Here is a 64,853-nt window from a genome sequence, read left to right as displayed (position 1 = left end):
TTAGGGCAAAAGTTGCAAACATAGGTCTGCAGGCTTGGCTCTCCAGTGTTTGAGACATCTAGAATTATTTTTAATTTACATTTAAAACGGGAAATTGCACTTACCGTTTTAGAGTTGGAGTTTCTTTCAAAAACTCACCTGAGTCTGTTCTGCCCCCTGGTGAAACAGCATAGAGGTTGCTTCTCTCTGCTTTGCCACACTCCCTACCACTCCCTTGGAACTCTCCCTTGCCTGCTGAGTTGGCTAAAAAGATTACGATTCCATTTCAGGGCAGCCTTCATGCAGTTTGGTTTCTGCTCCTCTGAAAAAGCCAAAGCCTTTCACCCCAGAGTCACCTGTTCCTACTTCATAGCCTCCCTTCTAAGACAACTTTCCCTCTTGTCTCCCGTCTAAATATGGATCTTCAAATTCAAGCGCAAACATGCATTTTGATTAACCTGAGAAGCCCCAGTTGAAATCCTTTGCCATCCTCTCTGCTGACCAAATTTATCACTGTGCATAATGCTTTGTACTTGTTCCCTGCTGGGCTGTCCAGCCTCTCTTAATTTTAAAATTAAATTCGAGATTTAATTAAAAAAAATCAAAAATCACAGAACGAGTTACATAAAAACACACATCTTCCATTTGCATTATATGGGGGGGAAGGGGAACACAACAAAACAAAATAGCTGACATCAGAATGATGGACAATACCAGGTGCTGATAAGTATGAGGAGCAAATGCAACTCTCCTATGTTGAAGATGGCAGTGTAAAATGGTCATTCCCTTTGGAAAAAAAACTCCTGCCTAACATACCCACACCCCCATCTCAGCATCCTCCAAGGGCTCCCTGCTCTCATTCCCTGGGGCGGCCAAAACAAAGCACCCACATATCCACTTCCAATCTGTATGTCTTTCCTTCTCTTGCCATATTAACACTTGTTAGGACTTGCAGTTCAAGGTGAAATGCGAGTGGTGAGAGTGAACATCCTTGCCTTATATTCAATCTCAGAAACATTTCTTCTGAAATAACCAGGACATATCAGCAATGAGGAATAAACCAGAGAACAAGTCTTTACAGAAAGAAATTTGAAGGGGGAAAAACTCATCCCAGAACATTGGATTGGCTACATCTTTCCTGCCCAGGATTGTGATAGTGAAGTGAAGGATATCCAGAGAGGAGGTAACCAATGGAGTATGGCTTTTCCCTCTTGATTCTGGGGAAGTTGATCCAGCAATTGCATTTATGGGTATTAATCCAAGATAAAGGAAAATGTATTTTCACAAATACTTATACACAAATATTTACAACTCCTCTATTTATAATAGAACAAATTTGGAGATAGCCACAGACTATCAACAGATGAATGAATAAAAAAAAAATTGGTATATTCACAGAATGGAAAACTAGCCAACAATCAAAAGAATCAATCTACTGAAACATGCAACAACATGGATAAATCTCAAAACATTATATTGTGCAAAAGAACCTGGGGACAAAATATAATACTGTAAGATTCCATTTATATTAAATTGAAGAACAGGCCAAACTGGTGTAACGTGATTGCCTTAGATGGAGTTGGAATCGAGTATAGACAGGCAGGAGGGAATTTCTAGGATAGATGGATTCTATGTCTGGATTGCAATAATGGTTACCCAGGTGAATACATTTGTCAAAATTCAAACTGTAGACTTAAAATGGGTGCATTTTATCACATGTAACTTATACCTCAATACTGACTAACAACAATTCATTTTCCAATTGAAACAGTGTGAAAATAAGAGACCTATGTGGTGAAGATTTAGTCCCAACCTTTTATTTATTTATTTATTTATGTATTTATTTATTTATTTACTTACTTACTAGAGGCCGAATGCACAAAATTCATGTAAGGTGCTCGGTTCTCCCCCCCCCCCCCCCCCCCCGCCCCCTTCCACGGCTTCATCTGGAAAGTTATCTAGAAGGATGTCCAGACTAATTAGCATATTATACTTTTATTATTATAGATTTTAATTCTCACCTGAGGACATGTTTTTCTGTGGAAAGATGAGAGAAAGAGAGAGAGAGAGAGAGAGAGAGAGAGAGAGAGAGAGAGAGAGAGAGAGAGAGAGAGAGAGAGAGAAACTGATCAAGGGTCAAACCCACAATCTGGGCATGTGCCCTGAAGGAATTGAAACCCTGACCCTTTGTTGCATGGGGGCGATGCTCCACCCAACTAAACCACACTGGCCAGGGCAGGCCTGACCTTTTAAAAGAGTTACTTTTTAAACCTTTACCTTGAAGCTCATCTCTTCCTTGGCCCCTTTTCAAGGAAGTTAAGTAAAGAAAGAGTTTTCCATTTTTCCTCCCCTATGCCTTTCTCGTCAGAAAAACTGTAAGTATTTATTCTTCATCAAGGAAGTGAAGAGTGAACTTACATTAGAATTTTTATATTGAGTTGATTTAGTATGAATTATAAATTTTGGAATAAGATGGCACTAATCCTAACACTTTATGTATTAAACACAGTCAGCTTCCAATGTGCATAATTCACAATCATGAGGGTGCTTTTTCTTAGCTTCCTCACACTTTTGAACTCAGTGGCATGTATTTACAGCCTTGTTTTTTTGTTATCTCTCCATTTTTGAGAAGTAAATGTAGAGAGTCTTCAGGTATTTTTTTGTTTTGTTCTTCTCTCCCAGGTATACTAGTAAACATTGGAAACACCCAATTCCTGATTTGAAAATTGCTAACTGCCAATCCATGGGAGCTGGAGGGAGTTTTGAAACCCTCTCATCATCCAGCTGTCTCTGCCTCAACATGAGCAGTTTCAGCTTCACTTTCTTTAAACCAGCGAGACTTCTACCCAGTGGTTTCCTGCTCAATTCCTGCTGAATTGAGCTTCACCACTTTTGCTTCAGATGGTAGAAGCAACCCCAGAATTGTACATTTGGCTATTTAGATTGTAATTTTTAAAAATCCAGATGCTAATGTTCCTGAAATCAAGGGGATAGAGGCCATAATCTGTTGAATATGTCTCTGAATGGGGTATTAATAATGTAACTCATTACTATTTCTGTGTAATGATGGGCTAACCACCAAACCAGCATTCTGGGATTATTTTCTACCCTGGAAATTTCTCTCCAGTAATATCTGCATTGTAGTTTATCTCATATAGCTGATTCCTCAGAAAAACCTTTTACCCCATCTAAACTGTGTCATCAAAAAGAGCTTCTCAAACTCACTATTAGCAAGAAAAATACAAATGGAGATGTCACAATTTTACATGGAATACCACAATTTTACACATAGAATCAACAAATGTTTCAAGTTGATGTTTCATTTATATTTTGTTGCATAATACACATCCCCAAATTCAATGACAGTGCCCTTAAGATTCTTGGACTTTTATATTACAAAGAGGGTATAGAGAATTTCTTATAACAAAGATGTTTTTCTGACATCTAAAAATGGGAAAAATGATTTTAAAGCTGCATCCTGTCTTGGAGGATTTACCTCGAAATATACTCTGAGACCAAATTTTATTGGTAACTTTTCAGACTTGATCTTTGTTTTTTTTTTTTGTTTTTTTTTACTTTGAGATCCCTTTGTTTGCCATAAAGACCACTCTGGGCCCTCACATTTTCTCTAAATTCTGCTACAAATCAAAATTGTTCTTTCAGTAGTATGTCTTTATATCTGGTTTTTATTTTACCACAGGCAGCCAGAATAAGTCATTTGTCACTTTTAATGTTCTGCCTGGATAGTTTCCAACTTGTTTTTATCAGATGCAGCAGGTCCTGAGGCAATTTCCTGGAAAAACTAGCCTTAAATGCTTTGCATCTTCCACTTGACAAAGGAGAGCAGAATTGGGTGCCTGGATTAAGTCAGAAGGAAGAAGTACAACTCAGACTAAGAATTTCATAATTCTGATTTCTGGAGAAAATACTAATACTGTACCCCTTACTTTTGATCTTTGAACAACTGAAGATTTTGAGTTTGTGAATATATGCTCACAGGAAGAAGTATCTTGGGAAATAGTGAAGTATGCAAACTCTTTAAGGAGTCCAATATTTATTAAACAAATTCACAGAAGAGAGTCACAAAAAACATAGTGAAGTAGGCAAACTCTTTAAGAAGTCAAATATTTATTAAACAAATTCACAGAAGAAAGTCACAAAAAACACAGTGAAGTATTCAAACTCTTTAAGGAGTCCAATATTTATTAAACAAATTCACAGAAGAGAGTCACAAAAAACACAGTGAAGTAAGCAAACTCTTTAAGAAGTCAAATATTTATTAAACAAATTCACAGAAGTCACAAAAAACATAGTGAAGCATGCAAACTCTTTAAGGAGTCCAAAATATATTAAACAAATTCACAGAAAAGAGTCACAAAAATCATTTATGTGAGGCTGGGTTAATAGGAAAATAATTTTCATTCTATTCATTATTATATTTTAAACATCTTTTTACAGTGCTCTAAACGAGAAATTTTAAGGCATAATCCTTGCTTTAATATTGAGTATTTTATAAAATATGACCTAAATGAATTTGTGATGAGTGAGCACTCATCAAATAATTGTTTTCCCAATGTTTTTTTTTGTTACCATAGATTATTTTATAAAATATGACCTAAATGAATTTGTGATGAGTGAGCACTCATCAAATAATTGCTTTCCCAATGTTGTTTTGTTACCATAGATTCGAGTGTATAATCTTTCTTAATATGGAATCATTAATATTGAGAATATCTTATTTAGAATGTTAACCATTTGTCAAAAAGTGATTGCTAATGTGAATTTAATTCATTTCATCTGTAAGAAGTCAACCTATAAAAAGGCATATTAAAAAATGTCAGGCAATACAATATGATTTTGAAAGATTCTATTTGGAAAATATTAGGATTTTATGGACCTAGGATATTTTATTCATGTTTCCCAGTTCTATTCTTTTGCTTCTCCCTATAGTGTGATATAAGAGAAAGGGCATGTGACTTGAGGTCAGTGAATCTGGGTTCAGATCCTGGCTCCATCACTTAACAGCTGTGTGACATTAGGCAAGTTACTGAATGACTCTCTGACTTGTTTCTTTTTCAAATATATGTTATTGATTTTTTACAGAAAGGGAGAGGGTTAGAGAGTTATAAACATCAATGAGAGAGAAACATTGATCAGCTCTCTCCTGCATACCTCCTACTGGGAATATGCCCACAACCAAGGTACATGCCCTTGACCGGAATTGAACCTGGGGCCCTTCAGTCCGTAGGCTGATGCTCTATCCACCGAGCCAAACCAGCTAGGTTTGCTTTTTTCGTGCCTCGTTTCTTCGTGAATAGAATATTTTACACCTCCAACCCATAATTCAGTGCCTGGCCGAGTCAAATGAATAATGTCAGCAATCTTCCTAGTATATGGCTGATATTTTTAATGACAGATCTCCTTGGCTGTGGCCAGGTAGCTCAGGTGGTTAGAGCATCCTCCCAATATGCCAAGATTGTCAGTTCGATTCCCCATCAGGGTCCATACAAAAATCAACCAATGAACACATAAATAAGTGAAACAACAAATCAGTGTTTCTCTCTCAGGTGTCCTTCACACATCACAGTAGTTACTCTGGTTTTTATTTTATATCTGGTTTTGGGGAATTATCTAGCAGAGCAGCTGCTTCCTCCTTGCCTTATTTTCCTCCAGCTAACAGTTTAGTCCCATCTTTATCAGCTCCCTTCTTGAGTAAATACCTGACTCCTGACCGAGGTTTTCTGTTACTGTTGACTCCAGAATCTGGTCTATGATTTGAACTGCAAACTTGATCCTATGTTACCGACTGTGACAACCCCTTGAGATCAAATGAGAATCCAAGATGGGAACAGAGAAGTGTCAGGGTCAAGGATGGAATCCATTTGACATGGGTGTTGTATGAGGGAGGAGATTGTGGGACAATGATCAGGGCAGAGATCAAAGAAAGGGATGTGGGTGTGAGAGCCTGCTGTGCGTGGGAGAGAAGTCACTGGAAATCATGGTCTGCCACTATTTGTCAGATCTTCATTATCTGAATTGTCTTATTTAGTCCTGTTGCAATTTTGCAATAACAAAGGATTGTCCCTGCTAATCATGGATTTTCTCACGCCCAATGCTGATGGAAGAGATTTTAGCAAATGAAACCATCCGGAATAAATATACCGTACGGAGAACAGTGTGACAGTACAAACAAGTCTAGGGCTCCTGCTTTAAAATGAATATCTGAAACCCAGGGCATATTTTTTTCCTTGGGACAAGTGGAAATACAGCTTCAGACAGAAAACAAGCAAAGTACAATAAGTTGAGGAAACTCGATATAAAATTGAGGTGTTGGTTTGGAAAGTGGTATCCTTTCTGTACAAATGATTTCTTTGTCCAAATAGAGCTAAACAGGGTACATTTATGGATTAATGATTTCATGATGATTAAAATGAGAACTTACTGTGTAATGAGATGCTTATAGTTTACTAGAACTTATAGAATCATCAAATACTTTATTAATAAACTACTCATGTAAGGATATTCCTACAGGAAGAAGGCATGTAAGGCCACAGGCTTTCTTTTAGAAGCTCCAACATATATTGGACTGAAACAACATGGCATCTGTGTGTTCTCTGAGGCTGAGATTGGGGAAATGTCTTTCATTTGGCAACTCATTTCATTAGGCAACTGTGTTTCAGGAGAAACGGTTATCTTCATAAAATACATATACAAAGTGCAAGTTCTCTAGGGATTTTCTTGAGACTACTATGATAGCTACATCTTCTCTTTGATAAAGTTAATCAACCAATATGAATTCCAGCGAATCGATGGTTTTAAAAAATATATATATTTTATTGATTTTTTACAGAGAAGAAGGGAGAGGGATAGAGAGTTAGAAACATCGATGAGAGAAACATTTATCAGCTGCCTCCTGCACACTCCCTACTGGGATGTGCCCACAACCAAGGTATATGCCCTTGACTTGAATTGAACCCGGGACCCTTCAGTCCGCAAGCTGATGCTCTATTCACTGAGCCAAACCGGTTAGAGCTAAACAGTTGCATTTTATATTATGATTAGAAATAAACTTTAAGCACTGAGACTGAATATACAAATGGACAATGGTTAGGCTATCTATACAAATAGAACTTTTGACCTATAATCTGCAGGAACCTGCCCAAGAAAACAACCCCTTATCTTTACTAAACTCCAGCCTTGCAGGAAGCCAGATGGTATATCTCGTGACAATCTACGAAGCTAAACAATAACTTCTATAACATTCAGCTTCAAAAGGTAAAGACTTATTAATAACTGATAGCTTCCCTGATTTTTGTCCCCATTTCTAACTTAGGTCAAGTATGAATATCTAACCAATCACATAGCATACCCTGCTTCTATTAGCCACCTACAGCACCAAAAGCTGATAGAAGGGTGAGTTTGAGTCTGAAAAACAAATTAATATCTATTACAGTTGTCTCCTTGTGCTATTCTACATCCACATGCATTCACTTCTAAATATGATTAAACTTCCTGCAAGAAAAACAACTTTATTAGCAACATCAACCCTCTAAATCCCATATACAGTAAGAAAAATGAGAAATTAGTGCACTCTCAGCAAAGAAGAAAATATGCATAACTGCTTGGTAACTTATAATTCATCACAAGCCTGTAGTTAATAAGCTCATTCTTTTTCTTCTCTCAGCCAGGATCTCTTGGGTTTATATCTCATAAGGTAACCTAAGACTTCATTGCCTACACTGTCTACATCATTTCTGCCTCTGAGGTGATTGTTTTCCATTCAAGTTTGTCAATGGACATTGAAGTGCTACAAGATGTCTTGGGTTCCAAGACATTCTCCATCACCCACCATGTAGAAATAGCACAAGTGCCCTTGTTCTCCTGTACCAGCCAGGGGAGTACTCTTCTTTGCCTACTGGTTTAGTGGCTAAATGACCAGATTGTTTCAATTTCTGTCTGAATAATCTTGTGTCCCTGGTGGGAACACTCCTCCTTTGCAAACTCAGACCTCCAGAGTTCAACACTGAGGAGATAGGAAGCAAAACATTTGTGAATGTGTTACTGAGAGTAACTGTGAGAGGTGCCACTTTTCTCTACCTCTGCTTAATTCCAGATCATTTATTCTATGATGAGATCAACAGTCCCATTAAGTGGTCACTGATTCAAAGCATGGAGTTTGTAAGATGGAGTTTTGTATCCCACTTTGGGCCATTCTACCATTCTATTATATTATACCTGCTCTGCTCCTCTATGTGGGGTATGAGCAAAGACTAGTGAATTCCAAAGGCACAAACTCATTGTCCCACTTATTTTTTATGAAATGGGTTTGGTTATCAAAAGTAATACTGTGCAAACAAGAGTGAATAAGACAGTCCATAAATTAATGGTTTGTGATGCTGGCAAAGCACCAAGAACTTCTGGCTTCTGCTCCAGGATGTAGAGAGCTAGAAGGGTATTGCTAGGAAGTCCTAGGTATAATACATATCTCCAGGCAGACACAGGCACACATATACACTAAATTCCATGGGCTTCTCTACTTACTACTGAGAATAAGGTTCAGACTAGGAGATAATCTGGGGGGTGGCAAATTCTACTGAACTTCACTATAAAAAATTGATGGTTTCCACTCATAAAACTAAAGTTTATGGTTCAATCTAATATGCCACCATCTTCTAAATTAGTGGCTGTATTTTTTTTTTTAAGTTCCAATACTGAATTTAATTAAAATTATTATTTGAAAGTGTAAGACAATAGAAAAATACATGAAAACAGATGTTTATTACAGAACATTTTTTTCTTATTAATTAAAAGCTTTAAACAAAACCACTTAATTCCACAAACTGAATGACGTGGCCGCATGCAAATACTTTAGGCCAGAGAGGCATGTTTGTTCTTGATGAATTTATATAGAATAAATTCTCATAACATTTGATTCCAAAATGTATGAAAGGACTTAAACATTATTAATAATTTAAAGTAAAATGTAAATATAAGGACAATTTAAACACTATTATTACATTATGTGTAAATTTAAGGCCAGCGACTGAAAAAACATATTTTAAAAAAATCTGTTTTTTAAAGACATTTTTTAGGAAGCAAACATTGCCTTTGTACATTTGAAGATCAAGGGCTAAAAATCCACTCTTGATGAATACCATATTAAGCAAAGGATGTATAACATCCATCATACATCTGTTTCAAAAACAGCATGTTTCCAAAATTATACATTTCTTTACAAATAAACATTACAATATTAATAACTATAGAAAAACCACTGGAATGAGTTCCAAAATATGTTAACTCTCACGAGGCATCTCTGAGCCATATCTTAAGGCATACATTTTAATCTTGGGGCTTTAAGAACATCTTCTTTGCTTTAATTGGTTTTATGTCTCCATTTTCATCTTCTTCATAATTGGCACGGTCTCTTTTCTTGGCAAACTTTTTCCCAATTGTCCCCACCAAGGTCTCATATCTGTTAAGATGATAAATAGCACAAATTCAATTCCAAATAAAAAAGGCAGGAATCACGTCTTGTCAAGAATGCAACAAAGGCTGGCAGGTGTGGCTCACAGTGGTTGAGTGTCAACCCTTGAACCAAGAGGCCATCAGATTGATTCCTGGTCGGTCAGGGTACATGCATGGGTTGTAGGCTCTATCCCTAGCAGGGGTATTAGGATGTAGGAGGCAGTTTTTCTGTCATTATTGATGTTTCTATTTCTCTCTTTCTAAAAACCAATAATGCAACAACAACAACAAAAAAAAATAAGAAAAATCAAAACTATGATTAAAATAAGCCATCTGATTTAAAAATGTATAAACTTCTCTAAGAATGATTAAATTCTCCCCTATTTTTTGTTTTTGTATTATCCTACATAAATTGAGATGTATATTTAAAATATGGATTGGAAACAGCACTGGAAATGAGCCCCCAACTGCCAACCTGTGACAGTATGAATCCATCCCAGGTCATATCAGAGAAAGTAGAAACAATAATTTTCCTGCTGGGGTAGACCATGGGTTAAGAGAAGGGCACATGTGTTTGTGAGAGCCAGTGAACACTGGGCACAGATCACAAAGTTGTCCCAAGTAATGCTTACCTTCTAGCCATTTCTTCATCTGACACATCAAGCTCCACTGTTTCATCTTCAACTTCTTCTGCTTTGCTCTTAGCATTCATCTGAAGCATTAATTTCTGAAAAATACACCAACACTGGCCATCAGAGCTGAAAAAGGCTTGTGAAAGGAACTGGTGTCAAATGTATTTGAAGGAAGAGAAGCAGAGGCCAGACTCTATAGGACTAACAAAAATTCATGTTTTCTGTACTACTTTATTCCATGATGTACTAACACAAGTCTTCTCTGAATTAAAAACATAGATAAGATAAAGTCCCACTAGATTAAACTTGTTAATTAAATTGTATTTAAAAAAATTTTTTAAAATATATTTTTATTGATTTTTTTTTACAGAGAGAAAGAGAGAGGAATAGAGAGTTAGAAACATTGATGAGAGAGAATCATCCATCAGCTGCCTCTTGCACATCCCCCAATGGGGACACGCCTGCAACCAAGGTACATGCCCTTGACCGGAATCGAACCCGGGACCCTTCAGTCCACAGGCCGACGCTCTATCACTGAGCCAAAAACGGTTTCGGCTAAATTGTATTTTAGATCATAAATATTATTATTAGTTACTTATATCTATAGCAGACACACTGCTACACCAATGTGTGGTGGTTAAAAAATTGGGAGAGATATTTCAGCTGCACAGGTCCCACCTGGTGAGCAAAGGGCCCCAAGCTCACACTGTCCTGCCAGCCCCAGGGTTCCAGTGCAGGGAAGAGTAGTCCTCATAATTTCTGGCTGTAAAAACCAGGGGAAATTGTGACTGGAGTTCCAGGTGTTCCTCTTAAACACCCTGCACATGGACTTACTTAAATTCACTTGTCCTGAACTCCAGCTCTGAGACAACAACTTGAAAAGCTCTAGGGACATACAAGGAGAAAATGAATGTCTGGCATCAGGTAGGCCTTTCTCCCAGATCAGAGTGCTAGAAGAGGCCACTGTTCCTTAGCTGAACCCTCCCCTCAACTGGAGAGTGGGCTCAGTATCTGAGTTTCACCAACTTGGCTAAAACATTGTACTCCCTGACCCATCCAACTTGTAAGGCCACAAAAGCCATTCCTAGCAGCTTTTCTATACAAATAGCCTGTCTTGGCTCATGCTGTGGACTTCCCTAAAATCTTCCAAAAAGGCAGCATCTGTATTTCTTGCTAAGTGGCCTCAGGCCCAGCACTAGCAGCAACCAGCCTAGGTTTGAAGCTTGGCCTCTCCTGGGCTCCTCCAAGCCCACACAAGTAGCAGTCATCTGCAAATTGATCTGCAGTTCATACTGTGGCCCAGTGCAGGGCACAGGCAGTTGCTAGCCTTGGCCTGTACTTCCTAGGATGCCCCAGAGCCAGCACACCCAGTGGACAGCTTTCAGACCATGCTGGTTTACAACCCAACCACCTCCATGAATAACACACTCAGGAGGTTAACTCAGTGGGCACCAGAGACCCACCAAAGCAAGTCCTGCTTTGTGGGGTCAATTCCTATGTAGCAGATTCTCCATGATGCTCTCAGTCAGTCCTCTAAGCTGATTGTCCTGGGGGTAAATTCCTACCACTGACATGCCAATAGCAGTTAATGTTCAACTACAACTGGGTTCATATAGCCCACATAGGGGACACCGTTGGGAGTGCCCAGCTCAGGTGATTGGGGAGGACATCACTGGGCCTGAGAGAACACCCACTACATAAGGCTACCAACACTGAGAGATGTAGCAGATATACCTAAATACACAGAAACAAACACAGGGAAACAGATAAAATTAGGAGACAAAGAATCATGTCCCCCCAAAAAACAGAACAAAACTCCAGAAACAGAACTAAACAAAATGGAGTCAAGCAATTTACCAGAAGCAGAGTTTAAAACAATGGTTATACCAGGTGTACCCATTAAAAATGCGATTTTTTTTTAATAGATGGAGTTACATATATGTTGATATAGATGCAATTTGATATGTATGCTAATTTTGTTGTATTGACAACAAGCTTCAAAACTTCATATGTCAAATTTACTGAAGGCATTAACATCATAGATATTTTTACGCTTAAAAATGTTGAATTTCGTGCCAATCATTACTTTATTTTGAAGAAAAGTATGCTGAATACTTTGAGAAGCTTATGGTAAATATGCTCCATCTCAAGATATTTGTGAATGTTGGTTTAAATGCTATAAAAGTGATGACTTTGATGTGAAAGACAAAGAATGTCCAGGTCAACTGAAAAAGTTTGAAGACCAACAATTACAAGCATTATTGGATGAAATGTGTGTCAAACTCAAAAAGAACTTGTAGAAAGATAAACGTTGCTCAGCAAACAATTTCTGATTGTTTACAAGCAATGGGAAAGGTTTTAAAGGAAAGAAAATGGTGCCACATCAACTGAACAAAAGACAAAAGTCATCAGTAAAATGTTGCTTCAATGGCACGAAAGAAAATCTTTTCTGCATCAAATTGTGACTGGTGATGAAAAGTGAACTGATTCTGAGAATCCCAAATGCACAAAATCATGGATTGATTCAGGTCAACCATCAACATCGACTGCAAGGTCAAATCACTTTGTAAAGAAGACAGTGCTCTGTGTTTGGTGGGATCAGGAAGGTGTGGTATATGATGAGCTTCTAAAACCAGGTGAAACCATTAGTACTGATCACTACTGACAACAACTAATCAATTTAAACCACGATTTGATCATGAAACAATCAGAATATTCCAGAAGACAAAGCAAAGTAATTTTGCTTCATGATGATGCACCATCACACACTTCAAAACCAGCTAAAGACACTTTAAAAGATCTTGCCTGGGAAGTATTAACCGACCCGCTGTATTCATCAGACCTTGCTACTTCAGATTACCACTTGTTCTGATCGATGGCACACACACTTTCTGAGTAGCACTTCAAAATGTATGAAGCAGCAGAAAATTGGGTCTCTGACTGGTTTGCCTCAAAACAAGAAAAGTCCTATTGGGATGGTATCCACACATTACCTGAAAGATGAGGAAATGTTTAGCTAGTAATAGACATTACTTTGAATAAAGCACTTTTGATGTTTCTCTTGTTTTCTTTGATTACAAAATCCACTATTATTAACTGGTACACCTAGTAAGGATAATCTTTGGGGAAGAGTAGATGAACTTAGTGACAACTTCAACAAAGAGATAGGACATATAAAAATGGAGAAAGAAAACAAAAATAATCAGTCAGAAATGAAGAGTACAATAACTAAAATGAAGAATACATTATAAGAAATCAACAGTAGAGAAGATGAAGCAGAGGACCAAATCAGCTATTAGGAAGTTAAAGAAGCAGAAAACTGACATCAGAACAGCAAAAAGAATACAAAAAAATGAGTATAGTAAAAGAAGCTTTGGGGACAACTTCAAGTGTACCAACATTCACATCATGGGGGTGCCAGAAGGAGAAGTGAGCAAGAAATTGAAAACCTATTTGAAAAAATGACAGAAAACTTCCCTCATCTGGTGTCAGACATACAAGTTCAGGAAGCACAGAGTCCGAAGTAATATGAACCCAAAGAGGCCCACACCAAGACACACCATAATTAAAATGTCAAAGTTTAACACAAAGAGTGAATCTTAAAAGCAGCAAGAGAAAAGCAGTTGGTTACCTACAAGAAAGTTCCCATAAGACTGTCAGCTGACTTTTCAACAGAAACTGTGCAGGCCAGAGGGAATGCCACAAAATATTCAAAGTGATGAAAACCAAGAACTTACAACCAAAATTACTCTACTCAGAAAAGCTATCATTTAGAATTAAAGGACAGGTAAAGAGTTTCCCAGACAAAAGCTAAAAAAGTTCACCACCAAAACAGCATTATAAGACAAAGAAGACAAATGATAAAAATAGAAATAAAGTGGCAATAAATCTACATATCTATCAATAATTACACTAAATGCAAAAGGTATAATATGGCTGAATGAATAAGAAAAAAAGACTGTTACATATGCTGTCTATAAGAGACTAACTTCAGACCAAAAGACACACACAAACTAAGAGTAAAAGGATAGAAAAAGATAGTTTATGAAAATGGAAACAAAAAATCTGGAGAAGCAATACTTATACCAGCAAAATAGACTTTAAAACGAAGGCTATAACAAGAGACAAAGGAAGACCCAGCAATTCTACTTCTGATTTTTATTTATATGAAGAAAGTGAAAACACTAAATTGAAAAGACATACCCACATTCACTGCAGCATTATTTACAACTAGAGGCCCAATGCATGAATTCATGCACCTTGAAAGGAACTGTGGGTCTCGAGGTTGCGGTAGGCAAAGAGGTGGGTCTCATCTCATTCTTTGTGCCTCTGGCCCACCCCTTTGCCATGGCCCCCTGTCCCCTGTCTGCTTGTAGCCCCTCTCCAGCTGCTGCCACTCCCACACACTAATGGCACCAGCCCTGCTCGCACCTGCTGATGGCGCAAGCAGTGGGTGGGGCCAGCGCTAGCACTGGGTGTGAGTGGTGGCTGCCAGCCCCAATCACCCCTCAGGAGCTGGGGGAGATGGAGAAGCCCTGAGGGGCAACTAAGGCCAGCAGCTGCCACTCGCAGTGGCTTCGGTGCCAGCAGCAGGTGTGAGCACTGGGTGGGACTGTGGTGTGTGGGAAGAATTTTCAGTAACCACCAGAGGCTTGTCCCAATGACAATGACCAGTGCCCTGCCTTGGTCTGTTGCCTCTGCTCACCTGCTCCACCATCCTGCTGCAGCTGACACTGCTATGCCTGCTGCCCCCTGGTGGTTAGTGCACATCATAGCGACTGGTTGTTTGGTTGTTCCATCGTTCTGTCTATTTCATATTAGGGTTTTCTATATATAGATAGCTAAGATATGGCAGCAACCTAAGTGTTCATCAATAGATGAATGGATAAAGAAGTGGTTCATATATATAATGAAATATAACTGAATCATAGAAAAAAAAATCTTACAATCTATAAAAACATGAATGGACCGAGAGACAGAAACATACACAAAAAAATCAGAAAAAGAAATGTCAGATGACTTCACTTATGCGTGGAATCAATCTAAAAAAGAAATGTCAGATGACTTCACTTATGCGTGGAATCAATCTAAAACACAAAATAAACAAACAAGCATAACAGAAATAGATGCATAGATGTAGAAAACATTTTGACCACTGGCAGACAGGAGGGTGGTTTGGCAGATAGATGAAAAAGGTAAAGAGATTAAGAGGACAAATTGGTAGTTACAGAATAGTCATGGGGATATAAAATACTGCATAGGGAATGTAGTCAACAATCCTATGTAATAAAAGCCTAATATGCAAAATGTCCCCTCAAACAGGAGTTCACTGCTTGCTATGACGTGTACTGACCACCAGGTGATAGCGCAAAATATGGCAGGCATCAGTGACACGGCGCTGGCAGGGGGTGGCAGTGGAGGTGCTACTGGCCCTGATGGGACCCAACGAGAGCCGGACCATGGCAGGATGGTGCAACAGGTGAGTGGGCAGCACCAGGACAAGGTGGGATAGGCCCAAGCACCTGGCTGACCGTCCCGCTGACTGCCCTACAGATGTTGACCAGATAGTGACCGGCAGTTGTGGTGGAGGGCAGGGCTGCCACCTGGTTCCCAGGCACTGAGGAAATTGGCTTGGGACCCCGGAGCCCAGAGGTCAGTTGGGACCTGCCTTTCTACGCCAAATGCTTGTGCTTTGATCACTGGCCAGGCCTAAGGACCGCACCTGTGCACAAATTTTATGCATCAGGCCTTTAGTATTCTAATAATTATGTATGGTGTCAGATGGTTACTAAATTTATTGAGGTGATCACTTTGTAGTTATATAAATATCTAATCATGGTGTGGATACCTGAAACATAATATTGTATGTCAATTGTAATTTAATTAAAAAAAAAATAAACAGACACACTGCTAACATATTCTAGTGAGTAGGGGAAAGAAAAAGTAATCTTTCAGATTTCCTCCTAACTTCCCATCTTTGAGCCAAATGTAAGAAATATTATAGTCAAGAGTAATTTTAAATGATTTTTTTTTATGGTGGTGGTTGTTGTGGGGCAGCAAATTGCTGGATGGAAGAACTGCAAAATGGGCCTTGGTATAATGAGGAGGACCTGCCTCACCTCCAAACATGAGGGTGGATAATGTTTCCCCTATGATGTCCATTCGTCATGGGCTTCTTTCCATCTTTTTATCTCACATTAACCTTTACTTGATAGTTACCCTTGAACAGATCTTACTTTTACTGTATAGTACTTTCTTTATAGCAAAGGTAGAACAAGGAACAAGGAAGGGAAAGCAGATGAGAAACCAGTCTCAATTAGCTTTTCTAACACTTAAAGTACTAAGAATGAAATAATTTTGGGAATACAAACTCTGTGAGGGCATACAATTGGGTTCCCTGCTGCATTTCCAGTGCTTCAAGAGGGCTGATGCATCACAGGCACAGAATAAATATGGACTGACAAGATGAACTCTATGCCAGGTGTTACTAGAAACACATACAATATTAAACATGTGTTCTAAAAACGTCCTGCTTATAAACTAAGTGCTCTCAAATTGGTATCATTTTTTTTCATAAACAAGTATATCAAACTTTTCTCACATTTTATGATAGTTCAGATCTATAAACCAAACAGTTTAAAACTTTCCCCCAGAGAGAATATACCGAATGGTACAGAGTGCCCATAATTAAAGCCACTTCCCAAGGACCTCCCCATCAAATTCTGAGGCCCAAATCAACTCCTTTTCCCACATACCAGATATACTTTGGGGGCCTGTCCACCCACAGCCCCAGTCTCTGAGTATAACACACTCATTATCTGCTTTTCCCTCTCCTTTGTTCCACTGCCCACTTTCTTTTTCCAATCTAAAGCTTTAAACAGGCCAAAACAAGGGAAAACAAACACTTATATATTAAAAACACTTTTAGTGTTTATTTTATATAAAGTAAATTTAACAGCTTAAGTATTATACCCCTTAAAAAGATGAGGGATAGGAAATTAAACTATAATCTTTAAATAAAAGTTGGCAATTAACTTGGTTAGCTGTGGTTGACTACAGGCATCCTTAGAGAAGTGAGGGAGATTCTGCTCACCAAGGGACCTCTGGCAATGTCTGGAGACATTTTTGGTTGTCACAACGGGTGTGTGTGTGTGTGTGTGTGTGTGTACATACTACTGGTGTCTAGGGAGTAGAGAATAGAGACCAGGGATGCTGCTAAACATCCTACAATGCACAGGACAGTCCACACCACAAAGAACAATCTGACTCAATACATCAAATGATGCCAGGGCTGAGAAACCCTGGCTTTAAGTGTCATAAAACTAAAGCTTTATATCACAGAGCTCCATTAGGTTGGTTAAGTATATGATAGGATGGCTTTTAATATACAACCAGAGTTCTGATATTAGTTAGGTGAAGGTTTGTGCTTCTTTAAAAACCCGAAGCAGGAAAATTCAAATGAACAGAGCAGTTTTAAGGCGACTACTGGTATTTTACTTTTCAAACCAATTTACCAAAGGATTCTTTTAAAAATCTATTTACAAGTTTGGATCAAAACCTGTCCATTAAAAAGTCAAATTACTCAATTTTTAAGTAACATTTTTTTTTCCAGTAGCAAAGATACATTTATAGATGCCAGAGAATAATTTTTCAGAATAGCATCATATGAATAAAATCCTGATGTTCCCGTAAAAGACCTGAGCTGAAATTCTAGCACTTACAGTGGCACTGTTAGGAACTTATACTGCTATATTAAATTATCTACTCAATTCTACTATAAAACTAGACTGCAATGCCTGCAATTTCTTTAAATAGCTATGGCAGTATTTCGAGACTGTGTTATTTTCCATATAATAAGGAGAAATGGTACCTGGTGGGGAAAAACCTAAACCAAATTATTAGCAGAAAGAATCCAACTGGAAAAACTTAAAATTTAAAGTAATTATATTAATACCTCAACCTCAGGATTAAATCCTCTGAAGGACATTCTTCCATAGAGAAGATCTTCACATAACAAGAAACTCTGCTCTTCTATTATGAAACTCCTACATGGGAAAATAAACCTGTATTATTAGCATGTCTACTTATAACAAAGCAAAGCAAATATAAGTCAAGATTTCAAGTGAAAAATCAATCTTATAGTTCTCAGTAGAATCAAGTAAAAATGAAGTAAGATTTCTAATCTAGGGTTAGAAATAAAAACTGATTAATAAGTCCGGCAAACACATTAGGAGGCAAGAACTGCTGGCTAGAGTCATAGCCTCTTCTAAACACTACATTTGATTTACATAAATGCACAAGGTAGAGACCTATTATAATAAACATGGATTTTTCCATATTTAAAGCAAAATATCCTTGATGTTTACACCACTCATCTAATTCTGATTAAATACTGTGAAATTGAAGTCATGGGCAGTTTTAAAAGAGTTTACTAGTCAGAACTCTTAGCTATAAACAATGACTAACCTTGGATGATTTAAGCATAGAACGAATTTACTGTGAAAATACTGGTTATCTCACAGAATCACTGGGAAAGCTGGATGAGAACTAGAAAATGAGCAGAAATAAGGGTAGATAGGTAGTTGACCTAAAATCAAAATCATGTTACAAATCTACCCTAATAAAAATGGCACTGCTGCTGAGAGAGCTAAATAGTACTGGAAACTATAGAGGGCACCAGGCAAGCCATTGCTCTGGTAACATGATGCAAGGGTGGATGTTTAGTCTCCAAAATAGATTCTCCTGAGTCACCAGTTCATGATCCTAATCCCAGGTGAGCATATCTGGCTATAGTTCTGATGTCCACCAGAAAGCATGCTTGTAAAACAAATACTTGGCCTTTATGGCTTCTTTGGTGGAAAGTCAGCCCTGCTTCTTGTCAAGATTCATTCACTCAATCAGCAAACACTTATTACACCAAATTATGTGTCACGAAGTTCTAGAAGTTGGGGAAATAGCCATGAAGAAGAGAGTCTGTGCTCTCATGGAGGTTACATTCTAGAGTGGTGCCAGATAATAAAGGATTAATATTATATATTGGATAAAAAGGAGCAGGTTATTCCACTCCTGAACATAAGAGAGTAACTCGTATCTATTATAGCTAGCCCTCCTATTGCAGGCAACTTTAAAATGGGACAAAGTAGGAAACAGTGATGTGATGCATGAGAAAAGAAAAACAAATGAAGTGAGCTCCATGAATGCCCTTCTTCTGATTGGAGGAAGCTCTAAGAGTACCCAGTCTCACTGCACAGAAAAGACAAATTAAAAGTTGGGGTTCCAGAGGTGGGAAATTTATGGATCAAGACACCAGAGCAAGGTAAATAAACAAAGAATTCAGGATCTACATGCTGGGTCCCCTTGAATCTTTGGCTGAATACCAGGCTGCACATGGTGCAGGATGTGTCTACAATGTCAAGGGAAAAATAATGACTTCTAGGAGAACAATTACCTGTGCATTAGTTTCCTAGGGCTGCGGTAACAAATTAAGTGGTGGGTTAAGCAACACGAATTTATGTTCTTATAATTCTGGAAGTCTGAAATAAATTTCATTGGACCAAAATCAAGGTGTCGCAGGGCTGCCCTCCCTCTAGAGCAGGGCTGGGAAACTTATTTTCTGCCAAGGGCCATTTGGATATTTATAACATTACTAGAGGCCTGGTGCATCAATTTGTGCACAGGTGGAGTCCAGCTGGCCTGCTCCATCGGGCTAGGCTGGGCCAGGCTGGCAGGGAGGATGGACTGTGGATGGTTGGCAGGCCAGCCCCACCCCCAATTGGGTGGGGCGATAGGCAGTTGGCTGGCTGGCCCCATCCCCTGGTCGAACTCCTGGTCAAGGGGACAATTTGCATATTAGCCTTTTATTATATAGGATTCATGGGCTGTACACAATTATCAACTTAGCCTGCTGTATTTGGTCAAACATTTAATTAACTCACCCCTAACGCCTTGGCAGGGCCAGACCAAATGATTTCATGAGTCTTATATGGCCTGGGCTGGACATACCCGATCCATTCTCAAGGGAGGGAGAAAAGAACTCAAAATTGACCCATTAACAGAAAACAAGTCAATAAAAAAAGAAAAATGATAGAATTAGTAGAACACATTAAAATAGCTATTATAAATATGGTCAAGAATTTAAAGGAAAATATGAATGGAATGAAAATACAAATAACGTGAATTAAAAAAATGAAAATAAAAACATTACTAAATAGAAATTTTAGAAAAATAAAATACCTAAAGTGAAAGTGAAAAATGGTACAATCATTTTGGAGACTGATCTGAAAGCTTCTTCTATGTTACATATATGCCAACCATATGATCCAGCAATTCCAATTCCACCTTTAAAACCAAGAGACATGAAAATAGAATTCTATCCAATTCATCCAAATTCTTTTTATCTAAAAATTTGTGTTTCGTTGGTTTATGAGGTGTGGTCTGGGTAGGCCTCTTGGATGGGATGGTCAAAAGACAATGAGGAACAAGATATGAGGATACCGCAACTGGTTTGGCTCAGTGGTAGAGCGTCGGTCTGCAGACTGAAAGGTCCCAGGTTCGATTCCGGTCAAGGGCATGTACATTGGTTGCGGGCACATCCCCGGTAGGGGGTGTGCAAGAGGCAGCTGATCGATGTTTCTCTCTCATTGACGTTTCTAGCTCTATCTCTCTCCCTTCCTCTCTGTAAAAAATCAATACAAAATATATTTAAAAAAAAAAGGATATGAGGATACCAGTGGAAAAATACTAGAACTAGTCAAAAGTAAAGGCCCTCAAAGAAGAATGTAAGTGGCTTTCCTGAGAAACAGTAAGGAAGCCTCTATGACTTGGAAAGAGCAAGAGAAGGTAAAACTGCTAAGAGGTCAAAATGTCTTGGTTGAAGAACATAAAAAAAGTACACCCTCATAACACTAGGACGTTCCCTGATAACACTAAGACATTATTTGCCCTTTTTACTACGGTATGTTGACATTTACAGTGTGTGCAAAAGCAATTAGGGGTAAAATCACATCTTATGAATTGAAGTAATCCTACCAGACTGTACTAACAGTCATTACACTGTTTACCGCTAACTTTCACAATAATGATAATAATAATAATAATAAAAGCCAATAATTATGTCCTACATGAAGCACTAAAAATTTATTTTTATTGATTTCAGCCCTTGATTACACTTTTTATAAATATTCTCTATACAAAATGGGAAGCATTTATAAGATACTTCTGATTAGTAAAGTATGACTATCTTGAGAAAATGCACTTGTGTGATGAGTTGTGAATTGAACTAGCTACTTTTTTTCCTGATACATTATAACCGTAGTTATTCAAACTTGGGTACTTAGCAGTTATTTTCTTGAAAATAAATAAAGTAAATCTGTTATCTCAAAGAAAACAACTGACAGTACTTATTGCCAATAATAAAATTCAAGCTTTAAAGCAAAAATTAGAATTTTGAATAGCTTGTATATGTCATTCTGGGCAGGTTCCCAATACTCAAAGCCTTTTTTGTTGAAGCCAACAGTAATATTAATGATGTAATTTTTGATACTGTGCAATGAAATGAGTTATTTGGAAAATCCCTATAACTCATTAAGCTAATATATTCCAAACGAGCAATGCATAATGTTATGAAATTATACATTGACAAAATATCTATTAAAAATGTAAGATAGACTAATGATTATGACAAAGATGTTTTCAGGTTCCTCATTGCAGTTAACATCTAAGAAACTATACTACTTACTGTGTTTTGTAGTATCAAAGAATTATCTGAAAAAGGTATTACAACACACCTCTATCCTCAACTATTATACATCATCAAGTGTGAGGGTGGACTTTCTTTATGTATGTCAACCAAAACAGCATCCTATAACTAGCTAAATGTGGGAGATAGAAGAATCCAGCTGTCTTCTATAATGGTAGACATTAAAGAGATTTGCAAAAATGTAAAATAATGCCATTTTTCTCCCTAATGTTTTTTTTTGGTCTTGGAAAAGTTCTTTTGCATGCAAAATGTGTTATTTGCGTTAACATGTAATGCATCAGTTTCTAAATAAATATTTTAAAAATATTTTAATTTCTTATATAAATATCAACATGAAGAATACCAGTGCTCTTCACTGATGATTTTTCTTTTCTTCCTCTTCTAGTTGTCTTAAGCTATTTTTAAGAAGCTTTTTAAGGGTTCCAAATAATTTTTAAAAAATGTAAATAATCCTTGAGTCCAAAACATTGAGAACCACTGTTCTTTAGATTCCTCCCCTGTAGTCCAGTTGGCACCTCCCTGCAGGACCACCTCTGCCTGAGGAAATCTAAATTCAGGCACACATTCTCCTGATCTTGGATTTCCAGCCTCTAAAACTGTAAGAAATCAATTTCTGTTGTGTATAAGCTACCCAGTCTGTGGTATTTTGTTATAGTAGCTCAAATGAACTGAGACATTTACCTCCTAGGAAAGAAATCTAAAGGTCATTTTTCTGGGAAATGGGGGCAGCGAATACTGAAAACAAGATAGATATCCTCCTGGGATATCTGGGATACTTTGTGCAAGTTTGGTCAAGGCATAAAATGAAATTGTAGCTCCTTACCAGTCAGTAAAGGTTCCTTTCTACACTCCCTGCTTCCAAATCCATACCATCTCTGGCATTATCTCCCCTACTCCTTAACATCTTCCTTCCCCTGATAAGCAATAAAAAAAAAAAAAAGCAAGTATACAGAGAAGTAAGCAGAGAAAACAAAGTAGCTTCCTCCTATCCCTCTTGGCGGGACATACTTTTTATCTTTGGAGAGGAGTATCTAACCTTCCAAAAGATCCAGAGACAATCAGCCAAATGAACAAGGAAGTATAAAATGTTAAAAAAAAAAAAAAAAAAAAAAAGAATTATAAGGTACAGAAAGGAAAAATATGCCTGAAGATAATAATATGCAGTATCTCTAGTTCTTTCACAAAGTTTAAGTAAAATCATCTTAGCATAGAGCTCATTAAGGTAAGACAAGCATCAAGAAGAAATAAGTAGCTTCCAGAAAATTTTACATAAATTAATGGATAATGTAGATCTATCACTCCTTCATTCAAAATTATTTATCAATCATCAAACAAGTTTATAGTGGAAGAGCAATGGTCTAGTGCAGTGGTCAGCAAACTGCAGCTCACAAGCCACATGCAGCTCTTTGGACACTTGAGTGTGGCTCTTTCACAAAATACCACACGTGGGTGTGCACGTTCAGTGCGATTGAAACTTCGTGGCCCATGCGCAGAAGTTGGTTTTCAGGTCTCAAAAGAAATTTCAATTGTTGTAGTATTGATACTTGGCTCTGTTGATTAATGAGTTTGCCGACCACTGGTCTAGTGTGTTATCTCAGCTTTAGCAATGACTAGCTGGGTGACACTGAGGAAATTATTTTCTCTTAAGCTTCAGTTCCCTCAACTGTAAAATGGCTAAAATATAGTAGACAGCTCTCAAGTTTGCTACGAGGATTAAATAATTAAGAGATGTGTATGTTCAATGGATACAGGACCAGCCTGAACACTGAAAAGTCTCAGGCTTGATTCCCAGTCAAGGGCATGTACCTGGGTTGCAGGTTCAATACCCAGCCCAGGTTGGGGCACATGGGGAAGGCAACTGATCGTAGCCTCTCATCTTTTTTTCTCTCACCCTCCCTGCCTTTCTAAAAATCAATGGAAAAAACAGCCTAGGGTGAGGATTAAAAAAACCCACACAAACCCACAAAAATACAAAATATATATATTACAGTATATATATGCTTAGCCCACACATTACAGATTCAATGAATGTTAACTAAGACAATTGGTATTAATAGTAAAACATTTTTAAAAAGCCTGGCCAGTGTGGTTCAGTGGTTGAGCATTGACCTATGAACCAGGAGGGCACAGTTCAATTCCTGGTCAGGACTCATACCCAAGTTGCAGGTTCATCAAGCTTCAGTAAGGGGTGTGCAGGAGGCAGGTGATTCATGATTCTCTCTCATCACTGGTGTTTCTATTTTTCTCTCTCCCTTCCTCTCTCTGAAATAAAAACATATTTTTTTAAAAAATTGAAAAGTAAACAAAAATGTCTTGACTGTCTTCAAGAAGCTCCGTCTAATGAAAAATTCTGTTAACCTGAAATAAAACTAGAGAGCCCAGAAGTATACACTTAATCTATGGAACTTAATATGTAGCATGTACATTAGAGAATCTCATAAAAGATCCCCAGTTACTACTAGAGATATGGGCTAGATTCCTATGCAATGAAAAAAAAAAGGGGGGGGAATGTTATAAATGATAGCCAAGGGTTAATCAAAATGTATAAAATTCAAGTAGACCTCTTATAGGTTTATAGAAATTATAGAAAACTACTTGTAAGGCTATCTCAAGAAACTGAATAGATGCTATATATTTCATGGGCTTTGTGTCACTGGAATGATGAGTTACATTTATAGAGATTTCACTCTGAATGCCCAAAGTGCCATTAATGTAATTTCTAACAAAACTTACTCTTTCTCTTTAAGCTCTGGTAAATCCAAGTACCAATGCTCTTCACTAATGATTTTCTTTTCTTCCTCTTCTAGTTGTTTCTTGGTTTCCGAGTCCAGTCCCCTTTGCATGAACTATCAAAATAAAATCAGTGTCAGCAACTAATATTCCCAACTTAAGGTTAAAAAAACAACAACACCTCAAATAACTTTATTCTTTCACTTGCTCTTCCCCATTTCTCCAGAAATCCCACCTCATGATTGAGGACCCCATAAAGCCTGCTCTTCACTTGTATCTATCCTATGAAATGCTGATCAACTCTACGGCTGCTCTTTATTTTGCAACTAGAGGCCCAGTGCACGGATTCATGCACCAGTGGATGTTCCTTGGTATGGCTTCGGGGATTGGGCCGAAACTGGCAGTCCAACGCTGCCAGCTACTCCAGCTCATCCTGGCCCGGCTGCACCTGCTGCTGCCACTACATGGTAGGCTCACTGCAATGGCCAGTTGTGAGTCCTGCGAATGGTACCCTTCGATCAGCTGAGCGGTGCTCCTACTGTGGGAGCTCACTGACCATCAGGGAGCAGCTCCTGCATTGAGTGTCTGCCTCCTGGTGGTCAGTGTGCATCATAGTGATCGGTCAACTGGTCACTTAGGCTTTTATATATATAGATAGACAATATATCTGTAGAAGCTCAACTCAAATTAGGCCGCTAGAGAAAAGAGCAGTACTGTTCTAGTTTCTCCCTAGCATAAACAATAGCACTATTTCCAGGCAATAGGCAAAACAAGAAGTTAATCACAGCAAAATAATGAAATATTAATAACAGAAAAAAATAAATTTAGAAACCACCTAGCAGTTAGGTCTAGGATTACACTGGTTTCCATTTACAGTACCTCCATTTCTTTCCCTTATCCAGACTCTATATTGTGCTTCCATCAACTCTAGCTCTTCCAAAACATAAACATTTTTGGGCATAAGGCTTTACCAATGACTACTAAATGAAATGACTTGAAAAATATTCACAAATATAACAGAAAATTCTGATGAGGATGTAAGGAAATTACCTCTTTTGTGGAAAATAGCTACATAGTTCCTTATCCAACTAAACATGAATTTACCACATGACCCAGCAATCAGCAGCTCTATTTGTACTAGCCAAGAAATGTAAACAATCAAAATACTCTTAAATAGGTGAGTGGTTAAAATAAGCCATAGAATATCCACAGCATGGAATTCTACTTAGCAATAAAAAGGAAGGAACTATTCATATACTCAACAACTTAACTGGGTCTTAAGTGAATTATGCTGAGTGAAAATCTCAAAGATTATATGCTGTATGATTCTTTTTATATAATACTCTTGAAATAACAAAATTATAATAATGAGTAATAGATTAATAATGGCCAGGGGTTAGGGATGTCACAAAGGTGGTGATGGAAAAGCTTTGTATCTTGAATGTGATGGCAGTTAGATAAATCTACATATAATAAATTGTATGGAAAATTCATACACACACACACACAAGAGTGCAAGTAAAATGGTGAAGTCTGGGTAAACTGTATTGATTGTACCACCATCCATGTCTTGGCATTGCATTGTTTGTACATCTGTCCTTATCCTTTCTCCTGTGCTTATCTCCTCATTGTTGGAAAGAGCTGGCAATTCCTGGAAAGCAAATCCTGTACTTCCCAGTTCTTCTGCCTTTGCTATTCAACATTATGCTTCTATCTTCTGCCTGGCAAAATACTTACTCGTGAAGGCCCAGAGCACATGACCTTTGATAAACATTCCTTGCTTCTAATACAGCTTTATAAACACTGGTTTATTGTTCATTATACTTCTACTAGAGGTCTGGTGCAGTCCCTCAGCCAGGCCTGCTCCTTTTGCAATCCGGAACTCCTTGGGGGATGTCAGATTGCTGGATTTGGCCTGATCCCCACAGGCCAGGACGAGGGACCTCACTGGTGCATGAATCCGTGCACTGGGCCTCTAGTATGCATACAAGATCTTGGTTATTATCTTCCCGTCCTCCTCCTTCCCCCCTGTCCTCTGAGATTCATCAGTCTGTTCCATTTTTTCATGCTTGTGCATTGAATGTCTGCCCCCTGGTGGACAGTGTGCATCATAGCTAGCAGTCAAATGGTCGCTTTGACTTTTTTTATATTATATATAGATAGATGTATCCCAAAAGACTAAGATTGTGAATGCAGATCACATCTCTTGTTCATCTTACATTATTGGTATGTAGGCTGCAACTGGTACTCAGAAAAGAGTTCCATAAAGGTTTTCTGAATGGAACTGATTCCAGACTTGTCTTATTTTTCCAAATTTCCTTTCTTGGCTGGTTCTCTTTAAGCATGTATGTCTTATCCCATTACTCATTCTGTGGGGTGAGGCTACAGTGTTTGGATAGGTTCAAGTTTTGGATTTATGAGAGGGCACAGTCCTCTCGTGGCCATGTGCAAGTCCCAGCTTGGAAGGCAGAGCTCTCCCAGTACAATTATAGCCAACAGCTGTAGTTGTAAGTTTGGACCTATGGTCTGAACACATGGTCCAAAGTGCCTAAGTGATATAGGCTGCAAGTAAACAAAGTTTGATCAGGTGCATGTAATTGAGTAGGATCAAAACCCATGAGAATGTTGTAAACATCTTGACCAGGCCCTTTGCCTCATGGCACCTGCTATAAAATAAAGACATGGCTTGTGGGTGTTGGTGCTGCTGGGTCCCCATCAGGGAAGCAGCATCCCACCGAGTCCCAGCTTTCCTTCTCTTGTCTGTCTTTTTTAATTCTTTATCACCCCCACTCAGGTTCACTGAACCTGGCTGAGCTGGTGTGGCACTGCCATAAGGAGCCCTGGAGCTGAGTATGCCATGGCCGTGCCGCCTCCCCACAATATTCTTCATGGTAAAACTCACAAATCCTTCCAACTGCCCTCTTAGCTCCTACTTAAAAAAAAAAAAAAAAAAATATATATATATATATATATATATATATACACACACACACACACACACACACACACACATATATATTATTGATTTTTTACAGAGAGGAAGAGAGAGGGATAGAGTTAGAAACATTGATGAGAGAGAATCATCGATCAGCTGCCTCCTGCACACCCCCTCCTGGGGATGTACCCGCAACCAAGGTACATGCCCTTGACCGGAATTGAACCCGGGATCCGTCAGACCACAGACTAACGGTCTATCCACTGAGCCAAACTGATTTTGGCTCTTAGCTCTTATTTTTAAGTAGATATTCTTTACGGTATAGAAATAGTCATATTCATATGTACCGAAACACACACACACACACACACACACACACACACACACACATTTTTCTATACATATGAAAAGGATAGAAAACCCTGTGACTATGAATGAAGCAACTCCAGACTTGGGCAGCAGTTCAATTCTTTCACTACAGCATCTAAGAACATACTCTAAAGCTACTGATTTAGTTTTACTCACACCAAGGGCTTGAAGCAGGTATCACAAAATATAGTCCTTAGGCTAGACTTTCGTTTTTGTAAATAAAGTTTTATTGGAGCAAAGCCATACTCATTTGGTTTGGAGGCACAAGGGCCAAGTTGGTTAGACAGACTGGCCCACAAACCTCAAGTATTTACCTATTTCTTTACAGAAAAAGTTCACTAACTCCTGTCTTGAGTCCAAAAGAGTTATCACAAATAAGTACCTTCTCTACATTTCCATCATACTCACAGACCTTCCACCTACATCCTTCACTTTCTATTTCCCATCAGGATCGACTGCCAGACCCCCAATAGATGACCCAAGTCAGACTTCAAGTATACTGGAAAATAAATGAGTCAATATTAAATCCTCAACCTTGACATTCTTGCTCTATATTTAGCTCTTGAGGAACAGCTACACTGAATACAATAACCTCAGGCAGCTGCTCCAGTCCTTCTCATAAGACATTCCACTCTATCTGTATATATAGTGTCTTTTGCTATCCTGCCAATGAGTTCTTTCTTAACAATGACAGAAGTTGTAAACCCAAATAGAGAACTTCTCCTTTGCTTCCAATGTCTAGTTGTCTCTCTCTCAACCACTCAGGTAAGATGTAAATGATCTTTTAGAGTTAATTTCTTCATTCCTAACTTCCAAGTCAGATCTTTGGTCTGGTCCTTAATCACCCAGCACATCTTCATTTGACTTATTCCAAGAGTTCAACAACTTCTAAAATCTTTTCAGTAATTGATTTGTCAATCTACTCCACTTCCTTGAAATTTACATGATTACAAACCATAAACCAAGAGAAAACTCTGTTCAGTAAAGATTCAAATTTTGCTAATATGCATGAATTACTTTAGAAACTATAAATTATATTGATTTACCCTTCACTTTCAATCACCCTATTCATCCATAGTTACACCCTAGCTCAACTCAATTCACATTTTGCACTTGCAATATTTACTCTTCAGTCTTTCAGAACATTATTTATGCCTTGATTCCTCTTCCTGAAAATTTTGCACCTTTCTAGACATAACATTTAACAGTTTACATCTCTAAGTGTTCAGTAACCAATAGTAATTGATAACAAATGGGGTCTAGGGACAGACTTCCTGAGTCTTGTCTACACTTTTTATTAGCAGTAAGTAACTTTGGGTAAATTACTTAGTTTTCCGTTTCCGTTGCCTCCACTGTTGGAGAGGGATAACAACCCATCTCAAGGGATTATGTGAAATTCTTGGGTTCATATATTTAAAGCACTTAGTAGAGTGTCTGGTACACAGCAAGAACTAACAAGTTTTCTATTATTAAGTTTTAAGGATAGGTTGTTTCCCGTTTTAATTCCTGTATTCAGTTTAACTACCCTTGTTTTTGTCCATTTTGATTTTATTTGATTAAATTCGAAATATAAAAGTAAATTTTGCTTGATATAACTCACTTTCACCTCAACTGTTATAATTCCATAGCACCACCCCTGGAATACTCACCTAGATCACCAGAACTTCTGGGTGGTCTTTCTGACTGTAATTTTGGACCCTGTTGGGCCTTTCTTTCACTAAGTATTACCCACAGGACAGAATAAGAGGCACAGCTTATTATACTGTCCCCTAACTCAACAATGCTCACAAGATAAAAGAAAAATATCCTTAACCTGGCCCAAAATTCCCTGCTGTGTGACCTGCCTACTTTTTCAGGCCCATGTCTTGCTACTTGCCTTCCAGACATACTGACTCATCTTTCGTTCTTCAAACTCTGCATAAAAGTTTTGGGTTTTGCCTCTCAGACTTCTGAACGCTCTCTTGCCTCAGTTTCTGTTGCTATGTCCCTATCCTCCCACCCACCCTATAGTCTCTGCTAAAGCACCGCTTCCCGCAGAAGCCCCAAGTTCCTGGCCGGCGCTTCTGGCATTCCCTGCTCTTATTTCGCTGTATTCCCTTTTACGTTTCGGTCTCTCCTATTCCACAGGTGGCTTTAGGAGAGAATCTGCCGGCTTTCTAACCCAGTTGCCAGAGCCTAACACAGAGCAGGCGCTAAGCGAATGAATGAACGCGAGAGCTGGAGGCCCTCTGGGGCCCCTGTACGTCCTTTGCTCCGGCCTCGGATAGGCCAGGAGGACCCGGTCGCCCTGCCCTCCCATCCTGACTTCCCCGTACCCCGTACCTTCATGCGCAGCAGATTTTTGGACAACTTAGTCTTACGGTCAGACGCCATGCTGGCTCGCCCCGGAGCCCGGATGTCCGCTACAAAGTCCACCGTGCATGCGCACCACTACGCACACGGCGGCGGCGTCTTACGTAGCGTGCGTCTCCCCGCCTTGTGGCCCCGCCCCTGTTTCTCGCGCCAGAACACTCCTGGGCTCTTCGCGTCCCTTTCAGGGCGGAGCTTACCTGCTGGGGAAAATTCAGGGTAAGGGCGCGACCGCCCACGCAGGGATGAGTCTCTCAACGACGGGAAGGAGACCCAAAGAGGCAGAAGCCCGGGGAGGCCCGAGCTCTGGTCCCCCGGGGTCTTCGGCCGGCCCCTCAGACCGCGCACCCGTCCGAGCGGCAGGTCTGGTGGTGGCGAGTGCCGCCCCGCCTCACAGACCCGGCCCTGCCGCGCGTCGCCGACCCAGTTGTCCTGGTGAGACCTTTGAGGCTGTTGCCAAACCATCCCGCCAAGACCGTCCCTTTCACATGTTTCTAACATGGATGGCGGGCTTTCTGTGTCCTGCATCGCTTTACGTGTAATATAAGGTGACCAGACGTCCCGCTTCTGGCGGGACAGACCCGATTTTAACAATTTGTCCCGTGGCCCGCGGCGTTTTAAAAAAGTCCGAAAGATTTAAAAGAATCTTTTTAAAAATCGGGACTTTTTAAAAACGCCGCGGGACGCGGGACAAATCGTTAAAAATCGGGACGTCTGATCACCTTAGTGTAATAGTTGCTTTTATATTCACGATACCTCACGGAGGTGGTACTGTCCTGGTCCCCGCGTTGCATTTCAGTAAGTTGAGGCATAGAGAGATTCCTTAACTAGACCAAAGTCAGACTGGCTTCAGAACTACAATAGAAAATAACGTTACATTTACGTATTACCTGCGGTGTGTCCTTGAACCTAAATGCTATTTCCGTTAAAAAGAAAAGGAGGAGATAGTCAAGACATATGAAGAAAGAAGGCCTTATTTTAATCCAAAGAATTGAAACGGTAATAGCTTCAATGGTCTGTACCACCTTTGACATTTTCACACTATCCACAGGTGCCACACTTTGGAAAACATCTAACCCAATAGCCTTTCATTTGATAGTGTGTACGATATAGGCCAAAGCCTTGTGCTGGGTAGCATACGTGCCTTATTTTATTTAATCTTCAGAAGAACTCTGAAGAAGGTATTGTCATACAGTTGGGGAACATGAGGCCCACAGAGGTTAAGTGACTTGCCAGAGATCTCACGGTTTGTAAGTGTTAGAGCTGAGATTCAGAAAGCTTCATAAAAATGTGGCCCATCCTGGGCAGGTTTTCTTAGTGGATTGAATAAAGTCATTATACTCTGGTAAATGGTTATAAAATTCATTTGCTCATGAGTTCATTAGCCCAGTGTCTGGGCTACAATAGTTGCCACATAACACACATACAACCTCCTTTTCCTGGACCTGGCATTCTGGTGAGTGCTATGGAAGAAAAAAAGGAATGTATGGTAATAGGCCGGAACCGGTTTGGCTCAGTAGTAGAGCGTCGGTCTGTGGACTGAAAGGTCCCAGGTTCGATTCCCCCTGGTAGGGGATGTGCAGGAGGCAGCTGGTCGATGTTTCTCTCTCATCGATGTTTCTAGCTCTCTATCCCTCTCCCTTCCTCTCTGTAAAGAAATCAATAATAATAATTAAAAAAAAGTAATGTAATAGAGGGACTTTTAAGGTTAATTTAAATAAGGTGGTCTGGGATGGTTCTTGTCAGATGATAGTGCTCAGGTTTGAAAGTTGAATGAAACCTGTTGTATAAAAAATTGGAAGTAGAATATTCTAAAAAGAGAATAGCAACTATTGTATAAATATCCTGAAATGAGAACAAGACAAGGATGTTGTGGCCGGCAAGACCCGGTTAAGGCAGGGCTCCAGATGGCCAGCAAGGCCCTATTGAGGCAGAATTCCAGGCCAGGGAAGGAACGAGCAACCAGAGACACAACAAAGAATGTAGCATAACTTTTAGTCATAACATAGTTCTGTTACAAGGCTCAACCCCCAGGCAGGCATGTCCTGTTTCCAGTAGCCGTAAGGCAGGACAAATAGACCAAACCAGGTCAAACAGAGACTGCTTAAGCTAAAACTTCTAGCCAATCATAATCTGCCAGGCATCCCTAAGACGGGGATAAAAGTAGCATGCTTAGAGTGGGTTGGGGCTCTCGTTGCTCGCTGCTGTGTCAGTTGAGACGGGAGCCCGGACTCGAGTTCGTAATAAAGGCTTCCTAAATTCCAATTTGGCTGACTGGTGGTTGTCATTCGCGGGTCGCCCATAACAAGTGTCAGAGTTTATCAACAGAGGTAAGTGGGTTAAAATGTGTTCCTCCAAAGTTCATTAGAATTTCATCTCAGGATATGACTGTATTTGGAAATAGGGCCTTTAAAGTGGGGATAAGTTAAAATGAGAATCTTAAGGTAGGTCCTAATTCAACCTGACTGGTACCTTTATATGAAGAGGAAATTTGGACACTCAGGGAGTCACCAGGGATGCACATGCACAGAGAAATGGCCATATGAGGACACTGGAAGAAGGCTGCCTTCTAAAAGCAAGGAGAGACTAAACCTGCCTATACTTTGATTTTGAATTTCAAGCCCCCAGAACTGTGAAAAAATAAAATTTTGTTGTTTAAGCTACCCAGTCTATACTATTTTGTTATGGAAGCCCTGCAAACTAATATACCACATAATTTGCTATAGGTTGTAATTGGAATGAGAGCTCTATAAGAAAAGTATGGAGTACATAAGAGGTTATAACAAATATACCTAAACCATTTTGGCCTTGAAAAGGGAAGGCCATTTAAGTTGTGACCTGAAAGGGAAGGAGTTAGGCTGGGGAAAGGCCTGTACTTTAGTTCTGTACTACCATCACTCTATGCATCCACGGAACTCTTCATCTTGTAAAATGGAACCTGGCACCAATTAAACAACTCTTCATCCCCTCTTCTGCTACAACCACCACTTTAGTTTCTCTATAATTTGACTTCTGTTTAAGATTTGGAAAGAAATTCGGAGGGATCAGAGGTGAAGTGACTCAATCTGACAACTGCTTCCAGGAACACTTGACTTTGAACTAGATTTTGAAGGATAAGTTCCTGTCTTGTCAATGTAAGAGGAAGATAATTCCTGACAGAAATAAGAGCATATACCAGCTAAGGATGCTAGGACCTCCACATTTTCTCTACAGACCTGTATTATTGCCAGTCTACTTGTACACGGGATTCTGATTTGCTTTCTGGAAACATAGACTTCATTATGTACTCTTCTACTTCAAAATTTACAATAACTTATTATCTGAGGTATGAGGATCAAATTCTTTAACCTGCCACTCAAAATTCTACATTTTTATTTGACAGAGGAACTATTTATAATTAAAGCTAATCTTCAAAATCTCTTCCTGCCCATCTAAATATAATAAATGAGAAGTTATTTTTAACTCTGAATTAAACTCTCTGACAGGGAAGATAACTTTTATCTCTACTAGTATACTACTAAATTGTAGGATATAGAGGATGGATCTCAAAGTCAATAATGTGTTAACCTGTTTTAGTTACACAGGCAAAGAAACATTATTTGGGGGGAGAGATATTTCTATAGGTCTTCATATAATTCTGAATATTTTCATAATGAAATTTCTTAGAAGTTGTGAAAACCTCCAATTCCTTCTAAATACTAGATCTATCAAGAAAAGGGCTCCTGAGTCTCTTCACTCTTACAGCCAATTATACAGGGTAGATTAAAAGTAAATTTACAATTGTGAGTTGCAAAAGTTTACTCTTGTATTATTAATTATATTTTCCATACGAAGAACTTAATCCCACCATATGCACCTGATTATAGTAAAGTCATATGTTGCTACCAATCACTTAAAATGTGGCCAATGTATCTGAGGAACTGAATGCTTAATTTTAGTTAAATTTAAAATCTAGCAGTGTAAAATATTTTCTTTTATACATTTTATTATTTTGGAAGGACTACATTTTACTTAACTGAAATTTAGTATTTGAGTTGAGAAGGGCTATAAGTGTACAATACATATCATATTTCAAAGATTTGGAGCAAAAAGTAAAATATATATTTTAACAAATATATTTTTATTTGATTTCAGAGAGGAAGGAAGAGAGAGAGACAGAGAGAGAGAAACATCAATGATGAGAGAGAATCATTGATTGGCTGCCTCCTGCATGCCCCCTAGTGGAGATCAGGCCAGCAACCCCAGGCATGTGCCCTTAATTGGAATCGAACATAGGACTCTTCAGTCCCCAGGCTGACGTTCTATAATATCCACTGAGCCAAACCGGCTAGGGCAAAGTAAATTTTTTATATAGAGGTCATGTTATAGTTTGGATGTATTGGCTTAAATAAAACTTAGCATTAAAATGAATTCCATTAACTTGGCCAGCATGGCTCAGTGGTTGGAGGTCACGGTTTCATTTCTGGTCTGGGTATGCCTTGGTTACAGGCTTGATCCCTAGTGTGGGGTGTGCAGGAAGCAGCCAATCAATGATTTTCTTTCATCATTGATGTTTTATTTCTCTCTCCCTTCCCCCCTGAAATAAATAAAAATATATTTAGGAAAATTCAATCAGTTTGTTGTTTTTTAATGAGGCTGCTAGAAAATTTAAAATTAAATATCTGGCTTGCATTTCTCTCTTTCTCCTTCCTTCCCCTACCATCTGTATAAGTTTCTTTTATTTTGTTTGTTTGGCAAATACCAGAAATTGATAAGAAGTTATTAAATACTAGAGGCCTGGTGCACGAGATTCATGACTTGGGAGAGGGGGTCCCTCAGCCTATCCTGCACTCTGTTCAATCTGGGACCTTTTGTGGGATGTCCGACTGCCAATCTGGGACTGCTGGCTCCCAACTGCTTGCCTGCCTGCCAACCTGATTACCCACCAACCACTTCCCTGCCAGCCTGATCAATAACTGCTCCCTTGCTGGCCTGATTGCCCCCAACTGCCCTCCCCTGGTGGACAGTAAACCCCAAGTGCCCTCCCCTGCTGGCCTGGTCACCCTCAACTGCCCTCCTCTGCAGGTCAGTTCCCCCCCTAACTTCCCTCCCCTGCCAGCCTGGTTGCTGCTAACTGCTTTCCCCTGCAGGCCAGGTTACCCCCAACTGCCCTCCCTTGCGGGCTTGGTCACTCCTACCTGCCCTCCTTTGCAGGCCTAGTCCCCCCCAACTGCCTTCTGCCTTCCCCTGCCAGCCTGGTCCCCTGCAACTTCCCTCCCTTGCTGGCCTAGTCACCCCTAACTGCCCTCACCTGTAGGCCCAGTCACCTCCAATTGCTCTTCCCTGCTGGCCTGGTCACCCCTAATTGCCCTCCCCTGTAGGCCTGGTTCCCCCCAACTGCCTTCCTCTACTGGCCTGATTGCCCACAACTACCCTCCCTTGCTGGCCATTTTGTGGCAGCCATCTTTGACCACATGGGGAACAGCCATCTTGTGCAAGAATGTGAGGGACAGTTTGCACATTACCTCTTTATTATGTAGGATAATGGAGATTTAATAGAAGGATGCTGGGTAGTTTATGGAAGTAAAGGTCTGAGAATAAAGCCAAGTTAAAAGGACAGGAACTAGGGTAGCCCAGGGATCTAGAAAGCAGGAATTTAGTGCCACTGCAAGAATGAAGAACACCCACTGATTTCTCTGTTCTTGGGACATTCTACTCAAGTTTTCAAAATCTAGAAGGGAGTTTCATATAGAGCCTTAGTTAAGAGAGGACTAGATCTGATTCATAGTCCCTATAGGCGTATATGAAATGGGAGAAGGTAATTTTTTAAAGAAAAATTGGTTATAAGAGGTAATCCTTATAACCCAAAACAGCAATTCCAAGGACAAATATCTAAGGCAGGAAAGGGGAACATTATGTTGACACAGACCTGAAGGATCAATGGTAGAATGTCAGTTGAGAAACTCCTATCCAACATCCAGTCTACCCTTTCTCATAAAAATGTGCTCCCTATTTAATTTATTTAAAAAAATAATTAAAATTGATTTCAAATATGAAGGGAGATGGAGAGTGAGAGGTAGAAACAATGATGAGAGAGAATCATTGATCTTCTGTCTCTTGCATGCCCCACAATGGGGATTGACCCCATAACCCAGGCATGAGCCCTGACCAGGAATCAAGCCATGACTTCCTGGTTCATATGCTATATCGATACTCAACCACCAGCCATGCTGGTCAGGCTTCCCTATTTCATTTAATAAACAGGTATTTATTGGTTGCCTGTTACGTGTTAATTGGGACTCTAGGTCAATTAGTTTAAAAATAATTCTGCTCTTACCTTTAGTTACTTATCAATTATTTGTTTGTGGTTATCTTGTGGCTATCTTAACTTGAGCATTAGTGCTGGAAGTGGCCTTATAGAACATCCAGGTAATTCCTGAACATCAGTCAGTGGCTATGACCAGAGGAAATTAAAACACTTCAAAAACAAAAATTTCTGATTTTTGGATGATTTTGAGGGTTAGCCACAATTAGAAAACTACTGAGCTAGATGAATCTTTTAATTATATATATACCAAATTACATCAACTCAGAATTCATGTTTATTGTGTCCCATTCATTCTTTTGCATTGTCATGAGCCTGTCCCTGAATTTAATGGCTAAATCTTACTATTTTATGACAATCTGATTTCCATAGACTCCTGTTTCTTATGTCTCTTTCCTTTTTCATTCCTTAATACATATTTTTGATAATCTCATGTTCCTAGCCCTTAATAGGTATTGGGGAAACTACTCCTGCCTACCATGTGTGTATGACACAGACAAGGATATAGGTCCTAATCTGGATTTGAGAAGATTGGAGAGCCTTTCTTGGGGAAGTAATATCTAAACAGAGTTGACAAGATAGTTAAGAGTATTCCAGATGAGGCTGGAGAAACAAAGATGGCGGCATAGGTAAACACCTAAATTGCTGCCTTGCACAACAATTTCAAAACTACAACTAAAAGACAAAACCTCTATCACCCAGAGCCATGGGAAAGCTGGCTGAGTGGAAGTTCTACAACTAGAACTGTCTGGGTGCACTGCTTTTTTCAACCTGAAGGGAGACAAGCTCACGATTACTTTGAACTCCAGTTTCTGGGGAGATGCTGGGGACCCAAACTCCTACGGGAAGAAGCTGGACTGTTGGCCATAGGGTCGGAAAGTGAGGGTGACTTTCTTGCAGAGGTGCGCCCACCAATCATTGTTTACTGCGCTGGGATTTGGGACATGGGGACTTGGAAATGTGGAAACGCAGAGATGGCTGACTGGCAGCCATCACTATTTGCCACACTCTAGCCTAGTGACTCCCCGAGACTCTGCTTCACACAATCTACAAACCCACCCAAGATCTATGAAGTGGCTTTTGCATATAAACAGCCTATCCTATTACAGCTTAACCTAACAAAATGCAGCTCTGGTCAGACAGTTCCCAAACCTCCAAACTCCAAGCAAAGAGGAGAAAACTGTAGTTCTCACTATAGCTCGTGTTGGGTGGCCTCAGAGAGTAGCTGACCTGCACCCCATTAGAGATCCATAAGCTAGTGTATCTAATGGTCAGTGTGAGACGACACCAGATTTCAACTCCTCACATCCATAAGTGAAATATTCAAGAGGCAGATTCAGTGAGCACCAAAGACCCACTGAAACAAGTCATGCCACATAAGTCATGTCTCCAGCACAGCAGTTCTTCCATTATAGATACAGTGGGTCCTCACAGCCAATTGGCCTGGAAGTCAATTCCTCCCAGTGACACCCAAAACAATCAAGACTTAACTATTGTACAACAAGGCTGTACAAACAGTCCACAAAGGGGTGCACCAAGAGTGTCCACCTCAGGTAACTGGGAGGCCAACCTACTGAACCATATAGGACATCTAGTACACAAAGCCACCCTACCAACTTAGGAAAGCAGTGAAGATGCGGAGACAAACATCACAAATGAAAGAAATGGAGGGAAACAAATGACTGTTAAAACCACTGTTATAAGGTTTTTCAAGAATTTTCTAGAAAAGGCTGATAAATTTAGTGAGACCCTCAAGGATATGAAAAAGGATCAACCAGAAATTAAACAAACACTGACTGAAATAAAAAATATTATACAGAGACCCAACAGCAGACTAGAGGAATGCAAGAATCAAATCAAAGATTTGAAATACAAAAAAGCAAAAAACACTCAACCAGAAAAGCAAAAAGAGAATCCAAAAATTTGAAGATAGTGTAAGAAGCCTCTGGGACAACTTCAAGCATACCAACATCAGAATTATGGGGTTGCCAGAAAAAGAGAGAGAGCAAGACACTAAAAACCTATTTGACTGAAAACTTCCCCCACTTGGGGAAAGAAATAGACTTATAAGGAAGCGCATAGAACCCCAAATAAAAGGAATCCAAAGAGGACCACACCAAGACACATCATAATTAAAATGCCAAGGGCAAAAGACAAAGAGAGAATATTAAAAGTATTAAGAGAAAAACAGTTAATTACCTACAAGGATGCACCCATACAATTGTCAGCTGATTTCTCAACAGAAACTATGCAGGCCATACATGAGTGGCAAGAAATATTCAAAGTGATGAATAGCAAGAACCTATAACCAAGATTACTCTTCCCAGCAAAGTTATTTAGAATTGAAGGTCAGATAAAGTGCTTCACTGATAAGAAAAAGTTAAAGGAGTTCATGACCACCAAACCAGTATTATATGAAATGCTGAAAGGTATTCTTTTAAGAGAAAGAAGAAGAAAACAAATAAAGATAAAAATTATGAAGAACAAATACATATCTATCAACAAGTGAATCTATAAAGTGAATTAAAAATCTGAGGAACAGAATAAACTGGTGAATATAATAGAATCAGGGGCATAGAATGGGAGTAGATTGATAATTCTCAGGGTGAAAGAGATGTGGAGAGTGTGGGAAGAGACTGGACAAAAATTGTACACCTATGGATAAGGACAGTGGGTGGGGGAGGTAAGGACAGAGGATAGGGTGGGAACAGGGTGGAGGGGAACTATGGGTGGGGGGTGAGGGAGAGGAGGAACAATTGTAATAATCTGAACAATAAAGATTTATTAAAAAATTTTAGAGTATTCTAGATGAAAAAGGGAAAGGGTTGGGAGAAATGAAGGAGTGTTTCAGTCAGATGGAAAGGAGTTTGAATAATGCCTATTGTGTAAGTGAAAAATTTGGAGAGGCAAGGTAGGGCCAGATCTTAAAGTTGCTAAGATTTTGAAAATTTCTGTGAAACTATTGAATTATGTTGCATAGGAAAATGACATTATTTAAAAATTATACAATTAGGATTGTATCATCTTTGAGTTCACTTTGGCTGAAAGTGAAATAGGGAAATGGAGGAAGAAAAAACAAAACAAGGCATGGAGAAAGTCGTAAATCAGGGCTGGGAGAGAATAAACAATCTTCTCTTTACCTACCACAAGTTCTTACTCATAAAAAAGAAGTCAGAAGTCAAAACTAGTAGTAAAAAGGAGGCTGTGGGGGCTTTGAACCAAGCCAAATTAGTGGCTCTATCACTGTAAGAATCTGAGTCACAGCAGTACAAAAGCCAATTATTAAAAAAAAAAAAATATATATATATATATATATATACATATATATATGTATATATATATATTTTTTTCTTAGAGAGAGAGAGAAAGGGCGAGGGAGTGAGAGAGAAACATCAATGTGAGAGCAGCAGCACATCAGTTGCTGCCTCCTGAATGCCCCCTACGAGGGATCCACCTGAAACCTTGAGGTGCACTGGACTATGTCTAATCAACTGAGCCACTCTGGTCAGGGCCCATTATTTTCTTAATAGGACAGTTAATTGTTAATCTTCTATTATTTATAACTTGTAGTAAGTTTTGCAGACATCAAAATATATATTCTAATAAATCTTCATTAACTTATATACTATATATTTTTGCCTTTTGGAGAAAATTTTCCTGTTATAACTTTTAAATAATAACAAAAACCTGCTCTAAATACCTACTTGTTTGCTGTGAATATACTGAAAAATCAATGTGTGCAATTCAGCCCTCTTGCCAGGCTGTATAGGTTGAGAGTGAATTCTTAATTCTAATGCTGGTTCTGAGTTCGTGCCTGTTGTTCTTGGCCATAGTTGGAAATTCCTGGTCTATTGGGCAAGGACAATCCAGGACAGGGATTTTAATGATAAAAGTGAATAACAAAAGGAAAGAAATAAATTTCTCTTTTTGAATCCCTGTAAGGTATAAAACAAGGCAACTAGTAAATGACGTTTTGTGATAAAAAGGAAGACTCTAATTAGATTACTTTGATTAAAATGACTAGCTTTTCCAATCATTGCAAACAATACAAAAATATAGAAAAGTCCGAAGTAGAAAATGAGTCTCATCTACTTTATTCCAACTCCCATTCCTCAGAGGGCAACCTCTGAAATTCTTTGGCTTAATTTTTTTAAAAAATTGATTTCAGAAGGGAAGGAAGAAGAAAAAGATAGAAACATCTATGATGAGAGAGAGTCATGGATTGGCTGCCTCCTGCAAGTCCCCCACTGGGGATCAAACCCACAAACTGGGCATGTGCCCTTGACAGGAATCAAACCTGGGACCTATCAGTTTGCAGGCTGATGCTCTGCAAACCACTGAGCCAAACTGGCTAGGGTATGAAATCCTTTGGCTTTAAAATGCTAAAAAGCATACTCTTAATATCTTTTTTTTAAAAGAAAGATAACTTCTTAACAATAAAAAGGTATTGTTGGATAATCTCTTTCCTTAAATATGCCTACAGGTGTTTTTTTTTTTTTTTTTTTTTTTTTTTTTTTTTTAATTCTGTTTTTCTGTGTTTCATGAGATTTGTCCATGACTTACTACCACCATTGGGTGGCAGCCTAAATTGCAACCCCTTAAGAAGTTAATTTATTCTTGGCATTGGATTCTGTGCAATTCATCTTAAACATTAGAACTTTATATAGATGTTTTTAAATGAAGTGTTGAATAAATTTTTCCTCTTTTTTCTAACAAGAGAGAGAGAGAGAGAGAAAGAGAGAGAGAGAGAGAGAGAGAGAGAGAGAGAGAGAGAGAGAGAGAGAGAGAGTTTTGCTTAACCCTTCCACCTTTTTCACCCAGCCCCACATAAATTATTTTTATTTAAAACATTATTATATTTGTTAACTACCAGAGATAATTGAGATATTACTGTGTATCTAAAGGAAAACTGTGTCTAAGCCAAAGAAAATCTATCCTTACAAAAATTTGCTGAAATTATTTAAGTGATTATTGAAGATGTGTGACTTGAAGTTTCCTATCCTTTGTACTCCTTTTATCTAGCCATCCCATCAGGGGATCATGGGAGCTTTGCAGATTGGGCTAAGAAAATACTGGATGAGACAGAGTCTTTCAGAACTTGGACCACTTATGCACAGTGAAAAAGTACAGCACATTACAAACTACTTCACAGACCACAGGAAGATACTGTCTAGTTCTTCTTATATTAGTAAAATAAGACTTGAGACTTAAATGATTTAGATTTAAAATTTTGCCCTTCAAACTAGCTGAAGGGTAAGTATTCTAATGGGTAGTTCACAGGATTGGAGAAATAAATTTAATATTAATTCTTCTGCAGCTGTATAGCTCTAGCCTTTCCACATGCATCCAGGGCCAGCAGAGGGAGCCACAAGCTGCGGACCATGGATAGCTCCAAATAGGTTGCCCAGGGCCTGTCACTGACAGTGTATGACATTGGCCTGCATCAGAGTCCCCTAGATGAGGCTCAAAACCAATAAACACATGGCCAGCTTCAGACAGCAGAACAAGATCCAATAAGCTTCACAAGCGGTATATCCACAGGGAATTACCACAGGCACCAAACCCTGCTGAGGTGAATTCCGCTTTGTGTGAACAGCACCTGCATAGCAGCTTGCATCCTGGTAGGGGTTGAGCCTCATTGTAAGCCAGCCTAAGGGTTGATTCCACGCATGAATGAGCTAATAGCAAGCAAAATTCAATTATAATAGGAGGGCCTACATAATGTGTACAAGGGATAATCCTAGAGCACCCACCTCAGATGATCAGGGAGACAACTCCTTTGGGTTCTACAGATCCCATGGTACATAAGGCCACCCTATCAAGACTGTGAGTCACAGCAGATCTATTGATTACTTAGAAATAAACACAAAGAAACAGGCCCAAAATGAAAGACCAAGAGAATTATCCAAAAGAGCTAAATGGAATGGATATATATCAGATATAGAGTTCAGATTAATGATTATAAGGATGCTCAACAACATGAAAAAGGACATAGAAACCATAAAAAGTAACAGTCAGAAATGAAGAATACCATTTCTAAAATAAGGACTACACTGGAAGGAATAAACAGTTGGCTCAATTAAGCAGGTTTGGAAGACAAGATAGAAAAAACACCCAATCAGAGCAGCAAAAAGGAAAAAATATATTTAAAAAGTGATGGTTTAAGAGACTTTTGGGATAACATGACATAACAACATCTGCATCATAGGGGTACCAGATGAGAAGAGAGCAAGTGATAGAAAACCTATTTAAAGAAATAGTGATCAAAACCTTCCCTAACCTGGTGTAAAAAAGGAGATTTAAGTCCAGGAAGCTCAGAGAATACCAAACAAGATGGAACCAAAGAGATACATCCTAATTAAAATGTCAAAAGTTAAAGACAAAGAGAATATCTTAAAAGCCACAAGAGAAAGGTAGTCAGTTACAATCAAGGGAGTTACCATAAGATTGTGAGCTGATTTCTCAACAGAAACATTTCAGACCAGAAGGGATTGACATGAAATATTCAAAGTGATGGAAAACAAGGACCTACAATACAACCAAGGCTACTTTGCCTAGCAAGGCTATCATTTAAAATTGAAGGAGAAATAAAGAGCTTTCAGGCAAGAAAAAGCTAAAAGAGTTTGTTACCACCAAATCAGTATTATTATATAAGAAATGTTAAAGGGCTTGCCAGAAGGAGGAGGAGGAGGAAGAGAAGGAGGAGGAGGAGGAGGAGGAGGAGGAGGAAGAGGAGGAGGAGAAGAAAAATAAAACAGAGGAAGGAAACCAAACACTTCCTTTACCATTGCAACAAAAAAAAAATTTAAGATCCATAGAAATAAACAAGGAAGTAAAAGACTTATACTCATAAAACTACAGGACATTGGAAAAAGAGATGAAAGAAGATATAAATAAGTGGAAGAATACACAATGTTCTTGGATTGATAGAATTAACATCATTATTATGTCCATATTACCCAAAGCAATTTACAGATTCAATGCAATTCCTATTAAAATGTCAATGTCATATTTCACAGATCTAGGACAAATATTCCAAAAATTTATATGGAACCAAGAAAAGACCCAAAATAGCCACAGCAATATTGAGAAAGAAGAACAAAGTTGGGTGGATCACAATGCCAGATATTAAGCTATACTATAAGGCCACTATAATCAGAATAGTTTGATACTGGCACAAAAATAGGCATGTAGATCAATGGAACAGAACAGAGACCCCAGAAATCAGCCCAAGCTCTTGTGTTCAATATTTGACAAAGGAGGCAAGAGCATACAATAGTGTCAAGACAGTCTTGTCAATAAATGGTGTTGGAAAAATTGGACAAATACATGAAAAAAAATGAAACTAGACCACCAACTTACACCGTACACAAGAATAAACTCAAAAGGATAAAAAACTTAAATATAAGATGTGGAACAGTAAAAATCCTAGAAGAAACCATAGGCAGCAAAATTTCAGACATCTCTAATTTCAATATGTTTATGGGTACATCTAAGGCAAAGGAAACTGAGGAGAAAATAAACAAATGGGACTACATCAAAATAATAAGCTTTGCATAGCAAAATAAACCATTAACAAAATGAAAAGGGAGCCCACTGTATGGAAAACATATTTGGCAAAGATATAGCTGATAAAGGGTTAATGTTCAAAATATGTAAGGAACTCATACAACTTAACAAAAGGAAGACAATCCAATTAAAAAATGGGCAAAGGAACTAAATACATACTTCCTCAAGGGACATACAGATGGCCAAGAGACATATGAAAAAATGTTCAAAGTTACTGATCATCAGAGAGATGGAAATTAAAATGACAGTGACATATCACCTCATACCTATCAGAATGGCTACCATCAACAAATCAACAAATGAGAAGTGCTGGCAAGGATGTAGAGAAAAGGGAACCTTAGTACACTGCTAGCGGAAGTGCAGACTGGTGCAATAATTATGGAAAACAATATGGAGTTGCCTCAAAAACTTAAATATTGTACTGCCATTTGACCCAGTGATCCTACTTCTAGGAATATATCCTAAAAAACCGAAACACCAATTAGAAAGAATGTATGTACCCCTATGCTCATATCAGCACAATTTACAATAGTTAAGATTTGAAAACAGCCAAAGTGCCCATCATTAGATGAATGGATAAAAAGCCTGTTGTATATTATACCATGGAATACTATGCAGCAGTAAAAAAGAAGGATCTCTTGCCCTTTGGGACAGCATGGAGGGACCTGGAGAGTATTATGCTAAGTGAAATAAGCCAGTCAGAGAAAGACAAGTATCACATGATCTCACTGATATGTGTAATCTAATGAACAAAATAAACTATTGAACAAAATAGATACAAAGACATATAATCATGGAACAGACTGTGGCATCTCAGAGGGAAGGTGAAGATGGTGGGTGTAAGGAAACAGATCAAAGAACTTCGTATAACATATATGCATAACCCATACACAATGACAATTGGATGGTGAAGGCCTGGGGCAGGGGCTGTGGGAGGGCTAGAAAGGGGTCAGTGGGGGAAAAAAGAGGATATATGTAATACTTTCAATAATAAATACCAAAAAAAAAAAGGAAAACAATCATAGGAGCATAAAGAAATGGGAATACAAAAAATAAATGGCAATAAGTATGTACCTATCCATAATTAGTTTAAATATACACTGAGTGGCCAGATTATTATGACCACCCCTTTAGTACTTCATTGGGCCACCTTTTGCCTTCAGTACTGTGGCGATTCTTGGCATTGACTCCATGAGATGTTGAAAGGTGATGCAAGGAATCTGACACCATGCCTGATGAATAGCATTGTCCGGTTCTGTGAGATTTGTGAAACCAGCTGCCTGGTGGCTCTTTTAACTTTATCCCACAAATACTCAATTGGATTGAGGTCTAGTGATTGTGTGGGCCATCTAAGTAAGGTAAAATCTCCCTCATGTTCTTGAAACTATTTCTAACCTATACGAGCACCAAGGCATGGCGCAATGTCTTGTTGGAAGAAGCCATCTCCATTGGGATATGCCATCAACATGATAGGATGAACTTGATCAGCAATGATACTTAGGTATGTAGTGCTATTCAGATATTGTTCCACATGAATTAAAGGGCCAAAATCATGCCAGAAAAACATGTCCCAAACCATAACACTGTCCCCACTAGCTTGATGGGTTGTACTCATGCATGTGGGGTGCATGCTTTCATGCTGTTTCCACCAAATTCTCACTCTGCCATCCATGATGCAACTGAAAACCTAATTCATTGGACCACATGACTTTTTTTCCCAATGCTTAACTGTCCAATCCGTGTGTTCCTGTGTGAATTGGAGACATTTTATCTTGGTAACTGTAGACAGCAAAGGTGTTCAAACAGGCCTTTGGCTTTCATATCCCATATGATGCAGTGTATGGCTAATTTGCCTACAAACACTAGGTGGTCATAATAATTTGGCCACTCAGTGTAAATGGTTTAAATGCTCTAATCAAAATACATAAGATAGCTAAATAGGATAAGACCCAGGTATATGCTGTCTTCAAGTGACCAACCTCACAACAAAAGATATACACAGATTAAAAGTAAAGGGTTGGGGTAATATATTTCATGGAAATGGAAAGAAAAAAAAAAAGCTTGGGTAGCAATACTTAATATCTGACAAATAAGACTTTAAAACCAAGGCAAGAGACAAAGAAGACACTACATAGTGATAAAGGGAGTGATCCAACAAGAGGCTAATAACTCTGTATGCACCATCATAAGAGCACCAAAATATGTAAAGTGAATCTTGAAGGACATAAATGAGAAATTGACAGCAATAGTAGAGGATTTAACACTCCAATGACATTAATGGATAGATCTTCCAGAGAGAAAATCAGTGAGTAGATGGTGGCCTTAAATGATACACTTGATCAAATAGATTTAATTGACATATTTCACCCCAAAGCATTCACATGGCCATGGAATGTTTTGTAGGATAGAACACAAAACAGGTCTCAACAACTTTAAGAAGATTGATATATCAAGCATCTTCTCCTACCATAATGCTATGAATCTTGAAATCAATCACAAGTAGAAAATGGAAAACACACAAAAACATGGAGGCTAAATAACATTACTAAACAATGAATAAGCTAACAAGATTAAGGAAGAAATAGAAATATACCTTGAAACAAATGAAAAAGAATACAGCAACCCAAAATATGTGGGACACTGGGAAAGCAATCCTAAGAAGGAAATTCATAGCTTTACAGGCCTAGCTCAAGAAACAACAAAAAAAGCTCAAATAAATAATCTAACTTCACACTTAAAGGAAATTGAAAAAGAACAACAAACAAAGCCCAGAGTGAGTAGAAGTAAGGAAATAATAAAGATCAGAGCAGAAATAAATGAAATAGAGTCTAAAAAAATAAAAAATATTAATGAAACCAAGAGCTGGTTCTTTGAAGATATATAAGGTTGACCAGCCTTTAATCAGACTCATTAAGAAAAAAAGAGAGAGGACCCAAATAAATAAAATCAGAAATGAAAGAGGACAAGTAATGACACCAAAGAAATACAAAGGATTGTAAGAAAATATTATGAACAACTATATACCAACATATTGGACAATCTGCATGAAATGGAAAAATTCCTAGAAACATACAATGTTCCAGAACTAAATCAGGAAGAATCAGAGAATGTGAATAGATAGATTATAAGTGAAATTGAAGCAATAATAATAAAAAACCTCCCAACAAACTAAAATCCTGGACCAGATGGCTTTACAGGTGAATTTTACAATGCATTCAAAGAAGAAATAACACCTATCCTTTTCAAAATGTTCCAAAAATTTCAAGAAGAGGGAGGACTCCCAAGCTCATTTTTAAAGGCTAGCTTTATTCTCATTTCAAAACCAGATAAGACATGACAAAGAAAATTATAGACTAACATTCCCTGATGAACTTAGATGCTAAAATACTTAGCAAAATATTAGTACACCCAATCCAGCAATACATTAAAAAGATTATGCACCATGATCAATTGGGATTTATTATGAAGTGCAAGGTTGGTACAATGTCTGTAAAACAGTAATCATGAAATACCTGATTCATAAACAAAATGAAGAATAAAAACTACATTATTGGTATTCATAGATACAGAAAAAGCATATGATAAAATCTAGCACCCATTTATGATAAATATTTTGATTAAAGTGGGAATAGAGGGAACATACTTCAATGTAATAAAGGCCATATATGGCAAAACACAGCCAACATCATATTCAATGGGCAAACACTACAAGCGTTCTCCCTAAGGATGTGAGGGCGATCTGGCTACGACATCTGTCACCCCATTGATCACCAGGGTTGATTCGGCTGATCTGGCTGGCTAGGCGAGTGTCCCCCTCCTCCCTCACCGATCCATGTGTGTCCCTCCCAAAGCTGTGCGCTCGGTCGGTCGAAGAGGACGACTTTTCCCCCAAGAGGAGAGGACCGGTCTTCGGTCAAGGGTATACGAGTAGCTGCGCTCCCCTGCTAGAACCTCCAAACAAGCTCTCAAGTGTTCCCCCTAAGATCAGGGAAAGAACAGGGATGTCTACTTTTACCACTCTTACTCAACATGGTACTGGAAGTCCTGGCCACAGCAGTCAGACAAGGAGAAATAAATGCACCCTAACTAGAAAGGAAGAAATAAACTCATTGTTTGCAGATGACATGATACTGTATATAGAGAACCATAAAGACTCCACCAAAAAACTATTAGAACTGATAAATGACGTCAGGAGAGTAACAGGATTCAAAATAAATCAATTGCATGTTTATATACCAATAATGAACTATTAGAAAGGGAAACTAAAAAACAATCCTATTCACAACTGCTTAAAATAGAATAAAATACCTAGGAATAAATTTAACCAAGGATGTAAAAGACCTATACTCAGATAATCATATGACACTGAAGAAAGAAATTAAAGAAGTTATAAATAAGTGGAAGCATATACCGTATTTATGGATAGTTAGAATTAATATCATTAAAATGTCTGTACTACCCAAAGCAATCTACAGATTCAATGCAATTCATATTGATATCAATAGAGTACTTTACAGAACTAGAACAAATACTCAAAAATTTATATGGAACCACAAAAGGTCCAAAATAGCTACAGTGATCTTGATAAAGAAGAACAAAGTTGGAGGAATCATGCTACCTGATATTAAACTATACTATACAGTAATAAGAAGAGCATGGAACTGGCATAAAAATAGACATATCAATCAATGGAACAGACTACAGAACCCAGCAAGAAATTCACACCTTTGTAGTCAATTAAAGTTTGACAAAAGAGCAAAAATATATAATGGGATACAGATAGTTTATTCAATAAATAGTGTTGAGGAAATTTGACATATACATGCAAAATAATGAAACTGGGCCACCTTCTTACACTGTACACTAGAATAAATGCAAAATGGATTAAAGACAAGTATTAGACTTGAAACCTTAAACATCTTAGAAGAAAAATAGTAACATCTCAGACATTTCTCATAGCAGTATTTTTTCTGGGAAACAAAAGAAAAATAAACAAATGGGACTCTATCAAACTAAAACATTTCTGCACAGCAAAGGAAACCATAAAAAAAAAAAAGACAATACACTGAATGGGAGGACATATTCACCAATGGTACATCTGATAAGTGATTAATATCCAACATTTATAAAAACTTATAAGACTCAACACTAAAACCCTAAACAATCTAATTAAAAAATAGGCAAATGACCTGATTAGACACACAGATGGCTAATGAACTATGAAAAGATGCTCAACATCATTAATCATCAGAAAAATGAAATTAAAACCACAATGAGATATCATCTCACCCCTTTCAGTATGGCTATTATCAGTAAATCCACAAACAATTTTGGAGGGCAAGGATGTGGAGAAAAGGGAACCCTTGTGTACTGTTGGGAATGCAGTCATTGTGGAAAGCAGTATGGACTGTCCTAAAAAAAAAAAAAAAAAAAAAAAAAAAAAAAAATGGAACTGCCTATGAACCAGTGATTCCACTTCTGTGAACGAATCCAAAGAAACTGGAGATACTAATTCTTATCATTTGCAGCAACCTGGATGGATTTGGAGAACATCATGCTGAATGAAATAAGCCAGTCAATGAAAGAAAAACACCACATGACCTCACTCATTTATGGATAATAAAGAACATTATAAACTGATGAACAAAAAGATAGATACAGAGACAGTAAAGCAATAAACAGACTGTCAAATTACAGCGGGGAGGGTAGGGAGATATGGGGAGATAAGAGATCAACCGAAGGACTTGTATGCATGCATATAAGCAAAACCAATGGACGAAAAACTCTGGGGGGTGGGGAGGAGGGCATGTATGGAAGTGAGGGGGGGGCAATGGAAAGATATGTACACATATAAAACCTTAATTAAAAAACAAAACAAAAAATGAGCAAACAAACAAACAAACAAAAAAACACAAAGAAACTGGATACACTAATTCAAAAGGATACACCAATGTTCATTGCAATGTTATTTAAAATTGCCAAGATTTGGAAGTAGCCAAAGTGTCCATCTGTAGATGAGTGGATAAAACAGCTGTGGTACATTTATACAGTGGAATACTACTGAGCCACAAAATGAAAGTTTTACCCTTTGGGACAGCATGATGGACCTGGAGAACATTATTCTAAGTAAAATAAACCAGTCAGAGAATGACAAGTACCATATAATTTTGTACACACGTGGAAATTAATGAACAAACTGAACAAACAAACAAAATAGAGACAGACTCATAAATAGAGAGTAGGTAGACAGCTCTGGTGATGGGCTTTGGGAAGGGGTGGAGCGATTGAGCAAAAAAGGAAGAAAAAAAAGAACTCAAGGACACAGACAATAGTTTGGTAATTAATGTGGAGAACTTGGTGGGTAGAAATGGAAGAAGGTATATGGAGGATAAAAAATGTATAGGTCTACTCTGTATCTCTGAGTCTATATATCCCAAAGAAGATATTTTGAGGAATTATAAATACTCACAATTATGTTTGGTGAGATGGTTTAAAATAATTCAATTCTAACTTCTTTAGAAGGCCCACACAAAAGTGGGTGTTTCTCTTTCATTGACTAGCTTATTTCACTCAGCATGATGTTCTCCAGTTCCATCCAGGCTGCTGCAAATGATAATTTTTTGCTCTGAAGAGGGAAGAATATTTCACTTCCTAATATCAGGAAATGTGGTAGCTTGCTTTGGAAGGTCTTGTGTTAATCCAGAAGCCATATCATTCTGTAGTTTCCTCTTTAGGTAGATCTCACACCAGTATATGGGGCAATTCATGAATTGGTCTGATAAGCTGTAACCTTATTCCTCCAAGATGTATTTTTCCTGTGACTTGTACATCATGGTTGACTTTAGTTATTTCTTTCTTTAGATCAGTGATTTTCAACTCTTTTAACCTTATGGGTAAAATAAACTAATTACTAAAATTCTGCAGCACACCAAAAATATGTTTTTTGCCAATCTGACCAAAAAAAGGTGTGCTATTAGAATTAGAATGCTTATTCCCTACCTCTCAGTTGATTGCTTTACTAGTATAGTTGTGCCACATTGTCTATCCTGATATCCCTTAAACAACGTAAAATATTTCAATAGCATTATTTTTCATTAGAATTGATTAAAAGAACACATTTAACAAGTATTATCTTAATAATTTTTGTAAGCGAGAAATGGTCGTGTAATAAATGCTTAATTTGGAATGAAATGAAAAATTAAATGATGTACGTATGAGTATATTCAGGTAGAACATTATATAATAAATTACTTTTTAATACAGCCACAATTTCTAATTTACATAAACAATTGATCACTTTAGTGGCTCATTAGATAAATTAAGCCCAACTAACCAATACAGACTTATTACAAATGCACATCTGGAATGTGATAATGTTACTGGAACTCATTGGAACTGAAGTTTCCAGTAAAAGGAACCCTTGATTTTTCAATAAAAAAGGAAATATCTATTATGGGTTTATGTAGATGATATGGATTTAGCAATGATTTGTTCTTTAATTATAATCACTTATTGCCTTTTAAAGAGAGATTTATGTCTTTGTAGCTCTCTATAGAGACATATTGCTATAGCAACAATGGCTAATCTTAGATATATGATACTGTCCACCAGTTAAATTGCTAGTGTCAGCTCTATGCTTTGAGCCGTGTGCAGTGAGTTAAGCTCTATTTTTATTCTTATTAGTTACTAGAGGCCTGGTGCATGAAAATTCATGTACTGGAGGGGGCGTCCTTCAGGCTGGCCTGCCTCCTTTCACAGTTTGGGAGCCCTCAGGGGTGGGAGGCGAACTGGCACTCAGCGGAAGACAACACCCCATCACACCTCTGCTGCTGCCACTGCCAGCAGTGCAAGCCTTGGCTGGTCCTGGTTATCTGAGTCTCAGGTGGCCCTAGGCAGGTGGGCAGCCAACATCCGAGGCTTGCAAGGGCTTTGGGTATTGGCTGGGTGAGGGGACTGGGTGCTGCCATTTTGTGGCTGTAGGCACCGCCATCTTTGATGGTGGGGCAATAAATTAGCATATTCCCTCCTTATTGGCTGTGGGTGCCACCATCTTTGCGATAACATGAGGGTCAATTAGCACATTCCCTCTTTATTAGATAGAATATGTGGCAGACACTTTAGGCTTCCCACTCCGTTGTCATTTTCACTAACTTTTCTCTTGCTAGTAGAACCCTAATTTTTCTCAATTGTTGGGTGGCCTTCCATGTGCTTTATAGGAAGTTGGGTTCCCCTCAGCCTTGAGTGGAGGCAAATCTTGAATAGTCTAAACCAGACATTGTAATTATGCTTGATTTAGAGTTGGGTATGTGACACTATTTTGGCCAATGGGAAGTAAGAGAGTCTTTGGGGAGTAAGGAGAAAATGTACATATAGAAGGAAACATTTTAGTCTTGATTTTTGTCATCTTTGGTGCCTGAAATTGCAGAAGTCATCTTAGGAGGACCTGCCTCAAAGGACAAACGAACATGTTTACATTGGTAGAGTGCACAGATAGAAAGGGCAGAGTCCCTCTTGATGTCAGTGAATTACCAAGTGAACTTACTCTAGACCTCTTACTTTGTGATATAATAAAATCATCATTTAAGCCAATTTTACTAGGCCTTCCCCTATTTTCAGTATGTTGATACAATGTAAAAGCATGCATTTATAACTTAGGTTTCTTTGTATTTTTTTTTATTACAGTTGCCAGAATGAGCTGAAATCTGAAAATTGCTCAGTAGGACCAGGCATGTGCCTCTTCTCTTATGGTTCCACTTGCCAATGGGCACTATCTTCATAATTGTAAGTATTTAAACTTATATTAAACAGTGATATTTATTTATACCTTGAATTAATACTTTAGATATAATCATGTAACTATTAAATTATAAAATTATTAATCATATAGGGTCTGTTTTAGTTGCGGTTTCTTTTTCCTCTTGTAAGTTCTTTGGGTACCATCATTCCAGGGCACAGTACATTTAAAGAGGCTAACCTGAAGGGGGAATATCTCAGCCAGTACAAAGAATGCTCTAGACCTAGCACGTCAAACTCAAAGGCTAACACAGGCCAAATAAACAAGGTTTAAGTTCATGTGGGCTTCAAAAAAACAAAAGCTTCAATTTTCATAGAAATGTAAGTTTATTTCATTAGAGACATGCTGAATACAAAGAACTGAAATAAATGAGTAATCATTAACATAATAGAATATTTGAATAAAAATTAATATTTTTTCTTGAACATTAACTTACCAGGCACTGAATAATTGCACAAATTAATAAGCATAATGCAAATAAACATATTTTTCTTGTTCTTCAAAAAAATATTTCCTGTTGCACACACCAAACAAATCAGTATAAGACTAATGACATGGCAATTGCCTGCTAAAATATTTGCTGCTAGTATTAGTGGAGAGAATTGATGCATCTGTGTGTAAAGCATGTAAGGGAAATTAATGCAACACGATGATAGTAATCAATCATTATTGAATGTTGTACTTCGTTAGTAATAATTATGTATAACAGGATATTGTAAAAATTAAATTAGGAAATTTTTGTTAAAACTTTTCTTACGTACTGTTATATTGGATGGGCTGCAAACATATTCGTTCTGGGCTGCATGTGGCCTGTGGGTCGTGAGTTTGACATACTTGCTGTAGACCATTTGTTATATTAGTACAGCCATTTCCTTTGAGCTGACATATTGTTTTCCTAACAAAAATGCTTAATTTTGATATCTTAAAATTAACTTTTCTCCTTTTTTTTAAAGTCATGAGCACAGAATCATGCAATAGCAGTTGTATTTTGGGGAGATTGAACATATGTGAATTGGGATTACTGTTGTGATAAATGAAAAAAAATTTTGATATGTTTAATAGAATCTTTCTGCTGGATGATCACTAGACATAGATATTAATTGATTCATGTAAATCACCAAGGTTAAAGTTTATAAGAGCCTTATAAAATAAATGCTGTTGGATAATGATCAAGTCTATAAGGATGTTTTACAACCTTTAGAAAATCTTCCTTAGTTTATTTCACTACCAAATAAGTTGCTCCATTTTGGCTGCCAATCTTTTATACATCCTTATCATGCATAATTACTGACAGAATAGTATCCCCCTTTACCATGTGAATAATTCTTGAGGTTTCATTGAGAAATTTTTCATCAGACCAATTACGGTCCAAATCATCAGATCTTAGTTAAGTGTGACACTATGCCATCAGGTATTTCTATCAGTTATTTGGCAAAATAAACTGTCAGTGAACTGAGCAGATCAGGCTTCTTCAAAGAGACCCTTAGAATAGTCCCTATGTGAGGCTTGAGCACTTGGGCATTGCTGTGTAGTGATTTCTTCTTCTCTTGGTAATAGACAGACTAATAGATTGTAATCATTGTTTTTAGCTAAAGCACAAAATCCTATTTCCTTTTTTGGTAGACAGGCTACTATATATCTACATTGGGAAAGAAAACAAGAAATTACACCAATAAAAGAGTAAGATGTAAATTGACCATACCTTTGCAACACCCACCAGCCAATTGGGAGTGAGCATGCAAATTAACCCAACAAAGATGGTGGATTAATTTACATATGCAGGCACTGAGCCTCCAGGGGTGGGGGTGGGATGCTTGCGTCGTCATGGTGATGATGCAGGCATTCTGCACTGCAACCGCCTGCTCTGGGCCTCTGGGAAGCATGGGAAGGTGGAAAGGCTGCTTTGGCCAGAGCTAAGGTTGTGCTGGCAGTGAGGGGAAGGAAGGCTCATTCTTGCAGGAATCTTCATACATCAGGCCTCTAGTATCTACATAAAGCTTAAGAAATGCTTATTTAATGTCTGTTAATTTAGAACATCTGCCTTACAGCACATTTTAGTAGGTAGGTCTATAGAGAGAGATTGGGAAGAAACTTGTTGCTTAGTGTTCCATATAAGGCAAAACAGGTGTCACTGAATATTACTATAGGTTTTCAGTTTTTGCTCATAGACAAGTAATAACTTTTTCTGGATTCTGTCTGCTTGCTGGTAAACCTTCCTCTAACTCATTCCCTGCAGAAACTATCACCTTTCTGTAGGGATGACAGTCCTTTCCTCTCTCCATTTCACTTCCTAATTGAGAATACCAGCCTTGAATGATAAAAATTTTTCCCCTTAAGCATAATGATAGAAACAGTATGAATAATATTGATATACTATTTGGCATTGTATTTAATAGGAAATAAAAAGTGTGTGAGATTCTTTTATGAGTATCTTCTGGCATCCTGAAATTTTCTTCACATCTATACTAATAAAAGCCTAGGTGGCCCTCATGCCCTCACATCATCACATCATCGCATGAAATTTGTGCAGCCCATCCTGCACCCTCTCCAACCCAGGACCCCTCAGACATCCCTCTCACAATCTGGGACTGCTGGCTCCTAGCTGCTCACCTGCCTGCCTGCTTGATTGCTCCTAACTGCGCCCCCTACCTGCCTGATCACCCCCTAACTGCCTCTGCCTGCCATCCTGATCACCCCTAACTGTACCCCCCCATCAGTCTGGTTGCTCCTTCTTGCTCCCCCTGCCAACCTGGTCATCCCCAACTGCCCCCCTTTACCAGCCTGATCACCCCACTCAGCCTGCTGTTCGGTTGTTTGGTCATCCATCACTAATTCTCCTGCTGGTCTCATTGCCCCACACAGCCTGTTGTTTGGTAGACCATCTGATTGTTTCCATCGTGATGGCCCCTGTCTTTCTATATATTAGGATCATAATTGTTTTCACATTTCAGAGTACTCTTACACATTTTACAAGTGTTTTTGTTCAGTGTCTGTCATATATTGTAATCTGTTTGCATGAATGGATCTTCTGTAGTCATATTCTTTTGTATTCTTGCACATGACACACACTGTGAACTGTAGGGATTCAGCAAAGCCTAATAACTTGGAGTTTTAACTAGTAGATAAAATAGTTCTTTAAAGGTTACCAAAAACTTTAGCAACTATCAGCAGGAGCAGTTTTAAAGCCCCTTTCTTAAGGAATACATTTTGGGAAGGATATAAATATTTTAGTTTTCTTGGTATTTTTTATATTATTCCCACTTCTTTCTTTTTAAAAAATCCTCACCTGAAGAGAAGATATATTTATTGATTTTAGAGAGAAGAAGGAAGGGAGGAAAGGAAAGTGGAAAGGAGGGAGAGAGGGAAGGAGAAAGAGAGGGAGATACATTGATGTGAGAAAGAAACATTGATTGGTTGCCTCCCATATGCATCCTGACTGGGGATGGAACCTCCAACTTAGGTATGTGCCCTGACCAGGAATTGAACCCGAAACCTTTTGGTGTAACAGATGATGCAACTAACTGAGCCACCTGACTAGAATGATTTTCACTTCTTAAAGAAGTAATAAGACATAATTTAAGCCCTTTAGCAACTGTTATCATCTGACCTATTAAACATATAATTTGTTCAGTATGTACTTTTTCAAGGTACATTCCTGTTGACCATACCTATTTCCTGATTACTTTTTTATTTGACTGCAAATGCTGGTTTTCCTGCTAAGTTAAGTTAGATATAAAGTACTGGAGGGAGGATGGGTCTTTGGGGGTGACAAGACTTCTCTTTCCCTTTGGCTCATTTGATCCTTTATTTACCTTCTATCTGTAGAGTGCACACACTTGACTTAAAATTACCATTTAATGACAACCATGAGGCCCATAGTCTCAGAGATAATGCAGGGACCCACGGCTGCAGCTGAAGGGAGAAGCAAACACATAAAAATGGATAGGTCTGCTGTGGTTAATGAAGATCACAGTTGGAAATACTTTTTTTTTTTTTTTTCATGTGGACTTACTGGGGTTTTAGAACTGAAGCTATTAATCAATCTATCCTAGAACAGAAACAGTTGCTAATATGTAATATAGAGTATCAGTGGAATAGAAAACAAACCTTTAACTAAGTCTGATTAATTTTGAAGTTGGAAAATGTTGCCAGCCTGTTTTTGATATAATTGAAAATGTTTGGAAGCTTTCCTGAAGACTTGATTAATATATTAAAATAAAAAAGGCAACTTTGAGTCTAATTTTGTTTGTTTACTGTGTAATACAGGATTCTTGGCTTTGAAATTATGCCATGCAGGGTGAAAAATGACTTTCAGTGTGAAACAAAGTGGTCTATTGAAAAGAACATAGTGTCTAAGAGAGAATAGCTGATATCAGCCCAATAAATGATATCCAGAATTACAATATTTTAATTAGCCAGGATGGTTCCTGTGGGCAAAGGAAATAGTCCAGATTTGGCCAAGGATGATGGTGGTAGTGTCTTGTGACCCACCCATTGCTTGGTGCAAGAACCATAAGGTTGGGATTTGGTGGGGAAGCACTCTAGTTTAGGCTGCAAGAACCAGGATAGATTCATGAGGGAAATTTTGGCATAGCTTTTGTCGAAAGGCCTGGAATTTTATTATGCTAAGCGCTTCCTGATGTTCTAAATTTGAATGAGCTGAAATAGTTAGTTATAGTTTGGTACTTAGCCTTTGGAGGAAGAGGCCATAGTTCAAGAAAACTTACTGTGTTAGAAAAAAAAATAAGTGAAATTTAAACAAGTTTCTACTTATTTTGTTAAAGCATGATTAATCAAAGAGATAAAACTGCCTGTCCTACAGTGATTTTACATTTTCCTTTTCTCAGGAGAGTTGCAATTTCAAAAAATTTTCCCATTATTTTAATCATTGACATCTTCCAGAAACTCAATATTTTAGTAGCTAGACTGTCTTTCAAACCCAGTAGTAACACACAAATTTATAATAGGACCACAAGTTTGATTTAGGGTTCAGAAAATAAGGTCACTGTATGTAGAAGGAAGTTGAATTGAAAAACAAAAACACAAAATCAATCTGATTTCTCACTCCTGTAGGTAGTGTTGGGCAGTACTCACTCCTTTATCCTGTTCCACTATGCCAACTGTAGGGCCTCAGTTCCCGTGCCAGGAACTGGAACTCGGATGCCGGGCATTAGAAGATGGAGAAGACATGAGAGCTCATGGGTATATAAGAGGGTCTTTATTGTAGTCTAAGTATCCACTGCTAATAAGGCAGTCCACAAAGCAGTACTTGCTAATAGAGTAGCAAACACAGGAGCCATTACTAACAAGCAGCCTCGCATAACAGCAGCCTCTCACTGGCTGGTCAGTGACACTCTTTATACTAACTTAGACAAAAGAAGCTTCATGCCAAATAGTGACCTCAGTCTTTTGGGTTATAGAAGGGCATGCCTTCACAGTGTATAGCTTGCTGTGTCCTTGCTTTTGCATCTACGTATAACAAATTAGTCTTGAACATGCTGATTAGGATTCCCACACTCAGAGTAGCCTTGAACATTTGGTGTACACTGACTGATTAGGGTTCCCACTGGTAGATATTAAAGTGTCTGTGCCAGGTTGCCATGTAGCCTCTACTTGAATATCTCCCCTAATAGATTAGAAACTCATAGCTCAGAAGGCATCTTAATTAGTAAACTTTGAATCTTTAGCTGTGCCTATTTTCCATAGCCTCACTCATGAAGAGCAACACAGAATGTCCTCTTTTTTTGTTGTGATATTTCTTCAGATATGCAGATGGTTATTTTATCCCCCGAGTCTCTTCTCTCTCAGGCCAACCTTCACCAGGCCCTTTAATCATCCTATATAAGAAAGAGCTAATATGCAAATGGTCATCATGCCCTCCTGCCCTCGCGCCTGGGCCTGGGGACCTGAAGCCGGTCTGGGAGACCTAGGCTGTGTGATTGCCACCTGTGTGCGTGCTTGTGCCGCCCTCCCTCCCTCCACCCTTTGGGGCTTGATGGGGGTGAGGCAAGCTGGATCTGGGTCTTATGTGACTTAGAAGCTCACATGAGTGGGCAGGGACTTGAATCTGGGTCCTGCAGGAGGGAGATTTTCATATACATTTTACTCATTTTCTTTCATCTCTGACACTTCTATAATAGAGAAAGGGCAAGTAGCAATATTAAAATATTTCCTCCAATTAATTCCCCTTTAATTTGCACAATTTTCGTGCACTGGGCCACTAGCCTATATATATATATATATATATATATATATATATATATATATATATATATATATATATATATAAAATGCTAGTATGCTAAATGTCTGACCATCTGACTAGTTGCTATGATGTGCACTGAACACCAAGGGCAGATGCTCAATGCAGGAGCTGCCAAGCTGTGGTGACTTGGCAGCAGCTGTTCTCAGGTGACACATCTCAAAACCAGAGAGGAGGGAGCCTGATTCCTAGTGGGGCTGCACAATTCCACCTTCAGCCATGGGTTATGTTGTTGCTGGGACACTGTTGGCGTTGAATCTGGTTTATTGAATCCTTGTGTTTGTGTTCCACACCCTGTACGACAGCAACTTTGCAGTGTTCTCTCGCACTTCGGGACCCCTCAGGGAATGTCGGAGAGCCAGTTTCAGCCTGATCCCCACAAGCCAGGCTGAAGGACCCCAACTGTCAGAGGGACCTTGCTCATTACGCAGAAGCCCCTTGAGTCATGGTGCCACCTCAGGTGTGGCTGGCCGGGGAAGGACCGTGTGAGGTTGGCTCCAGGGCATGTCTGGCCTGTCTCACCCAGTTCCTCCCTCCCCAACCCCCCTCCTACCAGTTATTTTCTAATTAATTTTCTTTCAATGTGCACTAATCTGTGCACTGGGTCACTAGTTTTGTTCAAAACAAGATTTTCACCATTCTAAGTTCTTGACACTCTATTTTGGTTGTGGTTTTCCTGGTCTAGCATCTTTAGAATAGAGCTGGATCCCCCCTTCTTTTCAAAGTCTCTCATAATATAGTTCAATACTGTTTTGATTAATTTAACAGCATATATTAATGTTGGTTCATACTGAGCTTGTGATCAATTGGTGCCATGAGGCCTATTTAAATAAATGACTGTTTCCTCCCCTCCACCAGCCATATACTTGTGCATTTAATTCTTAAAATTGGCATATGGCACTTTACTTTTATACTTACTATATATGTTTTTGAATTCTGACCTGCCATTCAAATCTGTTAAACTCTTATATGAAATCTTGATTTTTTTCATCTAATGTACTGGCTTTTCTATCAACAGCAACTTTAAATAGGTTTTCCACAAGTGTTATAAGTGTTATCACAGTATTGTGAAAAACAAACCAAAAAACACCTGCATTTTGCAATGAGACAGATCTTATTTGTTGTGTTTGTTTAAATAAATTTTGTATGCAATCTTCAGTTTTAAATATATTTTATTGATTTGAGAGAAGGAAGAGAGAAATAGAAACATCAATGATATGAGAGAATCATTGATCGGCTGCCTCCTGCATACCCCCAATTAGAGGGTCAAGCTCACAACCTGGACATTTGCCCTTGACTGGAATCGAACCTGGGACTCTTCAGGTTCCATTGAGCCAGACCAGCTAGGGCCAGATCTTGTTTTTTAATTCCAGCTTCATGTACCCACTATCTGATAATGGCATGTTATTTATACTCTCAAGCCTAGCTTGCTCATAATAAAAATGAAGATGATAATAATTTCTACCTTTTAGATTTGTTGTGAGCATTAACAATAATATAAATGCCTATTGCATAGTAGGGAATAGTGGTGGTAATAATAATAATAATAATAATAATAATGATAATAATGTTTATTAACATGGACTCAGAATAAATTCTCTTATTATATTTCTCCTTATCTGGGTCAGCGTTAATACTTTGGATAGGGCCAAGGATAGTAGTCTTTAGTGATCATTCTCCAGGTTGACATACATTAATTAGACAAATATTATTGAGCAATAAATATTTATTGAGCACAACTATGTTTTAGTACTATTCTAGTGATTAGGGTCATAGTGATAAAAGAGATAGCAAAGTCTCTGCCCTCATGCAGTGGACATTCAAATGTGAAGGATTACTGTACATCATTCACATAGAATTTGTTGGCTCTGAAGGAGGAGACATACATACAACAGGCAGAGAGTCAGAGAGATAGACATAAACATCTCATGGTGCATATAATATAAAATCAGATAGTGGAAAGGGCTAGAATATATAATATCAGATAGTAGTATATGATACTAGAGGCCCAGTGCATGAAATTTGTGAACTTGGTGGTTGGACTGGGGGTCCTTCATCCCAGCCTGCACCCTCTTTCAGTCTGGGAGCCCTCAGGGGATGTCCGACTGCCATGGAGGTGGGAGAAGTTCCCGCCACCACAACTGTGCTCACCAGCTATGAGCCTAGCTTCTGGTTGAGTGCACTGACCACCAGGGGGCAGCTCCTGTGTTGAGCGTCTGCCCCCTGGTGGTCAGTGCACGTCATAGCAACCAGTTGTTCTGCTGTTCAGTCGATTTGCATATTAGCCTTTTATTATATAGGACTAGAGGCCCAGCACATGAAACTCATGCCTGGGTACGATCCCTAGGCCTGGTCTGCAATCAGGGCCACTTCCCCAGTTGCCAGCCTCAGCCCTGCTACCACCCACCCCCGATCAGAGCCTGCTAGCCAGGGGGAGGGACCAAGAGGTTGATTGTTCCTAGCCACTCTCCAGTCCTGCCCCATTGCCGCCACCTACCTCTGGTTCCCTGTTTGCCATTGGGTGATTGGAGCCTGATGGCCAGGGGGAAGGACCAAGAGGTTGGCCGTTCCCACCTGCTCGCTGGCCCCACCCCTGCTGCAGTTAGCCCTCTGTGACTGGCGGGGCAGGGGCCTTGGCCTGGCACTGCCCTGCATCTGCTGCCATTCACTCCTGGCTCCCCATTCTTCATTGGGAAATCGAAGCCTGCTGGCCAGGGGAAGGGTCCAAGAGGCTGGCCAGCAGGCCCACATCCTGACGCTCCTGTTTTGAGCATCTTCCCCCGGTGGTCAGTGCACATCATAGCAACCTGTTGTTCTGCCATTTAGTCGATTTTCATATTACTTTTATTATATAGGAGGGTTGAATAATGATAGGAACTATGTAGAAAATGGTGATGGGAGGAGATTTGACTTGGGGTGGTGAACACACATATAATCTGGAACCTATAGAGTTTTATTAGCCAAATGTCAACCCAATAAATTCAATAAAAAGAAAGAAAAATTATAAAAAACACAACAAAACAGGTACTCAGAGTATGATGGGAGCAAATGCTATCATATATCAGATGGTTAGAGAAGATCTCTCCAAGGAAGTGATAATAAGGAGAGTCCTGATAATTTACATAGATCTGAAGAGGAAAATTATAGTCAGAAGGATATTGATTTATAAACCAAAGTATTTTTGGTAGGAATGGTCAGCAAGGCATTTATTCCCTTAAAAACACTGTCTTATATCCAGTCCCAAGAATATAAAGAGAGTTTTTAAATATGCTTGCCCTAATATAAATCACAGATGGATCTGAGTTTGTTTGGGAGCTTTAGGGGATATACAGGATTTGTATTCCCTTGTCATAAGAAGGTTTCCCTCTGAGCAAATGTGTAACTTCATGGAGGGTACAACAAAGGGAACCCCATCAGCCAGCTATATTTTCTGAATCAACCCTCGTGACCCAGGAGGTGATAGGAGCCTCAGCCATGTTGCCCTCATATCCCTTACGTGTGCACAGTGACCTCACTTTCACCAGTTCTTAAACATATGAAAAAGAGTAATAACACTTCCTAGTGATTACTATTTCATTTAGTAAGAGTGCATTTCGAAATCAAGCTTATTGATTTGTAGATCATAGAATACATTCCCCACCTCCATGTTAAAAAATTGGAATACTATTTTTCTAGCATCATTGTCCCAGTACCTTTTTGGTTCTCTATGATCCTTTAAAGATTACTGAGAGAAACTCTTAGATTACATCTTCAAAGTCTCTTCATACTCTGGGATATAATTTGTTTAGACCTGGAGACTTAAACTCATTTAAAACAGTGAGATGGTCTCCTGCTATCACCTTACTTATCTTACTTCAATTCCTTCTAAACTACATTTATTCAACACTTCTGAGTGTAAAGATCATTCTCCTTGATAAGGAAGATAGAAATACAACAGAAGTTGAGATATGACTTTCTTTTTGTTATTTGTTAATGCTATGTCATCTGCTCCAAGAAGTGAGCATGCTTTTTAGGTTTGTCTTTTTCACTTTGATTGTAGCTGATAAGTTGTGTGTGTGTGTGTGTGTGTGCGTGTGTGTTTGAGTTTGTGAATAAAAGGCTTAAGCATATTTCACTACAACACATCGAGGGATTAACTAACCCTGTTTAATACTCCCAGGCACATTCTTCTTTGTTTTAACAGTTATGAGTGAGGGCCTGCAACCACACAGTCCAAGGGAATATCCTGGCTGTTCCATTTTTTATAGCATTGACACCATGGACAGGTTATTTAACCTCTCTGAACCTGAATTGCCTCATCTGTAAAATGGAGATAACCATGCTTACTTCCTGGAATTTGAAAGTAAATGATTTAATGAGCATAAAGTTCTTGGAGTAGTGTCTGGCACACAGTAAATACTTAGCACCACCACTACCATCATTTCTAAATTATTCCTATCATCTTTCAAATATATTTTAAAAGTCTGACCTCATCAGAGAGCTTCCAGGTCAGCCATAATTTGGCTTGTTTAGGGCAGGTTCAATCTGTTTGTATCTTGTTTTTATATGTATCCTGTCCCAAATAGTGAGAATGGATGTAAATAATGATGACATGAAGCTTTCAAAGATCACGAATCATCAAAGAGATTAAATTAAATTTAGTGTGCTCATGGCTATAGGAAAGTAAATGGATACTTTTTAACAAGGACTCTCAATTGAGTCCGATTTGAAGTATATATAAAAAAGACTTTCTTCTTAATCAGAGAACCCAATATACTCCTTTTCAAGTCTTCTGGCTTAGTTTTAGTGCTAAAAAAAACTTGTCTTGGTCCCTGATGAGGCCAAACAGATCTATGACACCTCATGGGAATCATAAAATGTTGTTTCACAATAGTATGAAAAGGTATATGTGTAAATATCAGAAGAAACCAGAGCCTGTCATATCTTTGGATCAGATGAGGGCTGTTGGTGAAACCTTTGATGTAATTTGATTGGTGCTATATGGAAGGACTCTCCATCCTCCTCCCTTTATATTTTCATGATAGATTTTCTTTGGCATAACAGTGATCATATTTTTGGCTTTCTCTGATTGAAGACAGGATGAAATCTACTTAACTCGGACCTTTCTCTCATGGAGTTCTTCTTTCTATAGGATACTGTCACATTGGAAACTTACAGAAGCATCTACTCACTGCCTGGGTGGGCAAGGTTCTATAGTAGTGATGTCAGTGATTGGCGGATAAATCTGCCTAATTGAGAAGCAGCATTAGTAAGTCTATTTGTTCCCAAGGCTTGAGTCAAATTCTCAAATCAGTTTTATCAATAATAATGATACAGCTGATGTTTTGATCTTTATTTTTATGTCTCTTGTGTCTTGTTTCAATTGATTCTTAACTTGAGAAGGAGATATATATATATATTATTTATTGATCCTTTCATACTTCAAATGATGCAAATATTAAGAGTGAAGGTAAGCAATATTTTTTAGCTTCTTTCTTTACATATAATCAAGACAGTCTGTAGGCATCCTGTGCAAAAATTACCCTATCAACTTCCTCCTGGGAAAACCTGCCCTTATTTCTATCTTTCATCAGAGTCAAAAAAACAAATAAATTTAGACACTTTGATGAAAAGTAGCTATTGCTAGCACCTCAACAGAGGGAAAAGCTAGATTAGGTGATTGGAAAATGACTTTCAGGGTAGGATGGGAAGCTATGTTTTTTTT

The 64,853-nt window shown here is 38.5% G+C and overlaps 1 protein-coding gene across 2 annotated transcripts; it reads right to left on the bottom strand.

The window, feature by feature from the left end:
- Nucleotides 1-8,741: 8,741 nt before the first annotated feature.
- MPHOSPH6 (M-phase phosphoprotein 6) lies at nucleotides 8,742-30,584 on the bottom strand. Of its 2 annotated transcripts, none has more exons than XM_036440700.2 (5): nucleotides 30,421-30,584; nucleotides 24,571-24,683; nucleotides 18,034-18,124; nucleotides 10,080-10,174; nucleotides 8,742-9,454 (listed from the first exon to the last, which is right to left on the bottom strand). In XM_036440700.2, exons 2-5 carry the CDS (start codon nucleotides 24,678-24,680, stop codon nucleotides 9,322-9,324), a joined length of 429 nt encoding a protein of 142 aa, XP_036296593.1. In that variant the 5' UTR covers nucleotides 24,681-24,683; nucleotides 30,421-30,584; the 3' UTR covers nucleotides 8,742-9,321. The 2 variants fall into 2 exon arrangements, with proteins under 2 accessions (XP_036296593.1, XP_036296592.1); XM_036440699.2 differs by lacking the exon at nucleotides 30,421-30,584 and adding an exon at nucleotides 30,194-30,326.
- Between the last annotated feature and the right edge of the window lie 34,269 nt (nucleotides 30,585-64,853).

Source organism: Pipistrellus kuhlii, unplaced genomic scaffold, assembly GCF_014108245.1.
Source record: "Pipistrellus kuhlii isolate mPipKuh1 unplaced genomic scaffold, mPipKuh1.p scaffold_m20_p_17, whole genome shotgun sequence".
NCBI classification, from domain to species: Eukaryota; Metazoa; Chordata; class Mammalia; order Chiroptera; family Vespertilionidae; genus Pipistrellus; species Pipistrellus kuhlii.
The sequence above is the reverse complement of the archived record's forward strand: the minus strand, read 5'-3'. Positions and strand labels throughout refer to the sequence as shown.

Bases quoted from the DNA above. Each gene is read 5' to 3' on its own strand.
- MPHOSPH6 (XM_036440699.2), bottom strand. From the start codon at position 30,244: ATGGCGTCTGACCGTAAGACTAAGTTGTCCAAAAATCTGCTGCGCATG. The intron at 24,684-30,193 runs GTACGGGGTACG...TTATTTTGATAG, and splicing joins AAAATCTGCTGCGCATGAAG to TTCATGCAAAGGGGACTGGA. The intron at 10,175-18,033 runs GTATTAATATAA...TGTATTTTTCAG, and splicing joins GATTTAATCCTGAGGTTGAG to AAATTAATGCTTCAGATGAA.